Source organism: Papaver somniferum, chromosome 1 (genome assembly GCF_003573695.1).
Source record: "Papaver somniferum cultivar HN1 chromosome 1, ASM357369v1, whole genome shotgun sequence".
NCBI classification, from domain to species: domain Eukaryota; kingdom Viridiplantae; phylum Streptophyta; class Magnoliopsida; order Ranunculales; family Papaveraceae; genus Papaver; species Papaver somniferum.
In genome coordinates, this window is record NC_039358.1 from 198,270,577 (window position 1) to 198,342,665 (window position 72,089).

At 38.1% G+C, this 72,089-nt stretch overlaps 4 protein-coding genes and 2 long non-coding RNA genes across 12 annotated transcripts; 2 read left to right on the top strand and 4 right to left on the bottom strand.

Moving 5' to 3' along the window:
• Positions 1 to 3,820: 3,820 nt before the first annotated feature.
• On the bottom strand, positions 3,821 to 4,270 carry LOC113357312 (classical arabinogalactan protein 4-like). The gene has a single exon (XM_026600682.1). The coding sequence runs from the start codon at positions 4,268 to 4,270 to the stop codon at positions 3,821 to 3,823; it is 450 nt and encodes a 149-aa protein (XP_026456467.1).
• A 10,434-nt stretch (positions 4,271 to 14,704) lies between these two features.
• Positions 14,705 to 16,533, top strand: LOC113311539 (purine permease 1-like). The gene is made up of 2 exons (XM_026560370.1): positions 14,705 to 15,754; positions 15,865 to 16,533. The coding sequence occupies exons 1-2, from the start codon at positions 14,912 to 14,914 to the stop codon at positions 16,213 to 16,215; spliced, it is 1,194 nt and encodes a 397-aa protein (XP_026416155.1). The 5' UTR covers positions 14,705 to 14,911; the 3' UTR covers positions 16,216 to 16,533.
• Positions 16,534 to 17,452: 919 nt separating this feature from the next.
• Positions 17,453 to 18,721, bottom strand: LOC113357321 (aspartic proteinase nepenthesin-2-like). The gene has a single exon (XM_026600694.1). It carries the CDS (start codon positions 18,719 to 18,721, stop codon positions 17,453 to 17,455), a length of 1,269 nt encoding a protein of 422 aa, XP_026456479.1.
• Positions 18,722 to 45,357: 26,636 nt separating this feature from the next.
• LOC113357334 lies at positions 45,358 to 46,133 on the bottom strand. The gene is made up of 2 exons (XM_026600713.1): positions 45,456 to 46,133; positions 45,358 to 45,363 (listed from the first exon to the last, which is right to left on the bottom strand). The coding sequence occupies exons 1-2, from the start codon at positions 46,131 to 46,133 to the stop codon at positions 45,358 to 45,360; spliced, it is 684 nt and encodes a 227-aa protein (XP_026456498.1).
• Positions 46,134 to 46,858: 725 nt separating this feature from the next.
• LOC113311548 lies at positions 46,859 to 51,749 on the top strand. Of its 3 annotated transcripts, XR_003341598.1 has the most exons (6): positions 46,859 to 48,712; positions 48,848 to 49,523; positions 49,598 to 49,684; positions 49,771 to 50,248; positions 50,324 to 50,447; positions 51,263 to 51,749. It is a non-coding gene; the product is annotated as an uncharacterized LOC113311548 (long non-coding RNA). The 3 variants fall into 3 exon arrangements; XR_003341597.1 differs by having other exon boundaries at positions 46,859 to 49,523; XR_003341599.1 differs by having other exon boundaries at positions 46,859 to 49,523; positions 49,604 to 49,684.
• An 11,398-nt stretch (positions 51,750 to 63,147) lies between these two features.
• LOC113311559 lies at positions 63,148 to 65,429 on the bottom strand. 5 transcript variants are annotated; one of them, XR_003341604.1, is made up of 8 exons: positions 65,116 to 65,429; positions 64,634 to 64,673; positions 64,477 to 64,534; positions 64,267 to 64,368; positions 64,015 to 64,177; positions 63,777 to 63,850; positions 63,607 to 63,687; positions 63,148 to 63,502 (listed from the first exon to the last, which is right to left on the bottom strand). It is a non-coding gene; the product is annotated as an uncharacterized LOC113311559 (long non-coding RNA). The 5 variants fall into 5 exon arrangements; XR_003341601.1 differs by having other exon boundaries at positions 63,607 to 63,850; XR_003341602.1 differs by having other exon boundaries at positions 63,607 to 63,850; positions 63,945 to 64,177.
• Between the last annotated feature and the right edge of the window lie 6,660 nt (positions 65,430 to 72,089).

Genomic DNA, 72,089 nt, shown 5'->3' on the forward strand with positions numbered 1-72,089 from the left:
TGTTGTTATTCTTTTGTCTCTCGTTGGATGGTTAAATAACGGTGCATCTCCTGATATGATTGGTGGTGAAGAGTGTAGCGCCCCATAAAATTCTTGTTGTGATTTTTGTGCCATGCTAGGATTTCTTCTGAAGTTGTTTGCTTTTGTTGGTATATCAGGTTATTCCTAGCTAGCCATAAGGTCCAGAATAGAAAACAGAAATAGGAGAGTACAGAAGTTGATGCAGGTTGTTATAAGATTTGAGAAATGGTCGTCTGAGGCGTAATGGTGAAAGTGAGGGGGGGATTGGAGTTTAATGAAATTGATAGTTGAGTGAGTAAGGTGTTCCAAGAGGTAGTTGCCGTTGGACAGTGAATTAGAAGGTGACTTGCTAATTCTGGATCAGTGTTGCATCTGGGACATATGTCTGAGTTGGTCAAATGGATGTGATGTAAGAATGAGAAGGTTGGCAATCCTTCATTGATGGATTTCCACAAGAAAACCGAATTTTTGGTGGACATGGTAAAGTCCATAAGAATTTGGTGGTGGTAGAGGAGTGTGAGTTGGTTGATCATGTGTTAGACATTTATATCCCGATGAGGTGGTGGAGTTTTCAGATTTTGTGTGTGGCCAGATAATTTTGTTCTGAGGAGCATTTTGGGGTAGGTGGATGTTTATGATTTTTTGGTTATGGTATTGGGAAGAAAACTTAATTTTTCGTGATCCCAAAAATGAGAAATTGGGTGTATAATATCTGCTACCATTCGGATTGGGTAGCATTGTCATTGGCGTACGCCTCTAGGGTTGTTGAGAATTCTTTCTCTGGTATGTAATGTCGTTGGGGGTATTGGCATCAACGTGCAAAATGTATAACTAGAGTATTAATAAACAAAAAGAATCAAGTTTTATTCATTAGTATCCCATGTACACCGTCAATTACAAATAATTCTCACTGCTCATTCATCCCCCACCGTCCTATCACCGTCACAGTGATAGTCCCCAAACAAAGAATAATAAATCATCAAAGACAAAAAGAAAGATAACAAAAGCGAAAGTATACAAGAATTTAATGAAAACTAATGAGCTCAAATGACGTCCGTTCAACCAACTCGTAGACAAAAAATCCGACGGCTAAACGTTACTCAATAAATTTTGGGCTTAGAATAAGAAAATAGAAGCAACAAAGGTACCCACAAAAGCAGATCCGACAGCAACAAATCTGTGTGCACTTGATGATGGTGCATCAGCAGCTGGACCATCGGCTCCTGGAGCGGAAGCAGGGGCGTTACCAGGGGCACCAGCAGGAGTAGTACTGGCAGGCGTTGGAGCTGCTGATGTTGGTGATGCAGTTTGTGATGTAACTGGTGCTACTACTGGTGCAACTGATGGTGCTACGGTTGGGGCTACAGATGAAACTGCTGGTACAGGTGCAGCTACAGTTGGTGGTGAGGCAATTGGAACTGGTGCAACTGTTGGTGTTGCTGCCGGAGCTTGAGCTCTTGATGAAGTTGATAATAAACCCATTATCATGAAAATTGTGAATACTGCAGACACCTTCATTTTTCTTCTTAGAGATAGAGAATTACAAATGAGCAAATGCAAAGGAGATTTTCGATAGAGAGAAAAGAGCTAGAATTTTTGTTGTTTGAGAGTGATGAGTTTGAAGGAAGAGAAATGGTGATATTTATATGTAAAAAGATCGTAAAGAGATGTATGATTGAGAAACTTGGTTTGAATTAGCTGTATCAGTCTTATCATTTTCCTTTTCCGCGTTATAATATTTGGTATGTTGCGTACATTCACTGTTGAGCGTGGTCGGTTTGGCCAGCCTTGGGGCCAGCAAGGATTAAAATATTAGGATGTTTTGGGATGGGATGGGAGATTTCATCGTGTTAGGTCAGGGATGTTGGCCTCCACTTGAATGAACCTGTGTCAAGCCGGCGGACGTGAAAGGTGCGAAATCATCTTGCATTTTTCATCTTTGTGACGCGTCTGGGATATAATATTAAATCTGTCAAATGTAGCTGGCCCTTGGGCTGGCAAATTAATTAGTTTTATTCACGGCATCTCTTGGTTACGAGGGTCCAATCAATCACTTCTTATTCTCGTCAACAATTTTCTAACTTATTAGGAAAAATAAAAATAACCATCGTTCTTGTTAGTGTTTTCACATGAACTCAAGAGTTCTAGCTTCAAACTTTTAGGGTACGACCAAATTTATTACAGTCACCGGAGAAATGTCGAGATTTCTCTCGATCAATTTAATCATTTTTGTATATTCCACAATTCAATTTACAAACGAAGGATATCACTTAGTGATCACCAAATCTGGAATACATTTGCAAAATGGCCGTACAAAAAAAGTGATTTCTAAAAAAGCTAGTACGAGAGTAGATACAAAAAGTCCTCCGGCGAGTTTTATTTTTGACATAGAAGGGGTGTTTATTGGGGACACCTATGTTTGACTGTTTGTTTTGCACTGAGAAGGGAGCTTTTGTTGTTTGATGGGTGTTGAGAGTGATGAGTTTGAGTAAAGAGAAGTGATGATATTTATATTCAGAATTTAGTAGAGAAAGCTGTGAAAGTAAAGCTTCTTTAACCGTTCTTTCGAATATCCAGCGAATTGAGAGAAAAGAAGTTTGAATCATAGTGGTTTTCGAACTGTAAAAATCAGTAATGCTTTTCTTTTCAGCTTATTCTATTCACAGTTCCATACCACATTGCACTTGTACCAGTGCTAGAACGGACACTCCCAGCAGCCAGGTTGTATTTTTCTACTTGGTGTAATTGAATTCCTATAGAAACTGGATACAATTGTTTTTAAATCAAACACATTATAATTGTTGTTTATGTTATGATTTGCGAAATTGAAACTTTTTTTTAATCTTTGAAGCTCACGATGACGGAAAACAACAGAAGGCCCGGATGATTTGTAGGTCGGACCGGTCACCAAGTGCCTTGCTAGAATAAGACTACTTTTTCTTTAATTTTTTTTTGTTGGCATATAGATTAAGATTTGTAGATACCAAAATACGAACTGCCACGTGGACGACTCAAATGGCCGGCTGTTACATGGGCCATAATTCTAGTTGAACAAACGATATGCCCAGATCAATGGAAATCACTAAGAAAATGAAAAGGTAAAAACTAGCCGCAGACAAGTGACACATTTTCTATCGCCCTTTTGGTTATGCAAATATGGAGATACATTTTCATCAAATTTTCAAATTACTGATTAGCAACCAAGTAAAATACACCTAAAGAACCAGCAAATGCTTGGGGACAGTGCAAATTGGCTGAAAATGGCCGCACCAAAAAAAAAAGGTGATCTGAAAAACCACAGTGAATAAAGGAAGTACAGTTGTTTTTGACTGTTTGTTTTAGCACTGACATGTCTGTGACTCAAGTTTCTCTGTTTGGGCCAGATCAGGTGATGTCTAAAATCAAGGGTCATTTTTAATTAAAGGCTTAATTAGAGCCAGATTAAAAGAAAATGGCTAGAACTGAAAATAAAATTGGAATCCAATACAAAAATTATGAGCAAATTTTTAACAAATTAATAAGAAAAAAAAAAGTTTATTCAATAAATTCCAATGTACACAGATACATCAACAGCCTCCAATACCATCCCAATTACACAGATCTATCTCACTACTACTCACTATCCCACCATGATGATAGTCCCCAACAAATATCAATAAGAAAGAACAAAATAAAATGGACATACACAAGAATTGTAACAAGAACAATGATGAGATCAAATCGCGCCGTTTAACCGATCCATAGAAGATAAATAAATTAAGATCCAATGGTTAATTAGTCTAGTTCATGAAGAATGAGTTTAGAATAAGAAAACGGAAGCAACAAAGGTACCAACGAAAGCAGATCCAACAGCAACAAATCTGTAAGCACTTGATGGTGTATCAGCAGCTGGACCATCAGCACTTGGACCTGAAGCTGGGGCGCTACCAGGGGCACTAGTAGGAGTAGTAGTGTCAGGTGTTGGAGCTTCTGCTGATGGAGTAGGTGCTGATGTTGGTGATGGAGTTGGAGATGTAACTGGTGCCACAACTGGTGCAACTGATGGAGCTAATACTGGTGCTACGGTTGGGGCAACTGTTGGGGCTACGGTTGGGGCTACAGCTGAAACTGCTGGTACTAGTGCTGCAATTGGTGGTGAGGCAACAGGAACTGGTGCAACCGTTGGTGTTGCTGCTGGAGCTTGAGCTCTTGATGAGGTTGATAATAAACCCATGATCATAAAGATTGCGAATACTGCAGACATCTTCATTTTTCTTAAGGGAGGATTAGAGAAATGCAGAGAAGATTTTTTAGAGAGATAGAAGATGAGAGTTTTTTTGTTGTTTGATGTTCTTTGAAGATATTGAGAGTGGTGAGTTTAAGTAAAGGGAAGTGATGATGATATTTATATATAAAAACTCTTGCAGAGAGTAAGAGTAAAGCTTCTTTCTTTTGGAATATACAGCGAAGAATTGAAGAGAAGAAAATTTGGGTAAATTAGCTGTATGTGATTGTGAAGTAGTAGTCGTTGAGGTGTAAAAACAGTGTTGCTTTTCTTTTCAGACTTATTAAATTCATACTTTCATGCTCCACCGTTCGGTGCAATAATCAAGTCATGTGTGCGTACCTACCTTGCAATACTTCTTCTAGTGTGCATCATACGATAAAAATAAGGTGTTATTCACCGGTGAAGCCGATGTCATTGCAGTACGGTGGTAGCGTAAAGTTACTGGAGGGATAGTATTAATGATCTGGGTCTGAAACTCGCTAGTATCAGATCAAACAAGAATATTGTGATAAATACATTTGCATTTAAACCGGTTAACCATTTGTGATTGTTGCAATTTGAAATAGTGTTTGTCTATGATTGATGATATAAAATTTGCCGAAAAGGGGAACCAAGTAACATGGGCACAAGAGTTCGCCAGCAGAATTTGGGTTTAATATTCCATCATATCCATGTCTCCATGTGACCGTTGCTTTTTTTCTATCTGTTGGGGGTTCTTTTGTAGGCCTATGCCTTTTCTGTCATTTTGCCATCAGTGGCATTAAATTACTAATTTCCTCAAAAAGGGACATTTAATTAATAAAATTATGAAACCAAGCTTATATAATTGAGCAACATTGTAGCCGGAGCCTAGTTAGCAATCAGGCGAATCATTCGCGAATTGGACCACCTAATAAGGCGCAACGTCCCCTTCTCCTTCCAGAGATTCGAACCTCTAACATGTAGCTCATCTACCAGTCTCCAGTCCATTAAACCACCGGTTTGTTGGTGATAATATTGCCTATGTCTAATATATATCGATACTTGTACACGAATTAGGTATTCCCAAAGTACTTATTATTTTATTTGTTTTTAATGCATGAGGTATTCCCAGAGTACTTATTCTTTTATTTGTTTTTAATGCATGCCGAATTTTATGTCCCTAATTTATATTTCCAAAACGAATTATGCACGTACGTATGCCGTCCCGAATGATTGCAGAATCACGAACCGTTGACCGAATTTACCTTCCGTCGAAACGAATAATACACGTACGTATGACGTCCCAAACGTTTCCCGTAACCCCAATTGCTAACTAGGAGCTGGATTGCATTAATAGAGAACGTTAATATTCTTAATTTGTTGTTTTATTGACTTTTAGAGCTGGTTTGGTTCCTTTGTCATTTTCAGTGGGAAAATGATTTTCCTTTTCATTCATTTCTTTCACTTAAACAAGGAATGGAAGTTATCAGTAAATTCATTGGCACTTAAACGTTTTTGATTTTAAGTTAGGTTATATTGAGGGGGTTAGGTGCTTTCTTCTACCTTTTCCATATAACCTAGTAACAATTAATGTGTTAATGAACTTTGAAAATTATTGCACAACAACTTATTTTATTTGACGAATATCAACTACCTTGGTTTCCATTAAAAAAATTTCTGATTTTATAGGAAACTTTTTGCTCTTTTTGTTTAATTATTTTCGCAAGATAATTAAATTACTGTATGTTCCAAATTTTGTACCACAAAAAGAGAAAACTTAAAATAGTTTGCATTTCCTGATTTTCATATTATTTTTTTCGCCATATAAAAACATGAAAATGAACATTTTACTGAAAGTAGGGATGAAGAAAAAAGAAAAAACTTGTAATACTAATTATTTTTCCGAATATTCAATTATTAAAAGAAAAATGAATGACTAGAGAGCATAATCGAATTGATATTACAAACTTTTTGACGCGAATGAATTGGTTAGTTTAACAGTAAAGAAAAATAATCCAAATTGGACAGCTTAAGTAAACCAGTAATGTTTAAAATCCAGAAAGATTACTTACATACATTACTAAATTACGACCTAAAACTGAAATCAAACACGTTATAATTGCTGTTTATGTCATGATTTACGAAATAGAAAAAGATCTCATGATGTCGGTGAAAATGGCAGAAGGCCCAAAAACGGCTACTTCTAAATGGTGTGAATTGGAGTATTTCAAAACTCATTCAGTTTTAGCCTGTATCCAACTGTGATGGAGTGTACCAAATTTGACGTTACCCTCGAAAAGTATACAACATTCTTTAATGGTTACATCAAAATCATTTGGCCAGTGACAGCCAATTTAATGAATTATTGGTACCGTCCACGAAAATACTCTCAACAAACAATTTGAGTTTGTCAAAAATCGAGCTTTTAGAAGAAGAAAAAAAACAAAAGAGTTTTGCTAAATTTATAGAAATAATAATTGGGGTAGAAAAGAGAACAAGGTGCTGGTCGATTAGGACATTTCTGTACGGATAAATTGTATATTCCACAGAGGCAAGTAATTTGACACTCATTCCATTAACCGAAAGTCAAGGATTAGTCAGGAGGTCTAAGAGGTCGGTTAAGCAACAATGATTCCATAAGATGGCATACGTTCTGCCGAGCACAACAATGTGTCTATGCCAATGCCATCACGGTGAAGCAATTTCGATCAAGGAAAATGTTGTATATGCCATCACTGTCACTAGCACTAGAAAATAGACCAACTAGCTATGCTAATTTGCAAACTAGTATGAGAATAGCACATTATTTACATATAGTCGCGATATATTCATCTTGTCTCTTCATTTAACGAATTTTTAAGGCTTGAACTTGAGGCAGGGATAAAACAAGTACAACCGCATGTTGCACTTTCTAATAGTGATTTGTTGTGTTAATTATTGTTGTTATTCTATATTTAAATTATTAATTAAAAAAAATATCCATTGGATCATCCGTATCCAACTCGTCAATCATCATATTCAGTGGATGCAAATTCGTAGGATGCTAGATATATTAGATGTGAATGTCAAACTTTAAATCCGTCATTATTGAATTGGATGCAGATGATGCTAAAATCGATCCACTGGACCGTGCACACCTCTATACTTTCACAAACGTACTGGATTTTTGAATGTGTCTCAAAAGTCTTACTTAGATAAGTTAATTTCATTTGGTATAATTCCAACACTGGTTTAGATTTTCTCAAAACACAACGTGCCTGAAAGTAGTTAAAATAAGTCTCCAAGGCCAATTTCCAAGGGATTATAGCTACTCTCTTAATGACCTATACGATTTCCGATTCCAGGATAAATCCAAGTTTGAGCGATTAAATAGGTGTCTTTGAAGCCGATTTTATGCAATTTTTTAACCAATTCCAAGCCAATTTTTTCTTTTTGAACTTTAATGTTGAATGTGTTTTATGATGAACTTACATATAGTTTTAATTGTATTGGTGTTGCTAAATCACTACATGATAGTGTCAAAGTTTTGATTTTAATTAGGTATAAGTCATGTTAGTAGAAACATATATTATCAACAGGACTCTAAGCCTTTAGTCCAATTGAAAAGCAGAGGGTACCATGTACACCACTAGCTTTTTTGTTCGGAAACCTGTGTGAACAAAACCTAATACAATTGCAAGTAGATTTAATTGGAGATCCTTGAACAATATTTACATATAGAGTTTATAATTCTTTGTCTTCATAATCAGAAAGCAAAGAAAATAAAGTATGTGAAACTGATTGTATAGAAGAGTATTTGGACGATCTCAAAAATCAATATCCAAGATCAATCTAATCGTATCCAAATAGAGAGGATCCAAATTTTTCCAAGTATGAAACTTGTTATCTATCTTTCAAGACAAATTCTACAAGAACGATCCTCGTAATAGATCAAAATTAGTATGGAATTATCTACTAAGATTGATTTTGTACTACTTGTGCTAATCCTTTTATAATAATGCAAAAAAGGAAAAACACAAGACACTACGAATTTTGTTAATGAGGAGAACTGCACCTGCAGAAAACCCCCATACCTCATCCTGATTTGAACATCGAACTGTACTAAACTGCTCCATACAGTTCATCTGAACTATACTATCAGACATCAGACCGGAATGTAGTTGAGACTGAATTCACCCTCCAAGAAATTCAGCTGCAGTCGTGCTCCTTACGTCTCTTGAACCTCGCAGGGCTTTACAAAATTGATTTCCTTAGCCAACGCCCCTTACATCCTAAGAGTTGTTTCAACCTAAGTAAAGACTTTTGGTACCAATCTTCCTCTAACAGATAAACCTATTTGGTTTCCATTTAGATCGAATTGATCAAGAAGCTTGGATTATTAACCACATCTTAAAAACAATATTAAACATATCAATAAAGAACAATTATATGAATCTTGAGGAATCACAATTTCTGAGACTAAGAGAACTTTCTGATTTCTATCTATATCATTCTTGAATGAGATTGACCAAAACCCCGATAAAAGAAAAAACAAGCCCTGGACATACAAATATGTCAAGGTAAAGATAGTCAGATCTATCTTCACGAATCCTTAAGTAAAGTCTTCAAGTCGTAAACCTAATTATGTTTCTCAGATGAAGCCTAGATTAATAAAGGACGACTCTAGGATAGCTAGGACACAGAGAAGTGTCAGGGATTGAAGTTCCCAGTTGTTTGAGTCCCTTTATTTATATAGTTTAAAGACTAAAGATTTCTTTGAATTCAAGCTAAGATAACTTGAGAATCAAGCAAACACTTTCTCTGTTTAGATGAAACTCTTGTTAGGAATTCATATAAGCGTGTGAGAAGCTTGTCTTTAAATTACATAGAAGAATAGACACTATGGTCCAGGAAACCGGAACCGTGTACAATGATAGTTCATGGAAAGTATTCCTTAAGAACAAATAAGCAATATCCTGTTCATTTAAACACTTAAGACTTGTGTAATGATGCATACGCACAAGGTATTTTAGTGATGAAATATATCTTAAAGGTGTTTGATAAGTGCATAATTCATATGATTTTAATGTCCGTTCTATACTTGTTTTAGCTATTATTCTTGCATATTTTCGTATTATTATTCTTGTTTTGTCTTATTTGTCTCTATTATGTGAATCACCCAAAAAGGAGCTACAAGTTTCTAAAAATATATGCTAAAAGAAGTACTCAAAGTATCCAAGTGCCCAAGTCGAAGCGAAATGGAAGAAGTGCGACGAAACGGAGCAAAAGATGCTCAAAATCAAGAGACGGGCCAAAGACCAAGATTAACTCATTCAAATTCAGTATTTCTCATCACCATCTTGAAGAGAATTTAATTACAAAAAGAATGCAAGAAGAATGAGGTAATTCCGAGTTCGGACGAAGAGGTCACGGCCAAACCAAGTTATCAAATGCCGACGTCTATAAGCCAGTTCGGGAACGGGCGTAACTGGATTTTGTGAACTGAAAAGTTCGGGAACTGTGTTCAGGAACAAAGGTCCCTGAATTTTATTTGAATAATAGTTCGCAAACGGTGTTCGCGAACCATGAGGGCCAAAAGTCCCGAACTATTTATAAGGTCTTTCTTTGGTAACTTAGGGTCGGCTTCCTTAACCAACCTAGATACTTAAAACCCAAGAAATGTAAACCTATATAAACAGGTATTAGGTCATGAATGAGAGGATATCAAGGGGTCACGAAATTGTAAGTCTTGTAGAGAAGAAACAACACACAGAGCGAAAGCTAGGGTTTCAGAGCGATTCCCTTTCGTAACGATATCTCTTAACTTCTCTTATATGTATATCATGGATGCTTCTACATCCATGATTAGATAAACACCTATTGATTGAGGATGAGTTCTAAGTTGTAAACAAGATTTGAGTTATTATATTAATGTACTTTGAAGTTCTACATATGATTATCGCTTGTTTATATTATAATGAATATTTATGATTGATTGATAGATTGTTTTGGTGGACAACTAAATTGATTTGTTGATTTAATCTATTGCTATTATTTAGTTAGGAGATACATAATCGTCGAATAACTTGTACTCAAGTAGAGGATACGAGACCTTACAAAAGGATCTGTGGAGCGATTGTGTGTATAAACAACACTAGAAAGTGGACCTTGAGCTAAGAGTCTAACTACTAGGATAAACCTATAAATTCACAAAAGATAAAGCGTTCGACCAAATTACACCTTGAGTGAGCTACTACTAGGTGGTTTAGAAGAATATAATCTGGTATTGGAGAGCTTCCGTACTCAGTGAAAAGGAATTTAGGGAATAACACTGAGCTAGCTGTTATTCCACGGTTGGTGATAATTTATGATTAACGACAAGTAGGAAACTATAAAAACTCATTGACAGTTTATATGCGAAGAAGGATTCCTCGATCATATCTCTCACTATTGATCATATCTCTCTCTATTGCTTATAACTTAATATTTTTAATTGCTTTTATTTACTTTGTTCAGAATCTAAAACAAAACCCCTTTTGTGACACTTTGACAACTAAAACTCACTGCTCTTCGTGGGAACGATCCTTACTTCCATTATATTACCAGTTAATTGTGTGGAAATAAGATTATGTCATGAGAGTTATAGCATTGCTAAACATATTTGTGAAAATAGTACAACGGCATCTGCTTAATTCGTACTAGGTAGGTATACCAAAGGGTACGCGTACCTATGAACCAGTTCGTGAATTCAGATCATTAGGGTACTCGTACTGGGTATGCATATCCCTTACTTATCTATTCACGAACTCAGGACCATACTGGGTATGCGTACCTCCCCTCATTCACGAATTCTGAACATTATGGTACGAGTACTCGGTATACATACCTACATACTTTCCGGAACTTCAGATATCTAGGATACGCATACTGGGTATGGATACCTACCAAGAGTCCAGATTTCAGTAGTTCTGAAAACTCTGTTTCGATGTTTCAGAATATTCCCAATTACCATAGATATAAATACTATTGCTTGTGCAATTTCCAAATAATTTATTTGACACAATAATAGTTCTTGAACAATAAAATTTTCGAACTAGGATTGCTATATGGACCTATGAACATCCATTACTTGAATCATATTTTGAGATGTTTAACAAGACAAGCTTGTCTCGAAATTTCTTCTTTGCAATAATATAAATCTACTAGAAGTCATACGACATAGTCTCAATTAGATAGAATGGTAATATTATGAGTAAATAGAATGGTTTATTATTCACATACCTTTTCGTTGATGAAGTTCTCCAAATATCTTCGTTTAATCTCCAGTCTTCAACCTTCGAGGGTTTTTCGGTGATGTTTGATACTCAACTACCATACTCTAATCCTAGTATGAGGCTTGACTTGACTTGACTTAAGTAGATTAGAAATCAAGATATATTTTTTTGGATCGAACATTGATAACAAGCTTGAGATACAAAAACTTGGGAGTTCGACCAAGCAGTGCTCTAACAAAGTTCATCAGAGTATTAGGCCAAGTTTAGGTGAGTTCCAAGTCTGAAATCATACCTCCCAGCTCACCAACCAAGTAAGACCGTGGGGCGAGTTAAATACTTGACTATGTACTAATTATTGCTCTAATAGGAAAAATAACGGAATTTTTTTCGGACAGGTTTAAAAAAGGAAAAATATTAGAGGCTTATGTTGTATTTTTATTGAAAGGAAACAATATCCGTCTAAGAATTTGATGCAAATCAAAGCCTCTGCATTTACTTCCTCACCACTCTAATAATTCAAACTCTTCCAGAAGATCAATGCAAATTATACAAATAAAAAGAAGTTGGTCGTACATTAGAGAACGAAGGTGAAGACCATCCCTCAAACTAACACCTTCCTTGTTTGGACTAGACTTGGATCCAAGATTGACCAGCTTGACCCAAGTCGAATATCAGATCATTAATTTGTGTTATTTTTTACTCGCTTTTCCGTCGACTAATTTGAGGTGTGAATAAGCTCATTATCTGATTCAAAAATATTTGTGTGAACTATGTTTTTTTTTTTGTACCCGATTCTCTTTATATAAGACCAGATTTTAAAGAAAGTTAATAATCCTACTATTTAATAAATTTGGAGTCAGATATAATAATTCGGATTTAGATATGAGGGAGGATCCATGGACACTCTTAGATGGACACTATCACACATGATTTTGCACCATTTTCTCTGCATAATCCAAGTGACAATGAATTTAAATATAATATTTTGATGACACATACCTCTTATAATACTCTACATTCCTACCAAAAATGACTGCAATTCGAGATACCAAACCTCATCGTTTACCGATCTCAATTTCCACCGACAACTTTTAACGGCTGATATTCAAAGAGGTAGATGGTGATGTTGTACATCTCGAATTATGCTCATATTGAGTACGAATGTAGAATCTTATAAGAGGAACGTACCATCTAAATATCAGATTCAACTTAATTGTCGTTCAGGTTTTGTAAAGAAAATGACACAAATCATGTGTGATAGTGTCCATGTAAGAGTATCCATGGATCCTCCCTCTTTAGATATAATGAACCATAGTCATACGAGCCAGAAAGAGATAAACAACCGGCAAATCTTTTTAATACTGGGTCTTCTCTTACTAAAACTAAGGAATGTTCTTGTGAGTTATGGACACTAGGCCCAATACCAAGTAATAAGCAATTATTTCAAATCCAAATTAATCGTATTCGGGCAACTTTATAACTTTTATTGATGGGCTTATAATATGAAACTTGAATGATTTTTTTGGATCATGGTTTTTTTTGGGGGACCATGGTCTTATTAGGCCACCGTCCCTTTAGTTATAAGGGGTGTCCTAGAACATTGAAATGACTAACCTACCCTTAATCTAAATTAATTTAAAACCAACACAATAACCACCTCTCTCTATATATATATATAACCACCATCTCCTCTCACCACCACCTCCCACCACCGATTACCACCACCACCACCGCCTACCACCACCACCACCGCCTACCACCGCCGATTACCACCACCACCAACCACTGATTACCACCACCGCCGATTACCACCACCACCACCTCCAATTATCACCACCAACAACCACCGATTACCACCACCACCTCCGATTACCACCATCACCACTATATATATAGCTTAATTTAAAACATTAACAAAGATATTCTCACAAACCCATTACTTGTCATTCGTTTTTGGTTGAATAAATGAGAACTAATCATCAAAATGAGTTGAAGATGGAAGTTTCAGAGAGGTTTAATGGAGCTTTTTTTCCAGTAAAAAGTTCGGTTATCACAAATTATTATTTTTTTTACCGAACTCAAAGTTCGGTTGATTCGCAAAAAATTACTTTTAACCGAACTCCTTGTATTAGAACAATACAAGTCCATAAGTTCGGTTCGTTTGCAAAATTATTAAGTTTTCTTTGTAACCGAACTCTACCTATAAGCGCAGTTCGGTTGATTCGCAAAATATGTTGAAGTTGGCGAACCAATCGAACTTCTAACACTAGGTTACTTTTAACCTGAAGTTCGGTTGGGAACTTGGTTGCGTTGAAGTTTGCAAACCAACCGAACAAACAAGATGTACTCAAATAAATTGTCAAGTTCAAAGTTCGGTTACCTACCATTTTATCCTAGGTAACCGAACATTGCAATGTACGACCAAAACCTCCATTAACGAGCGAGTTCGGTAACATGCGTGTTTGGAAAATGTAACCGAACTACATTTTCAGGTGTGTTCGGTTACATGTTCTTGACATATAGTAACCGAACTACACTTTCAGATGTGTTCGGTTACATGTTGTTGACATATGGTTAACCGAACTGGCCCAAATTTACATAAAAAATTTCATTTTTTTGAAAGTTTGGAGCAATTCAACCAACATTATCTAAGTTTGAAGCATACCTGGGTACCCAAATACCCTTCCTCCAGTTGTGGTTGGTAAAATCCATCGTTTTTGATGTTTTCCTTCTTCATCTTCTCTAACTTTACTCTCTCATAATTCTACTTCTTTAAAAAAAAACTCATCTGATTTTTTAATCTCACTAATTATTTTTAACTTAATCATCTCACTAATCATTACACTAACTATTATTAACACTAGCTAATCATCACCCAAAATTAATCAAGAGGGTAATTTAGGTATTAATATAAATATGTAGACAAGGGGTGACCTATATTTACTTCTAATGTCTTTACCCAAAATAAAATCATGGTCCCCCAAGAAAAATCATGGTCCCAAAAAATCGTTCTAAAACTTGCGCAGTGTTGGGCTTCATTTCATTTTTCAAGGATACATGCGCCATTTTGTTAAAAGGTCGACAAATATTTAGTCAACTTGCTGAAAAATGCACGTGGATATGGTCGTGCCTCGCGTGGGTGCGTGGTTCATATAAATTGCGAGTCTGCTAGGACCACCATAAGGTGAATATCTGGCTCAGCAGAGAAGCATGCCTATCACAAAAAGCATTCCAACCCAAAAAAAAAAAAAAAAATATTGAAAGAAAAAAAAACTTTGAAGACGCAAATTAAAAGTTGGTAAAAAGAGACTGATTGGAAATGTAGGCAGCTATTTAAATATGCAGAGACCACAAGTTGAACTTACCAGAATTCGAATTGTAAACTGAGATAATAAATCATTAGCCAGCCATGAAAAGTATTGTGGAGAATGATCAGAGCAACATGAAAGGAGGAGTACTAGTATCCAGTAATAGTCATGAACACCACCATCACCAAGAAGAAGATAACAAGAAGAAGAAGAAAATGAAACTAGTGATTCTAATAGTGAATTGCATATTCTTATCGGTAGCACAAATAACAGGTCCATTGCTGCTAAGGGTTTACTACTTACATGGTGGTCAAAGAAAATGGTTATCAAGTTGGTTGCAAACTGTAGCTTTTCCATTTCTTCTCATACCTATCTCCGTTTCATGGTTTAAATCGAAATCAAAATCTCATGATTCTCGATCAATATCAGCAATTGATGTAAACCCGACGACTGACCGGAAGCTAAGATTTGGTGGTTTCAGTCCTAAACTTTTCATATCATGTATTTTCTTGGGGATTATAGTTGGTTTAGACAGTTTTCTATATGCTTATGGTGTAAGCTATCTCCCTGTTTCAACTTCTTCACTGTTGATGTCTACTCAACTAGCTTTTACTGCTGCATTTGCTCTACTTCTTGTTAGGCAGAAGTTTACTCCGTATTCGATTAATTCGGTTGTGTTGTTAACTCTTGGTGCTGTTGTTTTGGCTTTCCATACTAATGGTGATAAACCTATTGGTGTCTCGAAGGATCAATACTTCTTGGGGTTCTTTGTAACTCTTGGTGCAGCTGCACTATTTGGGTTTATGTTGCCTTTTATCGAGTTAGTGTACAGGAAAGCATGCGAAGCTGTAACATATGATCTGGTGATGCGGATGCAGTTTATAATTTCAATGGTTGCAACAGTTTTTTGCACCATTGCCATGTTAATCAACAAGGACTTTCAGGTGAAAATCGTCTCATTTATAGAACATTTTCTTAACTAGAACAGTTTAATTATCGAGTTAATTAAACATATCTGACTTAATTTGTTTTTGATTTTTTGTGCATTTTTTAGGCTATTAGCAGAGAAGCAAAGGGTTTTGAACTTGGAGAAACAAAGTATTACATAGTATTAATATTTACAGCCGTATCGATGCAATGTGCCGTAGTGGGAACTTTGGGTGTAATACATTGTGCATCATCTTTATTCAGTGGAGTTCTTATGACACTACTCCTTCCAATTCAACAAATCTGTGCAATATTTTTCTTTAATGAGAAATTCAGTGCAGAAAAAGGAATGTCATTAGGTCTATCTATATGGGGTTTTGCTTCTTATTTCTATGGCGAATATAAGCAAACAAAAAAGAAGACGAATCAGCACAAGGCAGTACCGATTAACAGCCAAGAAATCCCTGATGAAGTTTGAAAATTCTTGTTCCTGGGAGAAACTTACTATATGTAATTCCCTCCTGCGATAACAAGTTTGGCTTCTTTGTAGTTTCAATATTGAATCGGATGGTCAATTAAGTCAACGTGAAGTCACTTACATGAACATTGTACAATTTTGCAATTCCCGATCGATCTCTAAATTTATACCAAAAACTTGGTTGCGAAAAAACCTAAATCCCCCTATATCAAATTACTGCAAGTTTAGCTTGAGAAGGGAGGTCTTCGTCCCGCTCTAACTCCGAACTCTGCTTCTTCAGATGAAATCCCATAATATAACATTCCTTCCATCCTCTTTTATGCAGACTTTGAAATACTTAAGCTTTTGGCCATATTTAATTTCTTGTTTCCTCGGCTTCTCCTGCAAACGCCTGAAATGGATTTTGCACCTGTCACATCATGTTGAAGGTTAAACCAAGATAGTGTGAACACAGTGTTTCATATACGGAGGACACTAGTTTTGAAACTAGTTTATAGTGTGAACACGATTTTTTTTATATACGGTGCCAGTTTTAGGAAACTGGTTTATAGCGTCAACACGGTTTTTTCTTATATACAGAAGGTGTCTGTTTTAGGAAACTTTATTACGGAGGAGTTTGTTTGGCTTACAAATTTGTTTAGAGTTTTGAGTTTCTAGAAGAATTCTATGTTTAGAATTTGAGTTATATTAGGAAAGTGTTTTCGTAATCGTTAAGTCCGTTAAACAATATATATAAGATGTTGAGCCATGAGTTTGAATTACATCAATAGAGAGAATTATTTGAGTTACGTTTTATGTTCATTAAATCTTTGATATCAGATTTTCTACACGTCATTCAAAGCAATACCAGTACCGGATTTATAATTTGAAACCTTCTCTTGCTTAATCTTTTAAAAATTATTTAGCTAACATGAAAAAATTAAGAATGGATTGGGAGGAACACAGCAAAGAGCTAGCTAGGAAAAGGGGCCTCAGGACACTTAATTTTCCTTAACTAACGGATGCCCCATGCAGGTCGTGTTTTGCCATTTTGATTAAAGAGAAAAAGACCTGCTGAAAGTATTCAAAAGAAAAGTGGAACTTGAAGAATTAAAATGACATTAATTTATTAAATTTCCAAGGAAATAAATTTATTATATTCTCATTCTCAGTTTGATGGCATTGTCCCTTAAGAACCTAATTCGCAGTACTCCGCAGCAGCGAATGAGAGTGAACCATCCTTCACATTATACAAAATTCATTTATTAGTTTGTTGCATGGCTCCTAAAATGAAAGCTGGCCTATTTGTATTCGTTGGAAAAATTCCCAAACAAATATTTCCAGTTAATGTTACCATAAAATTAGCTTTATGATACGTAATAACATAATCAGCTTGTTGAAAATGAAATATTATGGAAGGATAGTTAGTAATATCAAATCTTCTCCGGGGACGGAAACAAAGAGTAAAATTGTATTGGGAACCGATATATTCAACTCCGAGTTCCTTAAAATGCGCCTTCACCAAATCTGCAATTCTATCAAAATGATCTTTATACATCACGGATATTGGAGTACCAGAATCTATGATTGTACCGCCTTCTCTTCTAATGTTAAGCTTGAAAGTGCCTCTAGGAAATCCGACATTTTTGTTACCTACACTAATATCTTCCAGATTTAAGTAATATGACCAAGTCTTGTAATCAGGCACAACAATGGGAGTTGTATGTACTTTTTGACCTGCACCTCCAATCGTCGCATCTGCGCCAAACCTTAAGTATGTATCTGATCCCTCAATATTAAAATTAAACGTCTCGAAGCAATAGGCAAATTGACCTTCTCCAGCAACACCTAATTGATTTATAAAAGACCATTCTCCTGGTCCTAAACCGAGTATTCCTGCAATAAGATCAGGTTTGCCAAATATATGATTCCGACCGATGAAGTTTTCGAAATTATCTTGACGAAAACCACAACCCATTAGTAATTTAATACTTTCAAGGCCGCCAGTGTTGGATCCTTGAGTGAACATTTCTTCAGTAACAATACCAGATGTAACACATCCAGACGCATAGGATGATATGTAAGTGCATTGTCCATCAACATTGCACTTATCTCCCTTGCAAAGCGGATGCCTATTACAAGGGATAGGACGATACATGGTTGACGAACTCCAAGGATAAAGTGGCATATCTAGATTGAAAGTTTTAGTGGCATTTTCGTATTGAAGCCACGTTCGATCACTAGCTGTATCAATGATCAAATAATAATTCATGTATGGTTTTCGTTTACCAGGAAACGTACCTAAACCAACCACCGCAACATAAAACCTGCTTGTTTTATACTCTACAGATAAACGTGCAACATCAGGCTTCATCGAGCGTGTTGAATTGCTCTTGAATAATATTTGTGACTCGATATAACGTGCTTGATATTTGGATTGTTCAACGAGTCTCTGAAGCCTCTCTTCTCGAGTTAAATGGCCACCTGAATATAAAGGTGATTCTTTGGAGTCTCTATGAATCATCATTATTGTAAACCCCTTCTTTGGATTCACCGAGATGATTGAGCTTTACAGTAGTAAAATATGTGTAATTGTCAGAAGAAAATTGAAAATGGTTCCCCTTATATTTGAGCTAAAACGAATTTTGATGGACACAACTATGTAAAGTTGTGAATTAGAATTTATAGTACCCTAGTGAGAAAAATCTTAACGCAACGTTCTTTATATTTTGGACGACAGTTTCGAAGTTAAAGATAATTAATATTTAATGCTCTTATGCATAAATGGTTCAAGAAGTGCCAGTTGGACTAACAGATAAAGTATCAATATATAAAGATTTACTAGGAAAGCATATCATTCGGATCTTTGGATATCAAGCTTACTAAAAAAACACATCTATCAGATCTTCGAAATTAATTACCTACGGGTCAATTAATTATAATCGCAGCTTTACGTGAAAATTTCAAATGAATACGAACATTAAAGGAAGCAGATTTTGAAATTTAAATTTTCTGATTTAGTTTTTTATTTACTTTTTCCACCATCAGATACAAGTGGATGGATGATCAAGATCAAGATTAAGATGAGATTTTCAAAAACAAAGGATTGATTTCAACCATCCATCCACTTACATCTAGTAGTGGAGAAATTAAATAAAATATTAAGTTAAGAAATAAATAAGGGATCCATTCCAAATATTAAATGTCATTTATTTGAGAAAATTATGCACAGTTTATTATAGAACAACCACTACAAGTAATCAAGACCCAAAGTATTCACATTACAACGCCTGCAAACCCATTGCGATTCACTGGGGATTCTAATATTCTATACTCTTTGACCCAAGATTTCATCAGCCAATCGCTGTAGTGCCAACTTCAATGTCTCGAAACCCTAAATGATATGTATTTACAGTTATAAACTCACCTTCTAGGCAATTTTCTTATTTTTAGTTGTCTAATGAACCCTGCGTGAAGGTCAACATTCTCTCGATCAAGATTCTGGAGGAAGAGTATGTCAAAGAAGTCGAGAATTTTGGCAACAACCACATAGGTCGTGTGGTGTTTACAAAGGGTTTTGGTCTATATAGTGATGCTGGTCTTAGGAATAAACTCAATATTATTTGTCCTTCCAGCTTGACTTGGAAAATTCTCTCAGGAAAAGTGTTTCCATTGTTTCAATTTTTTGTCGACATGCTTAAGATTAGTATTCTTAGTTGGATGCACTTCCAACAAGTGTATCATGATTTTAATCCTAGCTTTTCAACTTCAATATTCTATTGCTCAAATTTAAATTAGAATTTATGGTGTAAGCAAAGAATACGAGAGGATGAAAACTTCACTATTCTATTGCGCAAGTTTGAATTAGACTTTATGGCGTAATCCAAGAATACCATTGGAAGAAAACTCTTTTTCAGGTTACTTCAGTTGTAGATGACGATACAATCAGCAAAACCTTTTACTTCGAAATGTCCAGGGTGAGATTGATTCCATGCTTCCTTTGCATGACAGAGTGTTGGTAGCATAATAGGTTGGAATCCATTTTAATTTGATTTCGAGAAAATGCCTATATTAGAAAGTATGTGTTTGTCAAGTCAACATTAGTTGACTTGACTTGTCTTGTGTTTTCTGTATTGTAAGTGTGTGGAATACTTGTGTAATCATTGCCTCATATTTAAGGAATATGACTCTGTGTGTAAGAATCATCGTTTCTATGAATAACATTACAAATTTTTTCATGGTATCAGAGTTTTCTACTCAAAATGATTATATTGGTTATATTTTTCCTTCTTTACCTATTGAAGTTCCTTCTCTTCATGATATATCTTCTACTACTACTATGGTCACTACTTCTCAGAAAGGTGTTTTAAAACCAAAGCAATTTCCAAATCATGTTTCTTATTTTTCTGTCAAGTATCCAATTTCTTCTGCATATGCATCTTTGTTAACTACACTTTCTGAACCCAAAACTTTTAAGCAAGCAATGAATAATCCTAAGTGGAACGTGTCAATGAAAGAGGAATATGTAGCTTTGAGAGATAATGACACTTTGGAATATGTAGCTCTAGAACCTCATATGAATATTTTGGGATCTGAATGGGTGTACAAGATAAAACATAAGATAGATGGTACAATTGATAGGTTTATACTACACCATTTTTGCGCATTAGCAACCAAATTTAGCAACGGCTCTTACGCAGTTGCGAATTCGCAACTAAATTCGCAGCAACTCAATAATTAGCAACGACTTGCTGCAGTTGCCAAATTTGCAACTGCAATGAGCAGTTGCGAATTTTTTCTTGGGTGAAAATTTAATATCTTGGTCTTCTAAAAAGCATCCAACTGTTTCCAAATCTTTAGCTGAGGCTAAATATAAGTGTATCTCTGTTGCTTCTGCGAACTGAAGTGGCTTGTAGATTTACTGTGTGAGTTACATGTTTCAGTTGCTACTCCAACATTACTTTATTGGGATAATACAAGTGCTCTATCCTTAGCTTCTAATCATGTTTTTCATGCAAGGACAAAGCACATAGAGATTCAGTATCATACCATTATAGAAATGATGGATCAGGGGTTTCTACAACTTCAATACATTACTAGTGAAGAGAAAATTGATGATATGTTCACCAAGGGGATTTGCTTTCCTACATTCTACGGGTTGTTGCAGTCTTTCATGGATACAAAGTTGAAGGATATTTATTTTCACAGTCTCAAAGATGAAGTTACTTAGATTTTTTACTTTTTAATTGTTCTGTTTTTGAAACTGTTATTGTGCCTGTATCAGTTTGAGATGGTGTATTAGACAGTATGTTTCTGTCAAGTCAACAATAGTTGACTTGACTTGTCTTGTGTTTTCTGTATTATAAGTGTGTGGAAAACTTGTGTAATCCTTGCCTCATATTTAAGGCATAATCATCGTTTCTATCAATAACATTACAAGATTTCTCAGCCTACATTTATCGTTCGACTGCAGCAAGGTTATTAACATGGTAATGGAGAGTGTAAACGTAAATTTTTGTCTAGGGTGCTACCTAAAATTACCATCATAACAAGAGTAAAGGGAAACGAAAAGCTTGGCGACAAGCAAGTAATAAGGGGAAAGAAAATAAAACACACAACAATACGTGCCAAATATTATTGATGGTTATAAAAACGGCTGTAATGTTTTACATCCGAAAACAAATAAACTAATTGCTCTTAACACTACGAAAGGTAGATTTTTCGTTGAGGAAAAGGGTGTGATTTATTAGATCGAAAAGTGAAAGTTAGCATGCGTATGTGGTAGGACTCGAAATGATCCTAAAAATTCTAACTGCAAGTGCACAGTGTCGGCAAGCAACACAGGGCAAGCACAGGTCAGTTCCACAGGGACAAGGGGGTGCAAGTGCTATTTTTCTTATTGTAACAAATTTCTAACTGATTACACTAACCAGGGCAGATTACTAATCATGAGACTTTAAACAAGAACAACAAAAGTGACAGTTGAAGCAAGTTCAACACTGACAGTTGAAGCAACATCAACTGACAGTGAGGCAAGATGAATAATGGACAGTGAGTGTGTGAAACAAGTAAAGATTGTGATGTTAAGACACCACAGTGAGCATGAGGGGAAACAAACAGTGAGCAGTTACAAAACAGAAGCATTTACTTGACACTAAACAGAAGCATTTACAAAACAGTGAGCATTGAAGATGGAGTGAGATTGTTGTGTTGAAGTAAAACAATAAGTAAAATGCAAATATGATAGGAGCTAAAACTTACTAAAACAGAACATGGGAGAGAAACTGTGGATGGGAATGAAGAACAGTGGGGAATGAGTGAGAGCTAGGGGATTGAATTCACTCTAACTTCTACTATGTATTCTCCTATAGACATGTTAAACACAACTATGGTATTCTTTCCAAAGTACTAACTGTGTTTCTAAGGTACAATTAGTCAAAAGACATATGAATTCAGCTTAAGTTGCAGCTTATCAACAGCTCATGAACCTAACTACAAAGTATACTTGGCATACATTGTGAAAGTGATCTGTCACTAAACTTGTTTAACCTTCTAAAGCAATATGATCAATGTACTACACAATAAGAAATTAGGGATTCATCAAGTCCCTAGCATGATGGATTAGAACATGACAAACATTACACTAAACCTAAACACTACAGGACATGAAAGCTAAACAGAAATTAAACATTAAGCTAACAGTGAATTTATAAAACTAAGAGCATTAGACTAACAAAACATCAAACAATTAAACACTAAAACATCAAACACTACACAGTGAACAAGAACCCTAATTATGAAATTGGATTAAAATTGAAATTTGAAATTAAAATTAAATCTAAAATAAACCCTAATGGATGGTTACTTGGATGACCCAAGAACAGTTTTTTACATCCCTAACACTTCCCTTTTATAGTTTACAAAAAATCCCCAAATTTAAGAAACCCTAAATTTGAAATTAGGGTTTTTTCGATTTTCAAAATCACTCACCAAATATCCTTGTTTGTTGTTCATTGTCCTTCTTGTCGATGACCCATGCTTTCTTCTGCTCCTCTGCTACGAATTCAGTTCCCATCAACCTAGTTCTCTCATGTCAAAACCCTAACAGTGGGTAGGGTTAATGAAATGGGTGAAATAGGATGATGGGTTTTGTTGTCGGTTGATGGAGATGGTGGTGTTGTCGGGTGTTTGTGGTGGTGGTGGAACTCGAGGTCTGGTGGTGGCAGGGTAGAGCAGGTGGTGGTGGTTCTGGAAATGGTCGGGTGGAGAAGATGAGATCGATGTTTTGGGAAGAAGGGAGTGTTTGGGTGGTAGTATAGGGTTTGGTGCTAGGGTGTGAAGCGGGAGCATCTGGTTCGATGTTTTGCGAGCTGATCCGTGGGATGTGACGATGGTAGGTAGATCCAACGATGAGATGGGAGGCTGTGGGTAGCGACCGTCGGATGGAGGAATGCAACGAAAAGGACGGCCCAAGATGGAGATGGGCGTTGCGATGTAAAGCGGGAGCTTAGGAGTTTGATGTGCGATGATGGAGCGACCGTAGGATGCTGAAATGCTTCGATCTGACGGCTGAAATCCGATACGGGCTTGGATAGTGGAAATGGGTTTGAGAAAGGGCTTTGAGCCTTGGGTATGCCAAGCCCATATCTTCTTTAAGAACAATTCTTCCTTCTTGAGCCCATTCCTAGCTTTTTGGTCTTGTGCACACCATTCTTCGCGGCTTCCTTGCGTAACTCCTCCCGGCTTTTCACTACTTTTCTGCTCTATTCCGCTCCGCAATTCATCCAGACTTTATTTATTACCTAAAAATGCAAAATTAAGTAAGAAAAATATTTATTCTTGAAAACAATGAAAATACAGAATATGGGATAAAATGTAGAATTATTGCACAACATATGAGTTAAATGCCAACAAAAAGGGATAAATATATACAATATTTGGCACTCATCAAATACCCCCAAACCTGAATTTTACTTGTCCTCAAGTAAATACAAACTAAGGAAATCCTACCTATACCACTGCCGCTGGTCTCTCGAATGCATTTAGCGTATGCACTAAGCCTTTTAAACCACTAAGTGTCCCTAGTGGACGAGTTGAAGTCTCGTGAAGGTTTACCAGAGGTGTGCCTACAAAACCTAAGGACAAAATATGAGCTCAGATTCCATCAAATGTGACATGTGCAAAACAGTTAAGCTCACAGCAAAATGGAGATGTCAACCTAGCTATCGAAGGCACAATCCTAGCACTGATAACAAAAAAAGACATGTGATAAGAGTGTAAAATGTATCTACACATGTGTAAAGAAAGATCTGAAGTTATGACTACTAATCACCAAGAGATAGTTTCTCAGGCTAAGAACTGAGGTCGAAATCTAGCTAGCTGTCCGGACTTTACGAGAATTGTGAATGAGTTGGAGGTATTTCACAATTGCTCGCGTTGTACATCAATGGCATACACCCTCCTTGCTTACAACACAAAAACACAAAAGATGACTATTTACATGACTCTTATTTACATTGACTATTCTCTTTTTATTTTTGGAACAAGAGATGATGGAATTGATAAATACTTGATTTTTTTGGTATTTTTCTGATATTTTTTTTTTTTTGAATATATACATCGATTTTTTTTTTTTTTTTTTTTTTTTTTTTTTTTTTTTTTTTGAACAAGGAAACACTTTTGATACAAATACAAAAGGAAACAAAAGATTACATGACACTTTGCAAGAGGTAGCCCTTTTTGATGCACCCAGTTAAATTCGATGGTTGTCTTTCTTAATGTAACCTCCACCTTCTATCCCAACCAACCAAAGAACAAGCTAGTCAAGTTTCGTTCAGTATTCTAAAGTGATTGGCAGTCGTAACTTCCTATCAAACACCTTGAAGATCGAGGCCATACATGTATTGGTAGATCGTGCGCGTGCAAATTTCTTATCACTATGTGAATTGTGCTAGAATCAGGGTGCCTAAATATCTAGACTAAGACTCCTAATAAAAATACATATTTGCACAAGAGTCAACATTTCAAGGTAAATGAGCTCCATTTTTTATGATTTTTCATTTTTTAATTTTTTTGAATTTTGATTTTTTTTAATAATTTTTTTTGGAATTTTTCAATTTTTTCAAAAAGAAGAAGGAGTTCGTTTTTAATTATAGCATATTATCGTGGCATCTACTCTATACCCCCAAACCTAAACTAAACATTGTCCTCAATGTTTCAAAATATGGAAAGAATTAAAATGCAACATATGGAAAGGGACATGCTGAGTAGAGTAAAAGGAGAGAGAATACCCGATTTCGGCGAAAGCAGAATTAAAACTCCGTTATTCAAGGCAAAAATCCAACATATTTCAGCCGAGATCATATTGGATTAGCAAAATATATACAAAAGGAACAAAAGGGTTTTTAAGAAATTTTATCTACTGGATTATATACAAAAAATTCACCATACACTAACAATCTAAAGAGTTGAGGATCAACCCAAAAGAAAAAGTGTAGCGGTTTCAACAATTTCACACAATAATAATATGATAGAAACGCAAGTGAAACTGTGAAACAAAATGAGCTACCCCCAAACCTGGATTTTACAGAAGATATAATTTTGAAAACAAAATCGCGCAGTTTCGGGGGTTCATCATGCAAAAGGTCTAGCTCGAAATGAACTGTGCTAGGGACGGGCAAACATGCTAATTCCAACTGTGGTTCCTCAAATGTATTATATTTAGAAGCAAAATAGTCCAAAAGGACTTGGGAGGCACACAGTTCCAATCCTAGATTAGGAATTTTCAGAAAAATCGGTTTGACAATATGGGTACAAACCAAATCTAGGTTGGGTGGAAGGCCATCAGATTGTGACTTAGGTAGAAGAATAGGCATATCATTATCAATCAAATCAAAATCTCCTAACTCATCTACACATGTCACATCATGCTCACAATCATCAATCAAATTGGCAAGTTCACACTCAGAATCATCAACCTCATCAACAAATTTATTCTCATGCATCGGCAAATCAGGAGAAATATCACAATGTGACCTAGGTAGAGAATCAGACACATCAAATATATTTTCATGCATATTAGTGTCTACAGAAGATTCAACTATTCCTATGTCATGCTCATCTTCACAGAATAATTGTACGAATCCCATGTCAATATCAAAATCATATGAATTACAATGAGTATTAGAAAAAACAACATTCATGAAGGTCGAGGGCGAGAAGCCATATGTTATTGAACCAACAGGTTCCACAATATTTTCATGTTCTTCTAACACATCATCATAATCATCATAATCATCATCATGGTAGCATGCATATTGGTCCGCATTAACAGTGGTGGTGTCATTAGTCGATTCATGTTCCTCTAAATTAGGTTCATATTCAACATTATTTACATGAATGGGGCTAGACACTTCATTAGGGACAACATACATTTCCTCATGAATTTCCTCCTTTTGTCGGTGAAGCAAAATCTGATCTAAATGTGCATGAATTCGTGCTGTAGATCTATCATAGTCTTGCTTACAGAGTCTTAAAGCTTCTGTGGTGGAGTCTAAATTCATGGGAGTACAAAATTCTTCATGTTCAAATTGTGGTGAATGGTACATGTGTGCATGGTCATTAGGGTTTTCAAAATATTGATCGCAACCCTCAAAGGATTGATTATGGTCCCAATGACTACCATTCTCACAATTCATGGGCATTTCATACATTGGATTTCCTCTAGATGGCCTAAAATTATGCAAAATATGACAATGCTCAACAGGGTGGTCTAAACTACCACATGCGGGACATGCATAGATTTCAGGTTGCCTAAGAAAATTAGATGTGAAAGATTCCTCATGTGATTGCATTTCTAAAGCTGTGATTCGAGCTTCTATTTGATCCATAAGTGATGATTGGGTGAGTGAGGCACTAGCAAAATGTTCATTTTCACGTTGCGATAAATGATGCATGTACGAATAGTCATTAGGGTTCATGTATTGCGGCTCGGGACTTTGAAAATGTCCATAATAATTCCTATGACTATTGACATCATGGTCTATGGGAGGTTCATAACGTGAAGTTTGTCCATAAGCAAGTTCTCTAAGAGTTTTATTTCCATCTCCAGGAGCAGACCAAAATCCAGACATGATTGGCTCAAAAGCTAAGTAACTATGTTTACAAAGCTCAGAATTTGGTTTTTAAAGGGTTTGGATTTTTGGGAAAAATTTGGTTTTGGTGGGAGACATTTTTTTTTGGCAAGTTTGGTTTTAATGGGATATTTTAGAAAAAATTTGGTTGTCAAAATGGGAGCAAGTAAAATTTGGTTTTTGAATGGGAGAAAAGTTTTGATTTTTGAAATTAGGAGCAAAATTTTTTTTTTTTTTTTTTTTTTTTTTTTTAAACTTAGCCTAGCATAAATTATCACACCCCACAAAAGAAAATAAAAACAACAATAAATAATTACAAGCCCATAAAAGAAAGAAAAAGAAGAAAAAGAAAAATTATTACAAGCCCAAAATAAAAAATAAAGAAAAACAAAAATTATTACAAGCCCACAAATTAAAAATGGAAGCCCACAGGTTGGGTTCTCTTAATGGGTTTAGGCTTACTTGCTTAAGCACAGCCCAGCTGCTCAGTTAGGTTGCAAAAGCCCAGTTGGGCTTTGGATCATCCTAAGCTTTGGCTTTTCTGAGGCCCAGTTGGGCTTTGGTTCACCTCTGCAGCTTACAGCCCAGTTGGGCTTTGGTTCACTTCCTTCACCTTCTGCAGCTTACAGCCCAGTTGGGCTTTGGTTCAGCAAAGCTGCAAGTGCACAGGGTCAGTTGGCCTGGCACCAGGTGCAGCAGCTTTGGTTCAGCAACAGGTGCAACAGCTCACAGGGTTCTTGGCCTGGCACCAGCAGGAGCACCACAGCAGCACAAGAGCATCAGCAGCAGCAACAGCAACAGCAGGTGGTTCAGTTCAGGGCTTGCAGCAAGGCAGGGCAGCAGCAACAGATTTTCAACAGCACCACAACACCACAGCAGATTTCAGGCAGCAGCAGCAGTTCAGTGGCAGACTTAGCAACAACTCAACAGGAGTTACTGATGAGTGCCAAATATTGTATATATTTATCCCTTTTTGTTGGCATTTTAACTCATCTTTTGTGCATTAATTCTACATTTTATCCCATATTCTGTATTTTCATTGTTTTCAAGAATAAATATTTTTATTAATTAATTTTGCATTTTTAGGTAATAAATAAAGTTCGGATGAGTCGCGGAGCGAAAAGAGCAGAAAAGTAGTGAAAAGCCGGGAGAAATCACGCAAGGAAGCCGCGAAGAATGGTGCGCACAACCTCATTTTCTACACACAAAAACGCCTCCGTTCTCAGCCGTCAGATCAGTTCCCAGAAGCATCCGATGGTCGCTCCTTCACAGAACATCAAAATCTGAAGTCTCTGCCAAGCACCACAGCGCTGAAATTTCAAGCCTTCAGATTAGATGGTAGTTGAATCCAACGGTCGCTCTCTTGCTGTGCATCGAAGTTTGATATCTCCGCCTAACACTACAACACCTAACTCCATCTGGCGTCGTTGATTTTGTTGTATTATATAATCCAGCGGTCGCTACAAACTTCACTTCATCTCACCGTCCGATTGATCTTCCATCTCCCTATCCCACGGCTCAGCGTCGCAGATCATCAAACTCGATACACTCGCCTCACACCCTAGCGACCGAGCACCTACACCTCAAACAAACGCACCCTTCCCTTTCTCCTTCGAACCATCTCCTCCATCACCCCCTCTGCAGAACCACCAACTCCACTGCCACCACCACTCCTCCACCATCATCACCCCATCACCCAACAACCAATACCATCTGTTCCCTTCTCCTTAGCCACCTATTTTCTCAATTTTTGCACGTTCTCTATCAGAAACCCTAGGCGTGCAAAATTGGTAAATTAGGTTGAGCTAGAGTGAAATTGAAGGCATGGAGTGATACAGGAGAGTCAGAGAAAGGATGGGTCGACGTCAATTTGACGATTAGGTGAGCTAATTTCACTGTTGGAATTTGGGGATTTTTCTATAAACCCTAATTTTATAATTTTGAGAAATTTGGGTCTGTGACTATAAATAGCCTTATGTGTGTGTTGTAATAGTTATGCTTGGATTATCCTGCATCCAGAACTTTCAAGTTCTGTTAAATGTTCATGTTTCAGTTCAATTTCAGTTAAGTTCAATTTTGTTAATGTTTGTGCAATATCCTGTTAGTGTTTCTGTTAAATGTTCATTGTTAATTTCAATTATGTTCATGTTAGTTGTGTTAGTCTCCTGTTAGTTCAATTCTGTTAAGGTTCTGTTAGATTCTAGAATATCCTGTTAATGTTTCTGTTGAATGTGCAATGTCATGTTAGTTCACTGTTAATTTGTCATGTCAGTTAAATGTTCACTGTCATGTAATGTTATGTTCCTGTGAATGCTAGGCTAGATACATTTGAAGCTTTGTTGTGATTGTGCAATGGAAGAAATCAGTGCTTATAGCAAGCTGATTTTCTTGCCATTCCTTGTGTATGCTTAGATTGCAATGTGCTGATTGTGCAATGGAAGAAATCAGTGCTTATAGCAAGCTGATTATCTTACCATTCTATTTGTGATTGCCTGTATTCTGCCTTAGTATTGCTTCTTTTCAGTTTCATTATCACCCCTGCCCTTGGCTTAGGCCTTGGTTCATCTTGTTTTGTTCTTTGCTTTTACTGTTGCCATGTTGTATCTTTCATTTTGTTTGCTGTTTTCTTCCTTGCTTGTGCATTCTGTCACTGCTGTTGTGCACTTGCCTTGCTGCATTGCACTGCTGCATTACTATTTGCTTCCCCTGCTGCTACATTGCCTTCTCTGTCACTTGTGCTGCTGCTGCTGTTGCTGCTGCCAAGCTGCTGCTGCTGCTGCTGTTGCTGCTGCCAAGCTGCTGCTGCTGCTGATGCTGCTGCCAGGCTGCTGCTGCCCTGCCACTTCTTCTGCTGCCAAGCCAAGTCCAGTTCCTGCAGCCAAGCTCAGATCCAATCCAACTGAGCCCAATTCACTTCAGTGAAGCCTAAGGCCCAGTCCTCATTAACCAAGCCCAGTTTCTAAAACCAAAAGCCCAGAGCACAACTTGGGCTCATCAGAAGACCAAAACCAAAGCCCAATTTCATCAAGGCCAAAGCCTAGTGTATTGATAGGTTAGATCTAAAGCCCAATTCAATTAATTGTGGGCTTAACCCAAAAACCTGAACTCACTGTAAGGCCAAAGCCCAATTTGCATTTCAAAGACCAACTGAGCCCAAGCTCAGTTCCTTTTATTGTGAACAAACCCATTAGTACTTTAAGCCCAAAAGGCTTCAAAACCCAATAGCAATTTAGGAACCCAATTAGCTAAAACACTTCCAAAACACACCCGATCTCTGTGGATCGACCCGTACTTGCACGAGCTACAACCGACGACCGTGCACTTGCGGTATTACTGTAGGCCCCCGTTTTATCACGCTTATTTCTATACCCTTTCAAGGCCCACCAAGTTTTTGGCGCCGCTGCCGGGGATAATTTTTAGGACCTCTTTTAAAAGCCTACCAAGTTGATGGCGCCGCTGCCGGGGATTGGTGCTGTGTTTTTCTTGTGTTTTTCTTTAGCTATTTTGTATTTCATTTCATAGCATTTGCATCTGCATCTGCTTCACTTCATTTGCTGTTGGACCTGTTGTTCTGAACGTGTTTTTCCTCTGCTGGGACGCCACCAAGGAAAAGAACCAAAACCCAACTGGGTTTTTGCAACAATATCAGAGCAGCTGGGCTGTGCTAAAAAGGTAAGCCTAAACCCATTCCATTGAGAGAACCCAACCTGTGGGCTTCCAAATTTCTTTAATTGTGGGCTTGTAATAATTAACCCAATTTTTTGGGCTTTTTATTTTTCTATTTTGGGTTTGTAATAATTTATTTTTGGGCTTGTTGTTTAATTTGTGGGCTTGTATTTAATTTGTGGGCTTGTTTAAATTCTTTCATTGGACTTGTATTTTGGACTCTGGGTTTAAACCCAGCTGAGCTTATAACTGGTTGTGGACTTGTAAGTGGACCTCGAAACCAAAGTTTTAAAACAAACGTCGGGCCTTAACCAACTGGGCCAAATTAAACTTTCAAAATTAAAACTTGGATTTTCGTAGGCCGCAGCCTTCCTTCCATTTCATTAGAGGCTTGCACAGTGGGCTTGCTCCCATTTCAAAAACCAAATTTTATTTTCTTCATTTTATTATTTAAAAAAAAAAAAAAAAAAATTTCTTTTGCTCCCATTTTAAACCAAACTTTTCTTTTACAGCCCATCAAAACCAAAATTTTCCCATAAACCAAATTTTTTAAATTTTCCCATTTAAAACCAAATAGTGGGCTTTGTGTCATTTCAAAATGGACCAACCTCGTGCCCTCCATGAATACATGTATCCATCAATACAAATTCCATTATCATGTATTGTATTACCTCAAACCAATAACCCTTTTAAAATAAATGCAAACATGATACAAATACTTCCTATATTTCGAGGGTTCGATTCTGAGAACCCCTATACTCATGTAAGAGAGTTTGAACAAATTTGTCGGACTATGCAACCTGATCATTTGTCCGAAGACTCTCTGAAATTGCGTTTGTTTACATTTTCTTTAAAAGAAAGAGCCAAAACATGGTTTTACGGTTTGAGACCACAATCAATCACCACTTGGGAACAACTCACTAATCAATTTTTCCAAAAAAAATTTCCACACCATAGGACCATCGCTATTCGTCAAAATATCAATTGTTTTGTCCAATTGGATGAGGAAACTGTTTTTCACTATTTTGAACGTTTTAATGATTTGTTGAGTGAATGTCCGCACCATGGAATTGAGAAGTGGAGACTTGTCGTCATCCTCTATGAGGGACTAGACTTTAAATCTCGAACCATGGTTGAGTCTATGTGTAATGGTGAGTTTATTGATAAATCTGTGGATGATGCATGGAATTTTTTAGCCGAGATTGCAGAAAAAACCCATCAATGGGAATCCGTTAGGGAAACAGGAACAACACCACATGATATGAATCATCCCCATGAATTAGAGTTTTATTCTTGTAATAGCTCCGACCTTAGGATTGAAAATTATCCTAGATTGCAAAATTCCTATCATGATGATGATGATGATTATGATGTTATGTTAGAAGAACATGTCTATACTGAAAATGTTATGGAACCTTTGGGTTCAAATACATTAGGCTTCTCTGCCCCGACCTTAATGCATGATATTTCTTCTAGTATTCCATGTGATGTTTCCCCTGATTTGCCGATGCATGAAAATCAATCTGTTGATGATGTTGATAATTCTGATTGTAATCTTGCCAATTGTGAGCATGATGTGACATGTGTAGATGAGTTAGAAGATTTTGATTTAATTGATAATGATATGCCTATTCTTCTACAAGTCCATCTGTTGGCCTTCCACCCAACCTAGATTTGGTTTGTACCCATATTGTAAAACCAATTTTTCTGAAAATTCCTAATCTAGGATTGGAACTGTGTGCTTCCCAAGTCCTCTTGGACTATTTTGCTTCAAAATATAACACTTTTAAAAGCCACAGTTGGAAATTGCATGTTTGCCCATCCCGAAAACAGTCCATTATGAGTTAGACCTTTTGAATCCTGAACCCCTAAAATTGTTAGATTTTGTGCTTAAAAGTAAACCTGTTGAAAAATTTAGGTTTAGGGTGATTCATTCGGTTTTTCACTCTCATTCCCATTTAAGTCCAATTTTAGTGTTTTAAAACTTTCTCTGTCTCTACACTTTTTCTTTTGGGTTGATCCTCAACTCTTTAGATTGTTAGTGTGGTGAATTTGTTGTATATAATCCAGTAGATAAAATTTTAAAAACACTTTTGTTCCTTTTGTATATATTTTGCTAATCCAATATGATCTCGGCTGAAATATGTTGGATTTTTGCCTTAATAACGGAGTTTTAATTCTGCTTTCGCCGTACAATCGGGTATTCTCTCTCCTTTTACTCTACTCAGCATGTCCCTTTCCATATGTTGCATTTTAATTCTTTCCATATTTTGAAACATTGAGGACAATGTTTAGTTTAGGTTTGGGGGTATAGAGTAGATACCATGATAATTTGCCATAATTAAAAACGAACTCCTTCTTCTTTTTGAAAAAATTGAAAAATTCCAAAAAAATTGAAAAATCAAAATTCAAAAAAAAAATTAAAAAATTGAAAAAAATCAAAAAATGGAGCTCATTTACCTTGAAATGTTGACTCTTGTGCAAATATGTATTTTTATTAGGAGTCTTAGTCTAGATATTTAGGCACCCTGATTCTAGCACAATTCACATAGTGATAAGAAATTTGCACGCGCACGATCTACCAATACATGTATGGCCTCGATCTTCAAGGTGTTGGATAGGAAGTTACGATTGCCAATCACTTTAGAATACTGAACGAAACTTGACTAGCTTGTTCTTTGGTTGGTTGGGATAGAAGATGGAGGTTACATTAAGAAAGACAACCATCGAATTTAACTGGGTGCATCAAAAAGGGCTACCTCTTGCAAAGTGTCATGTAATCTTTTGTTTCTTTATTGTTATGTATCAAAAGTGTTTCCTTAAAAAAAAAAAAACGATGTATATATTCAGAAAAAAAATATATCAGAAAAATACCAAAAAAAAAAAATCAAGTATTTATCAATTCCATCATCTCTTGTTCCAAAAAAATAAAAAGAGATTTGTCAATGTAAATAAGAGTCATGTAAATAGTCATCTTTTGTTGTTTCGTTGTAATAAGCAAGGAGGGTGTATGCCATTGATGTACAACGCGAGAAATTGTGAAATACCTCCAACTCATTCACAATTCTCGTAAAGTCCGGACAGCTAGCTAGATTTCGACCTCAGTTCTTAGCCTGAGAAACTATCTCTTGGTGATTAGTAGTCATGACTTCAGATCTTTCTTTACACATGTGTAGATACACTTTACACTCTTATCACATGTCTTTTTTTGTTATCAGTGCTAGGATTGTGCCTTCGATAGCTAGATTGACATCTCCATTTTGCTGTGAGCTTAAACTGTTTTGCACATGTCACGTTTGATGGAATCTGAGCTTATATTTTGTCCTTAGGTTTTGTAGGCACACCTCTGGTAAACCTTCACGAGACTTCACTCGTCCACTAGGGACACTTAGTGGTTTAAAAGGCTTAGTGCATACGCTAAATGCATTCGAGAGACCAGCGACAGTGGTTTAGTTAGGATTTCCTTAGTTTTGTTTTACTTGAGGACAAGTAAAATTCAGGTTTGGGGGTATTTGATGAGTGCCAAATATTGTATATTTTTATCCCTTTTTGTTGGCATTTTAACTCATCTTTTGTGCATTAATTCTACATTTTATCCCATATTCTGTATTTTCATTGTTTTCAAGAATAAATATTTTTATTAATTAATTTTGCATTTTTAGGTAATAAATAAAGTTCGGATGAGTCGCGGAGCGAAAAGAGCAGAAAAGTAGTGAAAAGCCGGGAGAAATTACGCAAGGAAACCGCGAAGAATGGTGCGCACAACCTCATTTTCTACACACAAAAGCGCCTCCGTTCTCAGCCATCAGATCAGTTCTCAGAAGCATCCGATGGTCGCTCCTTCATAGAGCATCAAAATCTGAAGTCTCTGCCAAGCACCACAGCGCTGAAATTCCAAGCCTTCAGATTAGATGGTAGTTGAATCCGACGGTCGCTCCCTTGCTGTGCATCGAAGTTTGATATCTCCGCCTAACACTACAACACCTAACTCCATCTGGCGTCGTTGATTTTGTTGTATTATATAATCCAGCGGTCGCTACAAACTTCACTTCATCTCACCGTCCGATTGATCTTTCATCTCCCTATCCCACGGCTCAGCGTCGCAGATCATCAAACTCGATACACTCGCCTCACACCCTAGCGACCGAGCACCTACACCTCAAACAAACGCACCCTTCCCTTTCTCCTTCGAACCATCTCCTCCATCACCCCCTCTGCAGAACCACCAACTCCACTGCCACCACCACTCCTCCACCATCATCACCCCATCACCCAACAACCAATACCATCTGTTCCCTTCTCCTTGGCCACCTATTTTCTCAATTTTTGCACGTTCTCTATCAGAAACCCTAGGCGTGCAAAATTGGTAAATTAGGTTGAGCTAGAGTGAAATTGAAGGCATGGAGTGATACAGGAGAGTCAGAGAAAGGATGGGTCGACGTCAATTTGACGATTAGGTGAGCTAATTTCACTGTTGGAATTTGGGGATTTTTCTATAAACCCTAATTTTATAATTTTGAGAAATTTGGGTCTGTGACTATAAATAGCCTTATGTGTGTGTTGTAATAGTTATGCTTGGATTATCCTGCATCCAGAACTTTCAAGTTCTGTTAAATGTTCATGTTTCAGTTCAATTTCAGTTAAGTTCAATTTTGTTAATGTTTGTGCAATATCCTGTTAGTGTTTCTGTTAAATGTTCATTGTTAATTTCAATTATGTTCATGTTAGTTGTGTTAGTCTCCTGTTAGTTCAATTCTGTTAAGGTTCTGTTAGATTCTAGAATATCCTGTTAATGTTTCTGTTGAATGTGCAATGTCATGTTAGTTCACTGTTAATTTGTCATGTCAGTTAAATGTTCACTGTCATGTAATGTTATGTTCCTGTGAATGCTAGGCTAGATACATTTGAAGCTTTGTTGTGATTGTGCAATGGAAGAAATCAGTGCTTATAGCAAGCTGATTTTCTTGCCATTCCTTGTGTATGCTTAGATTGCAATGTGCTGATTGTGCAATGGAAGAAATCAGTGCTTATAGCAAGCTGATTATCTTACCATTCTATTTGTGATTGCCTGTATTCTGCCTTAGTATTGCTTCTTTTCAGTTTCATTATCACCCCTGCCCTTGGCTTAGGCCTTGGTTCATCTTGTTTTGTTCTTTGCTTTTACTGTTGCCCTGTTGTATCTTTCATTTTGTTTGCTGTTTTCTTCCTTGCTTGTGCATTATGTCACTGCTGTTGTGCACTTGCCTTGCTGCATTGCACTGCTGCATTACTATTTGCTTCCCCTGCTGCTACATTGCCTTCTCTGTCACTTGTGCTGCTGCTGCTGTTGCTGCTGCCAAGCTGCTGCTGCTGCTGATGCTGCTGCCAAGCTGCTGCTGCTGCTGTTGCTGCTGCCAAGCTGCTGATGCTGCTGATGCTGCTGCCAGGCTGCTGCTGCCCTGCCACTTCTTCTGCTGCCAAGCCAAGTCCAGTTCCTGCAGCCAAGCTCAGATCCAATCCAACTGAGCCCAATTCACTTCAGTGAAGCCTAAGGCCCAGTCCTCATTAACCAAGCCCAGTTTCTAAAACCAAAAGCCCATAGCACAACTTGGGCTCATCAGAAGACCAAAACCAAAGCCCAATTTCATCAAGGCCAAAGCCTAGTGTATTGATAGGTTAGAGCTAAAGCCCAATTCAATTAATTGTGGGCTTAACCCAAAAACCTGAACTCACTGTAAGGCCAAAGCCCAATTTGCATTTCAAAGACCAACTGAGCCCAAGCTCAGTTCCTTTTATTGTGAACAAACCCATTAGTACTTTAAGCCCAAATGGCTTCAAAACCCAATAGCAATTTAGGAACCCAATTAGCTAAAACACTTCCAAAACACACCCGATCTCTGTGGATCGACCCGTACTTGCACGAGCTACAACCGACGACCGTGCACTTGCGGTATTACTGTAGGCCCCCGTTTTATCACGCTTATTTCTATACCCTTTCAAGGCCCACCAAGTTTTTGGCGCCGCTGCCGGGGATAATTTTTAGGACCTCTTTTAAAAGCCTACCAGTTACAGCAAGCAAAATCAACAAGCAAGCATAGGAGTTACTGCAAGCAGAGTTCAGTAACAACCCAAAAGAAAGAAAGAGCAATTGCGCCGCAACCGAGTCCCCGGCAGCGGCGCCAAAAACTTGGTAGGACTCGAAATGATCCTAAAAATTCTAACTGCAAGTGCACAGTGTCGGCAAGCAACACAGGGCAAGCACAGGTCAGTTCCACAGGGACAAGGGGGTGCAAGTGCTATTTTTCTTATTGTAACCAATTTCTAACTGATTACACTAACCAGGGCAGATTACTAATCATGAGACTTTAAACAAGAACAACAAAAGTGACAGTTGAAGCAAGTTCAACACTGACAGTTGAAGCAACAACAACTGACAGTGAGGCAAGATGAATAATGGACAGTGAATGTGTGAAACAAGTAAAGATTGTGATGTTAAGACACCACAGTGAGCATGAGGGGAAACAAACAGTGAGCAGTTACAAAACAGAAGCATTTACTTGACACTAAACAGAAGCATTTACAAAACAGTGAGCATTGAAGATGGAGTGAGATTGTTGTGTTGAAGTAAAACAATAAGTAAAATGCAAATATGATAGGAGCTAAAACTTACTAAAACAGAACATGGGAGAGAAACTGTGGATGGGAATGAAGAACAATGGGGAATGAGTGAGAGCTAGGGGATTGAATTCACTCTAACTTCTACTATGTATTCTCCTATAGACATGTTAAACACAACTATGGTATTCTTTCCAAAGTACTAACTGTCTTTCTAAGGTACAATTAGTCAAAAGACATATGAATTCAGCTTAAGTTGCAGCTTATCAACAGCTCATGAACCTAACTACAAAGTATACTTGGCATACATTGTGAAAGTGATCTGTCACTAAACTTGTTTAACCTTCTAAAGCAATATGATCAATGTACTACACAATAAGAAATTAGGGATTCATCAAGTCCCTAGCATGATGGATTAGAACATGACAAACATTACACTAAACCTAAACACTACAGGACATGAAAGCTAAACAGAAATTAAACATTAAGCTAACAGTGAATTTATAAAACTAAGAGCATTAGACTAACAAAACATCAAACAATTAAACACTAAAACATCAAACACTACACAGTGAACAAGAACCCTAATTATGAAATTGGATTAAAATTGAAATTTGAAATTAAAATTAAATCTAAAATAAACCCTAATTGATGGTTACTTGGATGACCCAAGAACAAGTTTTAACAGTGGCAACAACATCCATATTTATAGTTTACAACAAACCCTAAATTTTCGAAACCCTAAATTGAAATTAGGGTTTTTTCGATTTTCAAAATCACTCACCAAATTTCCTTGTTTGTTGTTCCTTGTCCTTCTTGTAGATGACCCATGCTTTCTTCTGCTCCTCTGCTACGAATTCAGTTCCCATCAACCTAGTTCTCTCATGTCAAAACCCTAACAGTGGGTAGGGTTAATGAAATGGGTGAAATAGGATGATGGGTTTTGTTGTCGGTTGATGGAGATGGTGGTGTTGTCGGGTGTTTGTGGTGGTGGTGGAACTCGAGGTCTGGTGGTGGCAGGGTAGAGCAGGTGGTGGTGGTTCTGGAAATGGTCGGGTGGAGAAGATGAGATCGATGTTTTGGGAAGAAGGGAGTGTTTGGGTGGTAGTATAGGGTTTGGTGCTAGGGTGTGAAGCGGGAGCATCTGGTTCGATGTTTGGCGAGCTGATCCGTGGGATGTGACGATGGTAGGTAGATCCAACGATGAGATGGGAGGCTGTGGGTAGCGACCGTCGGATGGAGGAATGCAACGAAAAGGACGGCCCAAGATGGAGATGGGCGTTGCGATGTAAAGCGGGAGCTTCGGAGTTTGATGTGCGATGATGGAGCGACCGTAGGATGCTGAAATGCTTCGATCTGACGGCTGAAATCCGATACGGGCTTGGATAGTGGAAATGGGTTTGAGAAAGGGCTTTGAGCCTTGGGTATGCCAAGCCCATATCTTCTTTAAGAACAATTCTTCCTTCTTGAGCCCATTCCTAGCTTTTTGGTCTTGTGCACACCATTCTTCGCGGCTTCCTTGCGTAACTCCTCCCGGCTTTTCACTACTTTTCTGCTCTATTCCGCTCCGCAATTCATCCAGACTTTATTTATTACCTAAAAATGCAAAATTAAGTAAGAAAAATATTTATTCTTGAAAACAATGAAAATACAGAATATGGGATAAAATGTAGAATTATTGCACAACATATGAGTTAAATGCCAACAAAAAGGGATAAATATATACAATATTTGGCACTCATCAGTATACTCAATTTGAGTTGTGCTCAACTTGCAATTGTTGAACAAATAACATTGTAGCAGCTAATCAAGCCATACAAAAATTAGCAACAAAGGTTGTTAAAGAAATATCTCTTTTTACTACCAATCTTGGTATTAATATTGTTTTTAATATTGTGAGTCCTATCTCTTTAAAAGGCATTTACTGGGCATATTTATCTTAGGAGGAAGTTGAAGTTTATTCACAAAAACCAAGAAACAAATGACACATATCTTCTCTCAGATGTTAAACATGATTGCTAATTCTAATACTATTAGATTTAGTAGGCTAGCCACGTATATAAATATATGATAACGAATATGATGCATATCCAATATTTTTATCATCACTGGTATTGAAAAAATATAATGAACAAAAAAAAAAAAAACTTCTTCTCACCTATTAGATGGTTTTCATCCTATTTTGCGTCCTGGCTCATTAAAAGGAACTCGCCGGGAGTATTTATATGAGGAGGAAGGTGAAGTTTATCTTCAAAGAACAAAAAACATATAATGAATCTTCTCTCAGAATACATGTATGGTTGCTAATGCTAACACTAACATATTTGTGGTTAGTAGGCTAACCACAAATATGTACGTCATACCGAATATGATGCATGCCTCCTACCCAACATTTAATCAATACCGGTATTGGAAAATATGATGATATACATAAAAAATACTCATTCTCCCCTATTTATGGTTTTTAACTGTTTGTTGAGGTGCTAAGAATAAAAATACTAAACTAGAAAAAAAAATTTACTTGAAAGCTCATGTACTCCGGATGAATCATCAATCGCTTTATAGGAGTTTTTTGATGTAATTTTTCACTTCCCAATCCTTTTATCTCTCATGTTTTTCTCTTTAGATGGTTCTACTTTATGTCCCTTTCTACTTTTGTTTTTATTTTATCTAATTAATGATAATTTTCATTAATAAAAAAAGATAACATCAAATAAATTGGGGCATTAAAGTAATTTAGCATAAATAAGGTAAATTCTGGTTTACCTCTGCTTTCATTTTCCTCTAATGTGAGGTTTACTTAAATTCAATACAGTATCATCACGACGTATTTATGGTGTATGCTGTTTTTTTATTTCAAATTCCCCCTACTGTATAACAGAACCGAAGGATTATTGATGTCAATAATTTAGCCTTTCCAAGTATTCTCTTGCTTTTAGTTTTTTCATTACGCTGATGCATAATTATATTAGGGCATAACAGTAAAAATGCAATAGTAATCTGTGATTTCGGTATACTCGAGGATTCATCGTCGATTTCACCACGTGCAAGTGAAAAGAAGATAATAGCCCACGATTTTAGTATACATAAGGGGTTGGCGGATGATTCTGGCACTCGCATCAAGCTTATTGTGCAATCTAATAGTAAAGAAGAAGAGGGTGCTAAAAATAAGGCATTAATTGCTTTATATTCCCAATTGAAAAGTACAATTGATAACGTTTATCTGTACACCTAACTAATGGGGATAGCACTAGTATTTTCGGGGTATATAAAAGAATGCCCAAAATATTATAAAACCAGTGGGAAGTTGAGGCATCCCCGATATTGCTTAGAAATTAGGGAAAGAAATAACGAGACATCATGGCTTTTCCTATTTCCATATATATTAAGACCTCAATAATCTTAAGTATCACCCATATATATTTTCTTAAATCATAAATACTATCTATTTGACTTATTATTTGCTCCATCCCCACCACCAACGGCTACTTCATTTGCTCAATTTCCAGAATCCAGTGCCACCTTAAGTATCATAATTTTTCTTCTATTTAACACGTGGACAATAGATCATATGACCGATGCAGAATAATGGTATCCTCAAATGACTCGGCACAAATAACATGTTCTGGTACCAGGTTAGGATGTTAGCATCCAACTCAAAATCAATTCACAGTGTGACAATAAGGATTATAAACCGCAATATCTTAGTAAAAATAAATAAATTTTTTTTGGTGATTCATAGAAATGGACACACCTCTTGTTCACTTGTCTTTCCAACTTGGTTAGACTTAGAATTATATTCATATATATATGTATATATGTAATTACATTACTTGATTTACAAAGATATAAAATATAAAGGAATAAAAGAAAAATTAAGAGAAAATAAAATATTATAAATTCTACTCCTAATTTATATGAGACTTGCTATGTACAAAATATATTGCATGATCTTCAATATCTTCCAGTCTTCAATTTAATATCTTCAATATAATATGATCTTTATTTATGCAAATCTTCTTAATATATGTGGGCCCATATATATATATCTAATAACATTTAATACCCCCCTCAAGTTGGAGGTGGAGGAGAAATATCGAGAACTCCCAACTTGCTAGTTAATCGAGTATATAATTCGGCACCTAGAGGTTTGGTAAAAATATCAGCGATTTGATCGGCTGATTTTATATAACGTGGAGTAATGAGGTTACTTTGAATCTTCTCACGAACGAAATGACAATCGATTTCGATATGTTTGGTTCGTTCATGGAAGACAGGATTTTCAGCTATATGTATTGCTGCTTGACTATCACAGTAAAGTGTGAAAGGTTCTGAAGTAGGAATATGAAGGTCTCGGAAAAGATACATTAACCACTGTAATTCAGCAGTTAAATTGGCCATTGACCTATATTCGGCTTCGGCGGAAGATCGAGAAACAGTTGGTTGTTTCTTAGATTTCCATGAAATAGGACTATCTCCCAACATGGTGAAATATCCCGTTGTTGAGCGACGAGTGGTTGGACAACCAGCCCAGTCTGAATCGGTATAACCCCGTAAATGTAGAGAACTTTTAGCGGACAAAAGAATTCCATGTCCAATAGTCCCTTTGAGATAACGCAAAACACGTAAAGCTGCATCATGATGAGCAGTTCTAGGATTTTGCATAAATTGACTTAAAATATTCACTACATAGGTGATGTCTGGCCGAGTAACAGTTAGATACAAAAGTCGACCAATAAGTCTACGATATGGTGTAGGGTCAGATAATGGTTCACCATCTGTAGGTTTGAGGCGAAGATTTTGCTCCATGGGAAAAGAAACTACTTTGGATGCGGTTAGCCCCATGTCTTTTAAAAGATCAATAATGTATTTTCTTTGACAAAGAAATATACCTAGATCTGAACGGGAAACTTCAATCCCTAGAAAGTACTGTAAGCGTCCCAAATTTTTAAGCGAAAACCGCTTTTCTAGAGACACTTTGAATTTTGATATAGAGTTTTCATCATTACCTGTAATGATAATATCATCTACATATATTAAAACATATATATACGTAGATATGCGATTATAGGTAAAGAGTGAATAATCTGATTTAGATTGTTGAAAACCTTCACTAATAATTGCAGATGAAAATGTAGCAAACCATTGTCGGGATGCTTGTTTTAAACCATATATAGATTTATTTAAGCGACATACTTGCGTGCCATATGAACATTCAAATCCTGGTGGAAGTTTCATGTATACTTCTTCTTCCAAATCTCCTTGAAGAAAAGCATTATTCACATCAAGTTGATGTAAGTGCCATCCACGAATTGCAGCCAAAGAAAGTAAAACTCTTACAGTTACTAATTTTGCGACAGGTGCAAAGATTTCATGAAAATCGATACCTTCCACTTGTGTATAACCTTTGGCGACTAATCGGGCTTTATATCTTTCGATCGAGCCATCTGGATTATATTTAATTTTGTATACCCATTTACAACCAATCGCTTTTTTTCCTTTAGGTAAGGATTGTTTTGTCCAGGTATTATTTTGTTTATGAGCCTGTACCTCCTTGAACATCGCATCTTTCCATACTGGAATTTTGATGGCTTGGAAATAATTAGTGGGTACATCAGTGACGAGAACTTTTGTGAGAAATGTCTTATGTTGTTCAAACATTTTAGTATAAGAAAGGAAATGATTAAGAGGATACTTTGGACCCTCTAAAATAGGAGTTTCCATCACTTTGCATATATAATCTTTTAGATATGCTGGAGGATTACGATCCCTAATGGGACGTGATGAGATTCGCTCATTCATTTGGGATTCATTTAATGATGATAATGACGGTCCAGGAGGTGTCATTGAAGATGAATGTGACTCACTCATGGATGGAGGAGTTTCACATTGAGTGTCTTCGTTCGACGAAGCATGGCTATATGTGCATCCTTGTGACGAGGAAGGTAAATTTCCAGGTGAATTAAAAGGAGTAATAGTCGTATTTCGTGGAGAAGTAGGAATTGCGGCGTTTTTATCTGATTCATATTCATTACCGTTTTCTAACTCTTCTGAATACTGGTCAGAATCATTGAATTGGTTTAATTCTGGCGATGGTAAAATCGCATTGCCATATGGAAATGTTCGTTCATGAAATATGACATCTCTTGAAGTATAGATTTTCTTTGTTTCTAAATCAAAGATCTTATAACCTTTTTGATTGTATGGATACCCAATAAAAATTCCTGGTTTTGCTCGAGCATCAAATTTATGAGAAGGGCTTGTGTTGCGAGCAAAACATAAACAACCAAATACTCTAAGATGTGAATAATTTGGCGGTGATCCGAAAAGGACGTCATGTGGAGATATATAATTGAGTACTGGTGTGGGCATCTTATTGATCAAATACCCTGCTACCGTAATACATTCTCCCCAAAATTCTAATGGTAAACCTGCTTGAAAACGGAGTGATCTTGCTACATTAAGTAGATGACGGTGTTTGCGTTCTACAACACCATTTTGTTGTGGAGCGTATACACAACTCCTTTGATGTAAAATTCCATTTTGGAGAAACCATTGTTGTAAGCCCTTTGTCAGGAATACGGTTCCATTATCGGAACGAAATTTTTGAATCTGGGGAATATAGATTTTTCCAGATCCGCACGAGATAGTACCAATTTTTGACTTATATTGATTTATCAAAAAATTAAAAAAATAATCTAAATATTTTTGTGTTTCAGATTTTGAATTCATTAAGAATACCCAAGTGCAACGTGTATAATCATCAACAATAGTAATAAAATATCGTGCACCATTTAAAGATGGAACCGAAAACGGTCCCCATAAATCACAATGAATTAACTCAAAAGCAGATTTACTAGAAATACTATTTTTGTTAAAAGATAACCTTGATTGTTTTGCTAAAGGACAAATCTCACACTTGTGAGTGCAGCTGGAATTAATATAATTAAAATTACTACTTAAAATTTTTAGACGTTCCAAGGATGGATGCCCTAGACGCCAATTCCATAAATCAAATGACTTATTATTTCTAACTGAATCTATCGAACTTTGTTGGAGATAATAAAGACCTCCTACTTGATTAGCCAGACCAATCTGCATCTTCTTTGTATGGTCCTGAAATGTACACAAGTTAGAAGAAAAATTCGCAGAACAACCAAGTGATCTGGTGAGTTGATTAATAGATAATAAATTAAATTTAAAATCAGGTATGTGATAAACATCTTCTATTTTGAGAAGAGATGAGAATATAATTGTCCCTATGTGTTTCACACGGGTACTAGATCCGTCAGGCAATTGAACAGATAGATTTGCAGGTGCAGATTTATAAGATGAAAACATTGATAGTAAATAACAACAATGATTTGATGCACCACTGTCAACTATCCAACTTGAGTTAGATACGCTCAAAACTCTACCTGCTAGATTTAGATCTACTAATGAAAAAGAAAAATTAGATGTAGTTAGAATTTTACCTGCAAGATTTGCTGATGAAACAACAGAAGAATCACCACCTTTGGAAGCCATAAAAGATTTGAACTTCATGTACTCTTGATAATCATCAGCTGTGAACGATTCTTTTGGTGTCGAAGATTCTTTCTCGTTCCTTGATGTGGCAAGCATTGTCCCTTGTCTTTCTTTGGACTTTGGAACATAATTTGGTGGATAACCATTCAGCTTCCAACATTTTTCTCGAGAATGACCAATCATATTACAATGGTCACAAAAAGGTCTAGGTTTCTTATTCGCCGGACCTTTTGAATACTTTGATTCACTTCTTTGATTAAAAAGCGCTGCACTCTCAACTTGAACATTGGAGGATGTAGAAATATGTAACTGTTTTTCTTCCTGACGAACAAGGTTGTAAACCTTATTGATTGATGGAATAGGATCCATCAACAAAACAGAACTTTTTACATTCGCAAATCTTTTATCAAGACCTAGCAAAAATTCCATCACCTTATCTCTGTTGCGGTGTTCGGCAATTTCTTTTCCTGCAGCACAAATACATGGGGTAGTTCCCATGGAAGTTGCGTCCAGCTCCTCCCATAATGCTTTCATCTTTGTGAAAAACATTGATACAGACATCCCTTCAATTTTTAGAGTGGAAATTGCATGTTTCAACTCAAATATTTTGGGAGCATTGGATTGGTAAAAATGATCACGGAGTTCATTCCAGAGTTGATATGCTGAATCGACATACATAAAACTAGATTTTATATCTGGTTCTATTGAGTTGGTGATCCACATCTTAACAAGATTAGTAGATCTTTTCCATCTAGCATACAAGTTTGAATCCTCGGGTTCCAAAATTGACCCATTAATAAAATTCATTTTGTCTTTGGCGGAAAGAGCCATGGTGATTCCACGTGCCCAAATTCCATAATTATCGCCATTCAAGAGAGGAGTGAACAAAACAAGACTAGTATTATCCGAATGGTGAATCGCATACGGATCATTAATCGCCACTTTTGGTGTGGGTTCAATTGGAGTTTCCGAAAAAGAATCATCCGGTTTTTTGGTTGGAGAAGAATGAGGAGTTACCATTTCAATTGACTAAACAAAAAAGTGGAGAAACTTACTTGGATTATGGATCTTTTAAACACTAGCTCTTGTATACCATCATAGAAATGGACACACCTCTTGTTTACTTGTCTTTCCAACTTGGTTAGACTTAGAATTATATTCATATATATATATGTAATTACATTACTTGATTTACAAAGATATAAAATGTAAAGGAATAAAAGAAAAATTAAGAGAAAATAAAATATTATAAATTCTACTCCTAATTTATATGAGACTTGTTATGTACAAAATATATTGCATGATTTTCAATATCTTCCAATCTTCAATTTAATATCTTCAATATCTTCAACATGATCTTTATTTATGCAAATCTTCTTAATATATGTGGACCCATATATATATATTTAATAACATTTAATAGTGATCAAAGAAAATGTCGTGAGTTCAAAACTTCTGTGCAAACATGTCCAAAGCAGGGTAACGTCCTTCCAAACGAGCCTTGCAAGTTGTTTAATTTTTTCAGGGGTCCCGAACTCTATCTCAGGAGTTTGAGCCTCGTGGATCAGCCATATCTGCGATCAAGTCCAATCCCTCCATAGTGATGAAGCTCATACTCAAGGACATATGCGTCATTTGGTGAAAGTGCACGTGGATATGATCGCGGCTCGCGTGGGCTGCATGCCACATGGTTTATATAAAAGGTGAGTCTATTAGGAAATGTGAATTCCTGGCTCGGCCCCCAAAAAGAAAGTTGATAAAAGAGAACATGATTGGAAATGTAGGTCACGCATATCAATCATGCACACAACTCAATAAATTCAAATGCGGAGATCCTGTGGTTAGTAGTATTACGTAGCTAGCCATGAAAAATGTTGTGGTCAGTAGTATTACGTAGCTAGCCATGAAAAATGTTATGGAGAATGAGAGCACCATGAAAGGAATAATAATATCAAGTGACAGTCATGAACACCACCACCATCAACAAGAACAACAGGAAGAAGAAGGAGGAAACCAGCATCAAACTAAGCTGGCCACTAATTTTTTGCTGCATACTATTACTAGCTGGTCAAGTAGGAGGTCCATTACTACTAAGGCTTTACTTCTCCCACGGTGGTCAAAGAAATGGTTATCAAGTTCGTTACGAAATGCAGCTTTTCCATTTCTTCTCATTCCAATCTTGCTTTCGTGGTTTAAATCGAAGTCAAAATCAAAATCTTATGATTCTCAATCATTATCAACAAATGATGTAAACCTGTCGACTAACCAAAACCTAAGATTTTTTGTCACTCGTAAACTTTTCATATCGAGTGTTATCCTGGGCATTATGTTTGGCCTAGACGGTTTTCTATATTCTCTTGGTTCAAGTTATCTCCCTGTTTCAACTTCTGCATTGTTGATGGCTACTCAACTTGCTTTTACTGCTGTGTTTGCTTTAGTTCTTGTTAAGCAGAAGTTTACCCCGTGTAGTGGCGTAAAACCACACACCACATCCAACGAAGTAGAAGATGATTTAACACAAAGTGAAGATACACCACAAATGTAGACACAAGGATGTACATGGTTCGGTATGATTATCTACGTCCACAGGGTGAAAGGATGAATGTTATTACTTATTTTCTTTGATTACAAGGTGTTTTCTCCTTCTCAAATGGTGCAGCTCTCAAACTCTCAAATGTAGTGTCTTGTTTCTCTCTCTTTCCACCTCCCTCTCTCTCTCGACCAGCCCTTGTATTTATAGGCCAAGGTCGACATACAACAGAATTACAATGTTGGTCACATTACATCAGTTTAGATGTTCCCTATCGGGCCTGTGTTGGAGCTCCCCCATCTTTCTGGTATGGCCGATAGAGTCTTGGTCTTTGATAGTTCTTCACCCAAGGCCGAGTCCTGATCGTCTGGTTGACACGATGTCGCCCTTCTTTCTTATCGTCCCATTGTTTTACCAGATCCCTTTGTCTGACCCAGTGCTTTCTGATCGTCCGTCCGAATTGTCAGAGGATAAGGGTCACGTCCCATCCGGAAACTATAGGGCCATCACGTCCGACCCACGTGACACCTCGCTCTTTGTGCTATTTGGTTCTATCCTGTGCTTCGCCGCTCTTTCCTCTTCGGTGTATCATAGCTTAAGATCTTGCCAAATAGCCCTGTGGATTATATACACCTACATTTATGCCCCTTATTTCGCTCGTGTGCTTGACACGAGGGAAAGAAAATCGTTCCATCTTCCCACGTCCTTGAGCATGCCGAGAATTCCTCCATGCAGTTCCCCACTAAACATCCCATTATGACTTGTAACCGCTGATGTCGGTCAAGACACTTCATCCTATAAATATCTCCCTTTATGCTCTCTTTCCTCTATTCGCCATTTTCAGAAAACCAAGCGTTGTTCTTTCTTCTTTTTCACTTTCCTTCCTTACCGACGCCATTAACTCCGGTGACCCTTTTATCTTCTCAGTCTTCATCTTCGTTGTTTCTGTTGGTGAGGATTGCGACAGTCGTGGTCGGTTCTTCTTTTTACTTCTCTCTCCATCAAAGTTCATATCTCTCTGTTCGCTTTCTGCCATGGCTACTTCTTCTCCGTCAATGACTGAAAAAATGTGCGTGAGTGATACCTTCTCCGAGGGAGATGTTGTTTCTCTTGATTCCTTATTTTGGCTTGAGAGTCCTTCCCATCACGATTATCGTGCTATAAATTCCCTTTTTCCTGATGATTCTCCCTCTTTTAAATGTAGGGTTGTTAAGAGAGTCTCCAAAGACTTGTCTGATGATTAGTTTATTGAACAGTTGAAGGAAGAATTCGGTCTTAAAAACTATGAAGTGACCCTAGTCTCGGGGCAAACGGGTGTGTTGAAGAAAACCGATGTCGATAAGCATGAGCAGTCGTCCGAGGCGGTCATCGTCACTCGTGGGCAGCTGGAACTTGGCCTTCGCTTTCCTCTATACAACCATGTCATCCCTTTATACTATGAGGTATTGTCGCAGCTTCGTCCATATCGGGCCTTGACTCAGTGGAATAGCAACAGTTTCCGTCTGATGAATGAGTGGAGAGATTGAGGCGAGGGTTGCGGATCTACGGACGGTTGGTCGATCTATAAGCCTGGAGACGCTCCCGATTACACTTCTGCCAATTTTATAGTGAACTACCGGAGCGGGGCAGCTACCAATGGCGACCTTGCTGGTTTTGCTGCTAGCCCTCACCGTCAGAAATCTATGCCCGAGGGTGTTGACAGATTGATGCTAGATGCTTATCCCCTTGGTAAAGGTTCCAACAAGCGTGCTCGCCACACCAATGACCCATACTGGGACCGAGTTCCACTTCTTGTTCGCGGCTAAATTTTGCATGGTAGCTTTCCTCCTCCTCAATTTCCTGCAGAGCCTTATCCATTCTGGGTGATTAACGATGATAAGGTATGTTTCTTTCTTTCCACTTTCTTTGATTCCTGCTGTATCGTATTGGGGTACTGATTACTTTCTTGTCGTAGGTTAAGCCTTAGAGCGAGTCTACCAAATTGGATTATATTTCCAAGAAGAGGAATGCTGGCACAAGGGTCGAGGAGGATCAGGGGAAGGTAACAAACATATAGCTTTTATTCTAAGTACATGTACTTGCCCCTATTTTTTGCCTTCACATGTTCTGACGCTGAATCTTGTGCAGAAATTCCCTCGATGCGAGGATGAAGATGTTGGAGGGTCCGATACTGGTGGTAGTGAAAGTTTGGTTCCAAGGCGTAATCCTTCTCGGGGGAAGGTGGCGGCGAAGGGCGTGGTGTTGAAAAGCTCGGACGTTGTGATCGATATCCCCGATCAAGATGATGAGGACGATATATTCGGGGACGATCAGCTGTTTGATGAGGATGCTGGTGGCTAGAAGGAAGCGGATGTTTATGTGGAGACTGCTGTTGTGACTCCTGTCATGCAGTCTAGTGATCAGGGCCGACCCAAACATCACTCCAAAAGTTTCCCAGAAGGATGTTGGGTCTCCCTCGGGTGTTCAGACGTCCTTTACCATATCGGGCCCTAATTGTGATTCACTTGGCGCATTGCACTCTGAGGAGTTCGGCTCATATACTGATGAGAAGATGATTGCTGTCGTGCCCCTGTATCGTGATATCGCGCCGGTCTTTGATAATTTGGTAAGTGATTTGTTTGCACTTTTCCTTTGGATGTTATCGGGCCTTACTAATCTCGTCTTGGGATGGAATTTGTAGGCGTTGAATCGGTCGAGGTTGGAGGCTGCACTCCGCCGACAAGAGATTAGGAAGTTGGAAGCTGCTCTTCAGCAGGAGAAGGAACGATCTCGTGATCTGGAGATCAAACTCGCCGATGCGAAAGGTATATTGTTTACATAGTTGTGTTGATTGAGTTCTTCGTACCAATGTCCTGAGTCAATTATTGTTCTTCTAGCCGAAATATCTAGTATAGATCTTGACGCTTCTTCGGAGTATAGGCTTATGAAGAGAAAATGGGATATCGAGAAATATCTTGTGGAGAATCTTTGACAACGAATTTCCAATAAGGATGGGAAGACAGACCGACAGGAGGCCGAGATCCAGCAACTTCAAGAGGAATTGGACAGATATCGCCTGTTTGAGTATGTCCCCGAGGATATAGATAAATTACGGGCTCGCATGGGCATGTTTCAAAGACTTGTTGGTGATAAAGCGTTACTAGCCGGTAATCTGGAGAGTCAAAATGGTTCCCTTAGGCTTCAAAATAGAGATCTTCATGAAGATCGGCGACGAATTTTGAGGGAAAAAGTTGTGGTCGAACAGTCCAACCGAGATCTTCTTGAAAGGACCAAGGGTTTCGATAAGCTGTCCAGTGACCTAAAGTGGACCCATGCCCAGTTATCGATGCTACAATTGTTCTATAATCGTCAGAGGGCCGAGTGGAGCGATCACAAGAAATATTGCCCTTCGAATGAATTCAATGAACAATACTATAATGAGTTAACTTTGAAGCTTTCTAAGGCCGAGGATGAGTTGTCCAATTCCGTGGAGTCGTTAGAATCTGTGTTGTCAACCCTATCAGGTCTCTGGAGTGCATGCTGGGGTGGCCTTAAGACCGAGTTAATTTGTTGTTTTTACTCCGTGTTTTGTTATATTCCGTGTTTAACATGCTTATAATGTTTTGTTGCAACCGAGCAGGGTCGTGCTAAGGATCTGGAACGAGATGTGCACAACCTCGGGCAAGAGGTGGAGCAGTGGAAGAAGGTTGAAGGCGAGACGAAGGTTAAGCTCCAAGCCTCCGAGTCGAGGTCCGAGCATCTTTCTCAGCAGATTGTGGACGAGAGAAACGCTCATCAGAGCGAGCTTACTGAGGCGATCAATGCCGGTGTAAACGAGTACATTGCGCAAAAGCGCCGCGAGGTTGCTCAGAGGAAGGGAGGGGTCGGTGCTGTTCCACCAAGGAGTTGATCACGCCTTTTGTAGTGCTGCGCCACTAATTTTCCCTTTGTTGCGGGTTGTAATTCGTTTGAACACTTGTCCCATGCTTCTTTGAACAATTTATTTAAATGGGGTGCTGCGTCGCCAAGCTTGTTTTTCCTTTTCTATTTTCCTTGACAATTTCCGCCTTTTCCATTGTGTTGACAATTCTCTTGATAATTTCAGCCTTATCTTGTTGTTTATGTTACGCACCTGCATTTGATATCACATGTATTGGTTATTAGTGCCTTTTCTGTCGAACACACTCAACAAGGAGGGTCATCGGGCCCGATACTATGCCCCAACCGAGGTATCTCATCACTATCTTTTAGATTCAGTGGAAGGGTTATAGTCTCCCTAGGTCTAGGCCCGATAATCCCGAGTGGTTATCGATCAACCAACTCGGGAAAGTGGTCACGACCACCTGCGATGGGGGTAACCTTTAAGATGTAAGTAGGTTACCTAGCTGAGAAGAAATCGTATCTTAACAACCTTTGGTATTTGGATTCCAACCACCAGTACCCTTAGGCTACCTCAGCACTTGCACACTGCCACTGCCCCGAGTATCGAATATCTAGTCGACTGTAAGTCACCTCGACACTTCCACACTGGCTTTTCCCTGAGTACGAATGACCATTCGAGTGTAAGTCACCTCGGCACTTCCTCACTGGTTTTTCCACGAGTATGAATGACCATTCGAGTGTAAGTCACCTCGGAACTTCCTCACTGGCTTTGCCCCGAGTACGAATGACCATTGGTCGCTCATGTCATATTTCCTACCCCTCGCGGTTTTAAAGAAATGAATGACAAGTATGTTTACCTGTTTCCCTCGAACCCCTCATGGGTAATAGAGTTTCAGATGTTGAGCGTTCCACGGTTTTAACTCGGGTTTGCTGTCTGGTTTGAGTAATCGATAAGCTCCCTCGCCAGCTTTAGACACGATTGTGTATGGTCCTCCCCACCTTGCCGCTAGTTTACCGCCCTTTTTGTCACGTTCCCAATCGGCTAGATATTTCAACACTAACTGCCCCGGTTGAAACTCTCTTGGTCGAACTCGTTTGTTGTATTCTCGTTGTAATCTCCTTTGGTAATTCTCCATTTTTTGCAACGCCATCTCCCTTGTTTCCTCCAAGTCATCGAGCTTGGCCAATATTAGATCTGCCGATATGTTTCGCCTCCAGGCTTCAGTTCTTGTGGTGGGTATCATTGCTTCAGTTGGTAGTATCGCTTCGGTTCCATAGGTCAGCATGAAAGGTGATAGCCCTGTTGCTTCCCTTCGAGTGGTTCGATAGGCCCATAAAACATTGTAGAGTTCTTCGCACCAATTACCGTATTCTCCATCTAATTTTTTCTTCATATTGTCGGATAGTTTTTTTGTGATCTCGGCCTGCCCATTACTTTGAGGGTATATGGGGGTAGCCTTGCTTTTTCTGATGTTGTAGGTGTTAAATAGTAGGTCGATGTTTTCTCCCTGGAGTTTTTCCATTATCCGAGACGATGGCCGCCGGTACTCCGAAACGACATATGATGTGCTCCCAAATGAACCTGAAGACGTCCTTGTCACGGATATGTCTCAGTGGTGCCGCCTCCACCCATTTAGTGAAGTAATCCGTCGCTACTATTAAGTATTTTCTCTGCCCCGATCCCACATGTAATGGTCCCACGATATCGATCCCCCACTTTGCGAAGGGCCAGGGGCTTACTACCGAGTTTAGAGTTACTGAAGGTGCATGTATCTTCTTACCAAACCGCTGGCATTCTTGCAAGCTTGCGCCATTTGTTTTGCATCATCGTTCATATACGGCCAGAAGTATCCCATCGTTTTCGCTCTCGCTGACAGACTTCGTCCCGAGCTGTGATTTCCGGCTGCTCCATAGTGTAGTTCATTCAAGATTGTCTGGCCTTCTTCCTTACTTAAGCATCTTAAGAGTGGTCCCAGGTATGATTTCCTGTATAGGATTCCGTCTCTTAGCTCGTAAGCGGCCGATTTGCTTTTCACTTTGTTGATCTCGGGTCGCCCCTTGGGTAACTCGCCTGTCTCCAAGTACGAATGAATCGGCTTTCTCCAATCTCCGTCCGGATATCTGTCGGCCGTGTTGATAGCCACGTCGACGTGCACCTCGGGTGTCTCTGGTATAGATGGGGCGAGGAGTCTCATGACACGAATACCCTCCACACTTGGGTCTGTGAGCTGGGATGCAATATGCCAATGCGTCCGAGTGTCGATTATCTTTTCTGCATATGTGGAAATTTGATGCTGGGGATCTGGTCGATATAGAATTCGAGCTCCCAGTACTTCTGCAAAATCGGGTCGTGGATGGCGTATTTGCCTGTGATTTGTCGGATCACCAACTGCGAGTCGCTAGTTAGTCTTACATCTTGTAGGCCCATCTCGACGATTAATCTCAGGGCGTGAATCGCAGCTTCGTACTCGGTGACGTTGTTTGTCGCCTTAAATTCCAATCTAAACGAATGGACCATTTTTCGTCCCTTTGGTGTGGTAAAGACTATCCCAAGTCCCGATCCATCTTTGTTCGACGCTCCATCGACGAATACTTCCCAACGTGATGGGCTACTTGCTTCGAGTAAGTCGGCCGGGTCTTCTCGATCTTCTTCCATTCCGGGTATGTCCTCGACCTCATCTTCGTCGCTTAGTGGAAAATCTGCCAAGAAATCTGCCACTACTTGTGCCTTCACTGCTGTCCTCATTTCGTAGAAAACATTGAACTGTTTAATTTGCGCCCCCCATTTGGAGATCCTTCCAGATCGGCCTGCATTGTCCAGTACCCCTCAATAGGTGATTTTGTGAGCACGCGGATCCGATGGGCTTGGAAATACGTCCTTAGCTTCAGGTGGCGAAAGCTAGCGCTAGAATCATCTGTTCCATCCTTGTATAATTTTTCTCGGCCGGACTTAATGTTTTGCTGATGAAGTAAACAGGTTTTCCTCGCTCCCTTCATTTCGAACTAAGACTGCACTGATAGCATATGAAGTTGCTCCGAGGTATAATGTGAGGACCTCCGATGGCTCGGGTCTTTGTAATACTGGAAGACTTGCAAGATGTAGCTTAATATTCTGAAACGCCTCCTCACAGCGTCCGTCCATTTGAATTTCTCTCCCTTTTTAAGAGTGCTAAAGAAATCCTTGCATTTGTCGGACGACCGAGATATGAATCGCCCCAATGCTGCTATACTTCCGTTCAGCTTTTGTACGTCTTTTATTGTGGCTGGTGACGGCATCTCGAGGATGGCTCTGACTTTCTCGGGATCTGCTTCTATCCCCTTTGGAGTGATGATATATCCCAAAAATTTGCCCGATGTGACCCAAAAATCGCATTTGGTCGGGTTAACTTTCATTTTATATTCTCTCATCGTTCGAAAATTTCCCGCAGGTCTCGGATGTGATTCTTGGCTAGGCGACTTTTTACTAGCATATCGTCGACATAGACCTCAATGGTGTTGTGGATCTGGTCTTCAAACATGTCGCCCACCAACCTCTGATATGTGGCGCCTGCATTCTTCAGCCCAAACGGCATCTTGGTGTAGCAGTATAGGCCCCTTGGTGTGAAGAAGGAGGTGTGTTCTTGATCCTCGGGAGCCAGCGGGATCTGGTTATACCCCGCGTATCCGTCCATCAATTAGTGCCTCGTACCCCACTATAGATTCCACCAGTTGATCGATACTTGGGAGAGGGAAACTGTCCTTCGGACAAGCTTTGTTCAGGTCGCTGAAGTCGATGCAGATTCTGACTCCTCCGTTTCTCTTTGGTACCACGACCATGTTAGATATCCACTGTGGGTAGTGCGATTTCCTAATTATTCCCGATTCCTGTAACTTCTTTAGCTCCTTCCGACGGCCGTCTGTAATTCTGGCGACTCGCCTCATCTTTTGTCGGACTGGTTGAAGCTTGGGTCGATCTTAATGGTGACAGCATACCTCCGGTCTATACCCTCCATATCGTGCATGCCATGCGAATGCGTCCATGTTTTCCTTTAGCACCGCCACGAGCTGGTTTTTTTCGTCTATAGTAAGGACCCGATCCTTACTACCTTGGTTCTTCTACAGTTCCCAAATTAATCTCCCGAGTAGGTTCCACGGCCGAGAAGTTTGGTTTTGATTCCTTCATCGGTGCGTCTCCTTTAATTGCTATGAAGGTCGTTCCTTGTTTCGTAAGTCATGACCGCCTGCGAAATAACTTTTCCAGTCTCTGCGACTTTGGCTTCTTTAGCCTTTTCTTCTCTCCTTTGTCGTGCTCGCTCCTCATTTATCTGGGCATCGACCTGCACTGTCGGGATGCCTCCACCTCAGCTATCCCCTTGTACGTTGGGAATCGTAGCCTTTGATGATAGCGATGCCACTCCTTTGATTCCCGATCCATCTTCCGATATAGCTTCATAGGGCGAGGCGACATCACCACACAGAATGTGTTAATATCTAGGTAACCACCTCTCCGATACCCTTAGGTTACTTCTCCCTTTGGGATGGTTACGGTCCCATTAAAACCGTAGATACGATATGTCGATGGGACGAGTATATCATCTGACAACTCCATCCTCTTGAACGTATCGTAGAAGAGTACTTCGACTGAGCTCCCACTATCTACTAGTATCCTTCTTACCCCCCATTCCTCAATCAGGGTGATAACCAAGGGATCACTGTGAGCTTGGCCGTTCATCGGGACATCCTGAGCCGAGAAAAAGATGGGTCGCATCATCCAGGTTCCATCGGCAAAGCTTTTGCTACACTGAAAATTTCCTTCCCATTATGATCTCTTGTGGATTCTTGACATGATTCCAGGATTCAGATTGTACGCTTGAGTGGCGAATGGGAAATCGTGTTGACAAACTGCGTGGATCTGTCGATCCGGACCTGATGAGGGTGCATCGGGCGCTGCGGTCATCTGGGGGTGTCGGACGAACTGTCTCAGATAACCATCTCGAATAAGGTGTTGCACGATGTCTTTACTTCTCGACAGTTATTTGTAGAGTGGCCTCGATATTGATGATAATGGCAATACTTTGGGTGATTCTTGGTCTCCTCGAACTGTATCCCTCTTGAAGCTGGGTATATGATATCACTCCTTTTCTCGACCTCTTTGAAGATTTCTTCTAGTGGAGCATTCAAAGGGGTGTATGTTCTCGCCTCGTGCCTTAGCCTCTTTCCTTTAGCTAACCATTCCTTCTTCCCATTTCCTCGGGTAGGTGGGCTCGGTCTCTTCTTGGGCCGACGTTGAACATCGACCGATGTCGACTCGGGCGCCGCACTAGCCTCTTGCACTCCCCTATCCCTTGATTCCTCATGAATTTCTTCTAGGGCGATGAAATGCTCTTGCATTTTCCTCATTTCTTTCAATATATGTGGTTTTTTAGTAAACATGGCTATCCAGATGGGGTCCGACCTCCCAAGTGCGTTTTCGAACCGGAATATCTGCTGGTCGACTGATACTTTCCCAATTTTTGTACACAAATTTCTACATCTATCGGTCAATGATCTGAGAGGTTCTCTGAACCTTCGGGCCAAAGTGAATAACATGTTGACCCTGGGCCGAGGTCTGCTGTTGTGCACGTATGTTTCAAGGAAGGCTTCGACTAGAGTCTCATAACTGTCGACTGTTCCTGGTGCGAGGTTGTATAAATATTTCCTTGCCTCGCCTTCCAATCTTGTAGGGAAGAACTTGCACATTACCACCTCATGGTTTTTCCATTGTATTACGGACATTGTGTACATCTTCAAATGCTCAACTGCGTCTTCCGTGCCGTCGAACCTTGATGGGAAGGTGGGGAGCGTGCACTTATGTGGGAAGGCCCTTAGTTCTAGCTCTTGGGTGAAAGGGGTCCTCTCGGCCTCGCTTATGACCTCGGAGAGCTTATCTTCTTCGCCGGTTTCTGACAACTTCCTTATCTTTTCCTCTAACTCTCTTAGCTTGGCTTCAGTCGCATTGTCGGACCTTGTGTTTCTCTGTTGATTATTCCTCTCGTTCCTTTAATCGTCTGTCGATGAATCTTCGGGTGGACCGTATCTTCCGATAGGTGGTGTTAGGGGTGGTCCTGATCGACCAGAATTGCTTGGTCCTATTGCAGGTGGTACCTGCCCGATTCGGCCTTTATGTCCTGATATCCCTCGGCTAGAAAATCCTCTCGACCTCGACCTTAAGTTCCGTAGAAGATAGTTCTCGAACTCTAGAGCTAGGTTCCTTTGCTGAAGATCCCTTAAAGACGCCTCTTGCCTTCTTTGGCTTTCTAGAATTGCGAGTAATGTTGGATCTGTACTCTCATGGCTATAGTAACCATTTGGATGGCCTAAATGGGCAGGGGTGGTGCCGTCATCACAGGTGGTGGAGGTGGTACAGTGGGGGGTATCTGAGTCGATGTAGACGGATCGATTCTGATAGTTGTTTCTCGTCCTAGTTGTACTCGCCTTAGTCGTTCTTCCTCTCGCCCGAGGACTTCTTGATACTCAGCTTGTCGTCTGATGTTTCGTCTCTGAGCATGCAGGATTAATGCTTCCTCATCATCTTCCGTGTTTGACGCGGTAAGTCCATCTATTTGATCATCCCTCCTTGGGGGCGAGGCGATTCGCTCCAGAGGCAATGGGTCATCGTCTCGTCCTAGATCGATCTCCTCGTCCACAGTTGGCTTACCCCTTGCAGCAGCTCGTGATTCCTATGGTGGTGGATGATGATGTGACTCAATAATGTTGTAGTAAAAAGGTTCGTAAGACTTGTGAAAGCAAAAGATTCTAGATTTAATTTTTTAAACTAAAAATATAACAAACTCAAATAAAGTGATATCAAGATATTGGGAATAACCAAGAAACTAGAATCCACTATTACACATGAATGAATGATCTCAAATATTTCATAACTCTAATTAGCCTTTTAATCCTTTATATCTTAATTCACAAATAATCAAACATATTCTCAAATATTAATTGTATCCTCTAAGCATAGATTATCTAAACAAAGCATAACCTATCTAATTGAATCACAACTAATGAAGAAAATTATGTAAACTTTTAAGAACTTTGCAAAAGCAGTAATTGAGTGAATTATAATTACATATTAGAGAAAATGAAATAGTTACCCATTATTCATGTGTGAATAGATTCATCCATTGCCTTGGTTACGCGAGAATTTATCCTCTCATCATGTTGTTGGAAACACGCTCAAAAATCATTATTATTGCTCAAAGTTTTTACAAATGATGAATTGGAGAAAACCTATTAAAAATCGGGTGTTTGCAACGTTTTTAATTGTTGCAAAACACTGTTACATAAAACTATTAAAGCCAACAGTCGATGTTAAGCTTCTACGACCCCCGCCTATGTGTCGTTATCACTGTTGATAAACGACTGTCTCCGCGAGTCTGTTCTTCGTGTTCTTGGTGTTCTTCATCATCAGCAGCAGCAGAAACAGAGTTTGATCAACTCGTGATTTCTTGCTCCTGAGCTATCCTCTCGACCTCCAACTCTCGACCCCATCTCTATGAATACCCAACACCTTATATATACCCAACAGGTGAAGAAAATCCTCTGTAATAACTCACAGTGATCTCCAAATATTCAGCAGTGAAAATAATGTTTTCTGGAATATTTTCTTCCCTGAATTAACTCTTCACGCAGCTGAATTGTGTGTAGACACTCCAAACACGTTATTACACGCCTCAGATGAAGTAAAATACTCTCAAGCCACACTCTAACCTTCCAAAGATAGTGAAATCTCGAGAATATCTCTCGGAATATATACACATCCCTATTTGACTTCAAATTCATGTTGCGGATCAGTTCACTCGATTCTGATGGACTTACCATTCCTGTTTAGCTGCAACAGCTCCTGAATCTTCGTACAAATCCTCCAAATACAAAATAGGGATAATCGGGTTTTCAAAAGAAAAACACGCCCTGACTTCTTCAATTTAAATCTCCAGCCAATTGTGACCCAAAGCAGCGATCATACTATGCCTGTTAAGCTTAAACAGGACTTCCCATGTAATTTCAGCGATTGAGTCTCCTTGAATCTTCGCCAAAACCGAAACCTAATTTCTGTTGAAGAAGAACCAATTTTCCCGCCAAAACTGGAATTTGAAATGTTGGAGATGACCTCCCCCTAACCAAACCGCGGGTGCGAATAGCAGGTGACCAATTGAGGTGCCCCTTATCCAAAGTGAGGGTGCCTTTAGTAATTTTTCTCCGGGTGTCCGAAAAGCACTTTTCGAGCAACTTTTTCCACATAAGTGTACTTCTCCAAAAACACCTAAACAAACATAAAAACACCATAATAAGTACGAAATCGAGTACTAACAATACGAAACATTGAGGACAAATTAGACACATAAATGCGTCTATCAAATACCCCCAAACTTATTATTTGCTAGTTCTCGAGCACAACTAAAAAAATAAATAAAACCGAGTTAATCTTGGGAGGATTTACCAGAGGTGTACCCACAGAACCTTTACTACAAATCCTAGATATCTATGCAGAACCTTGGAAGGCACTAAAGAATCTCCTTGGTTGGCATAGCTATTGACTACAGGAGGAAGTACCCTGATGCGAAATTCCAATTGATGTACACGGGTTTGAACTCAAGCATACTAAAATTCATATAAAGTGACATAGCTCTACTCAGATAGTTTCTGGACATCATAACCGGAGTCAACCAATCACATGGAAAGATTAAAAAGATGGATAAAGAAAAAGATGGTTTAAAGTGAATGGTGTTTCCCATATCTGTCTGAAGGCCTCTGCCAGGATGAACCGATCCTAATGGACTGAGATACCGGTCAGACTAATATCAACACAACTGGCATATACAAGGGGACCAACGGTCGATAATCCTAACTCTAGGTCAACACAACTGGCATATACAAGGGCGCTAGTGGTCGACTTTATTGAATTTATTCCTGTTGGTCTGATGGTTTGGTCTTAATCACCCTATTTTTTATTTTTATTTTTTTTTATTTTTTTTTGGTATCTCAATCACCCTATTTCACCCTAGCAAAGGTAACAACTTGAATCGTGTTCCCCATCAAATCACTTAAAAAATAAAAAACAGAAGGATTAGGATTCTACGAGATATGGCGAAACTACCATGTTTTTTTCTAACACCTGAGCTCTGTGCTTTTATGAATAGACTCTTTAGATGTTTTCATCTAATCAGATTGGTTCCTCAACTCCAACAACCAAGATGTTACCATCCACTTAGATTGGTTAGTGCCGACCTTAATAAGCATAAATTTCTAGGCTCTGGAGTTTATTTATTGCAACAAAAAGTTTCTTCCCCACCCCCAAACTTAAATCTAACATTGTCCTCAATGTTCTAAAATTAAAAACATGAACAATGAGAAATTATTACCACTTGAAGTAAAAGAGTTAAGAAAAGATATTACCGTGGTGCATGGGCATGGGTTACCTCCCAAGAAATGCTAAGTTTAAAGTCTTCAGCCAGACATTGGAAGAATTAGTCACCTCGTAAAATCATATAGCAGTAGCCGGAATAATTGTGGGTCATCTGGATCAAAAAGTATTACCCACAAGAAGAGGAAAGTGCAACAGACCAAGAAGATACCGAACATACCCTCGCTTAAGACAACTACATCTAGTTGTGGTTCAGGTTCAGGCTCTATAAAAGTGTCTAAAGAAAAAGCTTTCATCGGTTGGATTTCCTCAAAGCTAAGATCCGGTTCAGGCATTAGAGTCTGGAAAAACTCAACTAAGAACTTAGAAGCACATAACAACAACCTGAATAATTGGGGATCTTCTAAGTCAATTAGATTTGAATCACACAGCTGACCACAATTAAAGAGGTGATCTTCCTTAAGAAAATGTGTCGACCCTAATATCCTAAAGTAATTAGGTTTAGTCTCAAAACTTAATAACCGACACATCTGAAAATCATAAGTTCCCACAATTGGTTGAAAAGTTTTTGGTGGGAAAACAAAGTCAATCTTGGTATCATAGCCTGGGTTAACCACATCAACCAGAGGATGGGCGGTTTCTAACAACTGAGCTTCTCTATGGACATCATTAGGTTCGGTAAAACATGTATGAAGATAATTTTGTAAGATGGTTGAGGCATAAATGTCAAGTCCTACACGAGGGAACTTTCTAAGAGTTAAAGCACATGGAGAATGATAATCACCCCCAAACTTAAAGTTTTCTGTGTCTCTAGAAAGACTAGTCACAACTTCCCTAATTTCTAGGTCATCAGATTCCTGGAAATGGTCAATTGATTCTTCTAAGTTGGGTTCATCCTCACTCATTTCTAAGAGTTTATCATCTTCTAAGACTAGTGTTTCTAAATCGCTAGATTCTAAAACAGTATTCTCAAGGTAAACTCTTTCCTCTAAACCATCATCACAATCATATAAAGGATTATCAGCGGAATTTTATAGTAAAGGCTCATTAACTAAGTTGTTAATCATAATAACTTCCTCTGATTCATGGATAGGCACATCAAATAATGGATTATCCAACACACTGCAGGCTAAAGGATCATGAACTGCATCGTCTAAAACGGTGGTATCTCTAGTCAAATCCTCATCCTTTTGAATAGGTGAATAATTATTAAAATTATTTGGATTTGAACTAGAAACAACACTATCATTATAAAGCTCAATTGGAGTAACAAATTCCTGATCACATGCCTACATATTTCATGTTCTTCATCAATATTATCCTCATCATAGTCATCATTATTATAACATGAAAAAGATCGAACCTCATCAAAACAAGTAGTGCTACCAATTCTAACCTCGTTATCTTGATTATGTAAATAACTATCTTCATTCTCAAGGGTATTATTGGATATACTATATTGGCAATTCAAGTAATTTCGAGCAATTCTTTCGTTCGTCTCGGTTATCCTTTTGAGGTGGTCTTCTAAAGAAGGTTCACTCATTATTGTAGTTCTTTCGTCTATAATTATATTATTCATCTCAGCTAACTTACGCGTCGACTCAGCTAACTTCCTGAGGGACTCTTCTAAAGGAGGAATAGGAACAGAGGGATCATAAAAAGGACTACTTTTCAATAGTTTGATTATATCTTCTAGAGACGAAGAACTAGTACTATAATCTTCTTGCTCGTAAGAGTGCTGCACGTGTGGATAGTAATTGGGCTCACCAGGGTATGACCCAGAACCTTCGAAAGGTTGGCGTTCCCAACCACTATTCACACTATCACTAGTCCAGAAGGGGCTATAAATGACGAACGAAATCTGTTATAAAACATGATTTATCACGGTTTTCATCTGTCATTCGAACCGTTATTTATTTGGTGTGACTCTTTATAAATGACAAATAGAGTATGTTATTAAATATAGCGAATAAAATTTGTGATTTAAAGCCACGCACATAATCTGTAATTAAATATCACAGTTTTTGTATGTAAAATATAATAACGGTTAGTATATGTTATAATTGAGGCATTTTCATTAAAAAGAAAGACTAATTCGAATCAGATTTTGGTAGTCTGATTTTTTGGCTATTGAATCAGATTTTCGTAGTCAGATTCAGATTTTGTTGCGTGATTTAATTTTGATTCAGATTGGTGTATCTGAAACTGGTTTTGGTTGAATCTAAACGGGACTGAAAGCGAAATATAAGCTTAAACAAATGGTTGAAATTAACTTTATTAATTATCCAGAATAATATACAAATCGAAAGAGAAATACTAACAACCCAAAGACACATTTTGAACAATAAAACTGAACTGTCGCCTTGCCAACTCTGAATTACTCGCTTTATAAGTTTCTGGCCCACTTAAACTTTTCACCTCTTGAAACATTTCCAAGTACTTCACCATCTCTATCGCATAGCATCGCACTTGCATCTATGATTTGATCAATCATGCAATCACGGGTTTGCAATATCAACACCAAAGAAAGCATTTTCCTCGGCCAGTTTCAGTAAAACTCTCTGTACAAATGTCCCCCAAACACATTCCAGAAATTATCTTTTTTAAAATCTGTTGACATTTATCGAAAACTTAGATTGAAGGCGACTGCTATTCTGGAAAAGATTGACAAGTGGAGAATGTCAGTCAAATATAAAATTGCAGTTGAATATTACCTGTTCACCAGCATTAGACTCTGGAGATCCAGAGAATGATCGTGTTCTGTTAGAGAAAGATGTGCTTATTGTGCCATTCACCTACATTGATCAAGTCATACATCTCAACAAACACAAGAAAGTTTTACCCTGGAAAGGGTTAAACCAAGAAGAGGCCACTGTAATCTTACGAGAATTGCCACACACACATAAACCCCTTTCCTTTCTATTGCTTTTGTCAATTTGCCACCGCATCTTCACCAACCTGGTTACACAAATTTTAAGAGTTTCAAGATTACACACAAATAGTGGTTTAGGAAAGGCAAGATTAAAATGAAATGGCACCCAGGTTAACTTACGTATTGCATCATATACAGATACATATCCAGCACAATCAATAAATGAGACTATAACTCTGCGAAAACTTACAAACGAAAGTGCCAAAATTTGATGGCATAAGCCTGCAAATCATTCAACATATGCATTGAACACAGAACAACCTCATAGAAAGATACAACGGAGGCTCCAACAATCATAGAAACTGCCATCCAAAAGTTTGTACTGAGACCAAACACGGTGCTGGAATATAATCCTGGAACAGAAAATTGTGCAATATTTATAATCATGATTGATCTCGAAAAAATTCAGGGTCCCAAATTTAATTTGAAATGCAATACTAACATTGTTGTACAACAGAAGTTTATAACTGGTTTTCGACAGTATCGGGCAGCTAAAGTCCACATAGAACAGCAGTTAAACATCTTCCAAGCATGTAAGCAGATCCTAACAAAAAAAGAAAAAAGAGTAGCCATAAGTAGAATTGGTTTTCAACACCCACGTACCAATGCAAGTGCATTCGGTTCTTAATGACTAGTAATACTACTGACTTACAGATCCTGCATAGTATCCAATATCTTCATCCCTTTTCGATGACATTGAAGTCGTTTACCTATAATGACAATATTGGGAATAAATTTCGACATTCGCTTTCAATAAAATTCGTAACTTTGAAGTTTTCAAAGTTCTATGAATTAAAATCCTTGCTCACCAGAAAGTATTAGTATGGAAACATAGATGCTGTGGAAGACCTGGAAAACAAAACCCAAAAAGAAACATCACTAGAGTTACACTCCCATATAAATCTCAGCTCGACATTAATTAACAGGAACATCACTTACCAGAGCATAATGGGACAATCACTTTCATTGAGACAAACCGAATAAATCTTAAACCCACACACCCAAATGAAAAGTTTGCAAAGCCGCAAAATTTCAAGTCTCAAACAACTTTCAAAGACCAGAATCTCAACAAACTAACTCTAGGACACAGCAAGCTAAAATACATTGAAATAAAAAAAAAAACTCCCATGCTCTGAAACTATAAAGAATATCAATAAAATATACAAAATTGGAAAATCTTCACAAAATTACTTCTATAAGATAAAATCCCTAATTCTAGGAGATAATATTCACAGATTTAGGTCTAAATCAAACATGATTAAAAAAAAATATTGAAGGTGAGGATTTATACCTGATTAATCAACCAACTGTTATCAGATTGTTGATTGGTTTTCGATTTTAGGAACAAAATCGAATTTCTAGGGTTACAAATTTTCAAGTTCAAGTTGTATGGATCTAATTTTCTGAAGTATAGGTTATGCCTAGGGTATAAGGATTAAGAAGTAAACGACTTGCTATCAGATCAAATCTGGAGAGAAAGAGAAGGTGTCGAAATAAAGGTTTTAGGTAAGAGAGTCTTAGAGATGAATTTGACATCTTCTTATTCATCTCCTCTATGTTTGCCGAGCGAAAAAAAAAAAAAGAGAGATAGCGGTTTGAAGAGGTGAACTCGGAAACCACTTTTCTTTTGGTTTTGGGGTTTGTTATGAAAGACGGATGGCAAGTATGCTGGTGGATAACCATTTCCAGACTTGTAAAAACGTGGCATTTTTTGCTAAGACGTGACTAACCATTTTTGGGCATATAATAGAAACTACTGGTGTGTGTATAAATACTAAAATATATGTCGGATTTGTTGTGTGATTTTATGGTCATTGTTAAATCACACACCTAGAAAATTGTCACGTTTTAGAATGACAGTTTTTTTATGTTAAATGATGGACCCCACTGTTTTCATATTATATGACGAAATTTGTTTGTGAAAACATATTCACATGGTCAATCTGTCATTTAAAAACGTGATATATAGTCCTTTCTGGACTAGTGTATGGTCATAAAAAGAGTGATGTCCATATTGTTCAGTTGGATATTCATATTCATTGTGATGGCTATTATAATACCAGTTTGACATCCTAACTGCAAAGGACTTCCACACAAGCACAAACAAGGATGACTCGACCACAACAAGCCTAATTTATCTAGCAAACAAAAAGCATGATGGCTCCCTTAGATTGCTTCTAGACCAGCTTCTAATCATTCGAAAGGGAATTCGCTATAATTTGAGCAAACCCCTCTGGAATCAATCCGAGTTAAAGTAAGTTGAATTGAGGCGAGGGAAGATCAGTGGAGCTTTGATACCCAAGGCCTCACCGGAATTACAAGGCGGCGCATGCACGCATTCAACTCACAGAAACCATCATGAACTTCAAAGTATGCTTAAAAGAGTAACCAATATTTTTCGAATGACTTTCCTATTAAGCTCGTTACCCTATCGGTCTCGTTCTAGTCAGTATTTTAAGCTTAGGTTCGCGTAGTTATCGTTTTCCTAAGGCGGGAAAGAAGATAACGATGATGAAATCCGAACCCTTATCTTATATGGTCAGTCCTTGCCCTTTACTAGGAAATTAAAGCAGCCGTATTCAGTTCCTCGACATATATGCAAACGAAGGAATACAGTAACTCGCTAGCAGGGGATTCACGAGTGTTTCGACAAACTTACCTCCCGTTCCAGACGGGGAATGAACCGTTGTAGTCGACTCGGGCCACGACTCCTATGTCATGTACGAACCCGAAGGACCGAGGTGATATCGTAATCACCGTCCTTCTCTGCAAACAGTTTAATATTTAAATTACCCTTCCGTAGGGTTTAAAAATAATATCCCAAAGTTTAAAGTACAAAGTCCAAAAAAATAAAGTACAAGGGAAAAGGAAAGTCTATAAAAAAATAAAAACAATTAAAAGTTTCTCTCTTTTTTTTTTCTCTCTTTTTTTATAAAAAAAATTCCTCTACTTTCGCTCCTTTCGCTTTTCCTTTTACTCCAAGTCTTTAAGTATTCACCAAAAGCTTTGGCAAAATTTTCTTTCGCTCCAAATTCCAAATTCTGTAAGGAAAAGACAAAAATTCAAAAACGTAAAGAAGAACAAAAAGAATAAAAACAAATAAAAACCTAAAAAAATCATTATTATTGCTCAAAGTATTTACAAATGATGAATTGGAGAAAAACTATTAAAAATCGGGTGTTCGCAACGTTTTTAATTGTTGCAAAACACTGTTACATAAAACGATTAAAGCCGACCGTCGTTGTTAAGCTTCTACGACCCCCACCTCTGTGTCGTTATCACTGTTGATAAACGACTGTCTCCTCGAGTCTATTCTTCGTGTTCTTCATCAGCAGCAACAGCAGAAACATAGTTTGATCAACTCGTGATTTCTTTCTCCTGAGCTATCCTCTCGACCTCCAACTCTCGACCCCATTTCTATGAATACCCAACACCTTATACATACCCAACAGGTGAAGAAAATCCTTCGTAATAACTCACAGTGATCTCCAAATATTCGGCAGTAAAAATAATGTTTTCTGGAATATTTTCTTCCCTGAATTAACTCTTTACGCAGCTGAATTGTGTGTACACACTCCAAACACGTTATTACACGCCTTAGATGAAGTAAAATACTCTCAAGCCACACTCTAACCTTCCAAAGATAGTGAAATCTCGAGAATATCTCTCGGAATATATACACATCCCTATTTGACTTCAAATTCATGTTGCGGATCAGTTCACTCGATTCTGATGGACTTACCATTCCTGTTTAGCTGCAACAGCTCCTGAATCTTCGTACAAATCCTCCAAATACAAAATAGGGATAATCGGGTTTTCAAAAGAAAAACACGCCCTGACTTCTTCAATTTAAATCTCCAGCCAATTGTGACCCAAAGCAGCGATCATACTATGCCTGTTAAGCTTAAACAGGACTTCCCATGTAATTTCAGCGATTGAGTCTCCTTGAATTTTCGCCAAAACCGAAACCTAATTTCTGTTGAAGAAGAACCAAATTTCCCGCCAAAACTGGAATTTGAAATGTTGGAGATGACCTCCCCCTAACCAAACCGCGGGTGCGAATAGCAGGTGACCAACAGAGGTGCCCCTTATCCAAAGTGAGGGTGCCTTTAGTATTTTTTCTCCGGGTGTCCGAAAAGCACTTTTCGAGCAACTTTTTCCACATAAGTGTACTTCTCCAAAAACACCTAAACAAACATAAAAACACCATAATAAGTACGAAATCGAGTACTAACAATACGAAACATTGAGGACAAATTAGACATATAAATGCATCTATCAAATACCCCCAAACTTATTATTTGCTAGTTCCCGAGCACAACTAAAAAAATAAATAAAACCGAGTTAATCTTGGGAGGGTTTACCAGAGGTGTACCCACAGAACCTTTACTACAAACCCTAGATATCTATGCAGAACCTTGGAAGGCACTAAAGAATCTCCTTGGTTGGCATAGCTATTGACTACAGGAGGAAGTACCCTGATGCGAAATTCCAATTGATGTACACGAGTTTGCACTCAAGCATACTAAAATTCATATAAAGTGACAGAGCTCTACTCAGATAGTTTCTGGACATCATAACCGGAGTCAACCAATCACATGGAAAGATTAAGAAGATGGATAAAGAAAAAGATGGTTTAAAGTGAACGGTGTTTCCCATATCTGTTTGAAGGCCTCTTCCAAGATGAACCTATCCTAATGGACTTAGATACCGGTCAGACTAATATCAACACAACTGGCATATACAAGGGGACCAGCGGGTGATAATCCTAACTCTAGGTCAACACAACTGGCATATGCAAGGGTACTAGTGGTCGACTTTATTGAATTTATTCATGTTGGTCTGATGGTCTGGTCTTAATCACACTATTTTTTTTTATTCTTTTTTGGTATCTCAATCACCCTATTTCACCCTAGCAAAGGTAACAACTTGAATCGTGTGCCCCACCAAATCACTTAAAAAATAAAAACAGAAGGATTATGATTCAACGAGATATGGCGAAACTACCATGTTTTTTTTTTCTAACACCTGAGCTTTGTGCTTTTATGAATAGACTCTTCAGATGTTTCCATCTAATATGATTGGTTCCTCAACTCCAACAACCAAGATGTTCCCATCCACTTAGATTGGTCAGTGCCGACCTTAATAAGCATAAATTTCTAGGCTCTGGAGTTTATTTATTGCAGCAAAAAGTTTCTTCCCCACCCCCAAACTTATATCTAACATTGTCCCCAATGTTTTAAAATTAAAAACATGAACAAGGAGAAACTGTTACCACTTGAAGCAAAAGAGTTGAGGAAAGATATTATCGTGTTCCATGAGCATGGGTTACCTCCCAAGAAGTGCTAAGTTTAAAGTCTTCAGCCAGACATTGAAAGAATTAGTCACCTCGTGGAATCATATAGCAGTAGCCGGAATAATTGTGGGTCATCTGGATCAAAAAGTATTACCCACAAGAAGAGGAAAGTGCAACAGTCCCAGAAGATACCGAACATACCCTCGCTTAAGACAACTACACCTAGTTGTGGTTCAGGTTCAGGCTCTATAAAAGGGTCTAATAAAAAACTTTCATCGGTTAGATTTCCTCAAAGCTAAGATCAGGTTCAGGCATTAGAGTCTGGAAAAACTCAACTAAGAACTTAGAAGCACATAACAACAACCTGAATAATTGGGGATCCTCTAAGTCAATTAGATTTGACTCACACAGCTGACCACAATTAAAGAGGTGGTCTTCCTTCAGAAAATATGTCGACCCTAATATCCTAAAGTAATTAGGTTTAGTCTCAAAACATAATAACCGACACATCTGAAAATCATAAGTTCCCACAATTGGTTGAAAAGTTTTTGGTGGGACATCAAAGTCAATCTTGGTATCATAGCCTGGGTTAACCACATCAACCAGAGGATGGGTTTCTAACAACTGAGCTTCTCTATGGACATCATTAGGATCGGGAAAACATGGATGAAGATAATCTTGTAAGATGGTTGAGGCATAAATGTCAAGTCCTACACGAGGGAACTTTCTAAGATTTAAAGCACATGGAGAATGATAATCACCCCCAAACTTAGAGTTTTCCGTGTCTCTAGAAAGACTAGTCACAACTTTCCTAATTTCTAGGTCATCAGATTCCTGGAAATGGTCAATTGATTCTTCTAAGTTGGGTTCATCCTCACTCATTTCTATGAGTTTATCATCTTCTAAGACTAGTGTTTCTAAATCGCTAGATTCTAAAACAGTATTCTCAGGGTAAGCTCTTTCCTCTAAACCATCATCATAATCATATAAAGGATTATCAGCGGAATTTTCTAGTAAAGGCTCATTAACTAATGTGTTAATCATAATAACTTCCTCTGATTCACAGATAGGCACATCAAATAATGGATTATCCAACACACTGCAGGCTAAAGGATCATGAACTACATCGTCTAAAACGGTGGTATCTCTAGTCAAATCCTCATCCTTTTGAAAAGGTGAATAATTATTAAAATTATTTGGATTTGAACAAGAAACAACACTATCATTATAAATCTCAATTGGAGTAACAAATTCCTGATCACTATGCCTACATATTTCATGTTCTTCATCAATACTATCCTCATCATAGTCATCATTATTATAACATGTAAAAGATCGAACCTCATCAAAACAAGTAGTGCTACCAATTCTAACCTCGTTATCTTGATTATGTAAATAACTATCTTCATTCTCAATGGTATTATTGGATACACTATATTGGCAATTCAAGTAATTTCGAGCAATTCTTTCGTTCGTCTCAGCTATCCTCTTCAGGTGGTCTTTTAAAGAAGGTTCACTCATTATTGTCGTTCTTTCGTCTATAATTATATTATTCCTCTCATCTAACTTACGCGTCGACTCAGCTAACTTCCTGAGGGACTCTTTTAAAGGAGGAATAGGAACAAACGGATCATAAAAAGGACTACTTTTCAATAGTTTGATTGTATCCTCTAGAGACGAAGAACTACTACTATAATCTTCTTGCTCGTAAGACTGATGCACGTGTGGATAGTAATTGGGCTCCCCAGGGTATGACCCAAAACCTTCGAAAGGTTGGCGTTCCCAACCACTATTCACACTATGGTCATAAAAAGAGTGATGTCCATATTGTTCAGTTGGATATTCATATTCATTGTGATGGATATTATAATACCAAGCACAAACAAGGCTGACTCGACCACAACAAGCCTAATTTATCTAGCAAACAAAAAGCATAATGGCTCCCTTAGATTGTTTCTAGACCATTTTCTAATCATTCGAAAGGGAATTCGTTACAATTTGAGAAAACCTCTCTGGAATCAATCTGAGTTAAAGTAAGTTGAATTGAGGCGAGGGAAGCTCAGTGGAGCTTTGATACCCAAGGCCTCACCGGAATTACAAGGCGGCGCACTCACGCATTCAACTCACAGAAACCTTCATGAACTTCGAAGTATGCTTAAAAGAGAACCAATATTTTTCGAATGATTTTCCTATTAAGCTCATTACCCTATCGATCTCGTTCTAGTCAGTATTTTAAGCTTAGGTTCGCGTAGGTATCGTTTTCCTAAGGCGGGCAAGAAGAGAACGGTGATGAAATCCGAACCCTTATCTTGTATGGCCATTCCTTGCCCTTTACTAGGAAATTAAAGCAGCCATATTCAGTTCCTCGACATATATGCAAACGAAGGAATACAATAACTCGCTAGCAGGGGATTCGCGAGTGTTTCGACAAACTTACCTCCCGTTCCAGACGAGGGATGAACCGTTGTAGTCGACCCGGGCCACGACTCCTATGTCATGTACGAACCCGAGGGGCCGAGGTGATATCGTAATCACCGTCCTTCTCTGCAAACAGTTTAATATTTAAACTACCCTTCCGTAGGGTTTAAAAATAATGTCCCAAAGTTTAAAGTCCAAAGTCCAAAAAAATAAAGTACAAGGGAAAAGGAAAGTCTAAAAAAATAAAATAAATAAATAAATAAATAAATAAAAACAATTTAAAATGTCTCTCTATTTTTTATAAAAAAAATTCCTCTTCTTTCGCTCCTTTCGCTTTGCCTTTTACTCCAACTCTTTAAGTATTCACCAAAAGCTTTGGCAAAATTTTCTTTTGCTCCAAATTCCAAATTCTGTTAGGAAAAGACAAAAACCCAAAAACGTAAAGAAGAACAAAAAAAATAAAAACAAATGAAAACCTAAAAAAAAAAAATCTAAAAACTCTAGCCTAAAGACAAGTCCGCGTCGGCGGCGCCAAAAGTTGATGTGACTCA

Coding starts and splice junctions, on each gene's coding strand:
- LOC113357334 (XM_026600713.1), bottom strand. CDS start 46,133: ATGGTAACTCCTCATTCTTCTCCAACCAAAAAACCGGATGATTCTTTT.
- LOC113357321 (XM_026600694.1), bottom strand. CDS start 18,721: ATGATGATTCATAGAGACTCCAAAGAATCACCTTTATATTCAGGTGGC.
- LOC113357312 (XM_026600682.1), bottom strand. CDS start 4,270: ATGAAGATGTCTGCAGTATTCGCAATCTTTATGATCATGGGTTTATTA.
- LOC113311539 (XM_026560370.1), top strand. CDS start 14,912: ATGAAAAGTATTGTGGAGAATGATCAGAGCAACATGAAAGGAGGAGTA. Junction 15,755..15,864: donor TAATCAACAAGGACTTTCAG/GTGAAAATCGTC, acceptor TGCATTTTTTAG/GCTATTAGCAGAGAAGCAAA.